Source organism: Zingiber officinale, chromosome 5B, assembly GCF_018446385.1.
Source record: "Zingiber officinale cultivar Zhangliang chromosome 5B, Zo_v1.1, whole genome shotgun sequence".
Taxonomy (NCBI): Eukaryota; Viridiplantae; Streptophyta; class Magnoliopsida; order Zingiberales; family Zingiberaceae; genus Zingiber; species Zingiber officinale.
Window position 1 is genome coordinate 15,996,431 of NC_055995.1, and position 72,089 is coordinate 16,068,519.

The 72,089-nt window shown below is 37.1% G+C and overlaps 1 protein-coding gene and 1 pseudogene across 1 annotated transcript; both read left to right on the forward strand.

Moving 5' to 3' along the window:
* Positions 1 to 6,960: 6,960 nt before the first annotated feature.
* LOC121984165 (myb-related protein 308-like) lies at positions 6,961 to 7,965 on the forward strand. The gene is made up of 2 exons (XM_042536982.1): positions 6,961 to 7,407; positions 7,499 to 7,965. Exons 1-2 carry the CDS (start codon positions 7,145 to 7,147, stop codon positions 7,878 to 7,880), a joined length of 645 nt encoding a protein of 214 aa, XP_042392916.1. The 5' UTR covers positions 6,961 to 7,144; the 3' UTR covers positions 7,881 to 7,965.
* Positions 7,966 to 33,989: 26,024 nt separating this feature from the next.
* On the forward strand, positions 33,990 to 34,828 carry LOC121986530 (annotated as a pseudogene).
* The last annotated feature ends 37,261 nt before the right edge of the window (positions 34,829 to 72,089 follow it).

Here is a 72,089-nt window from a genome sequence, read left to right on the forward strand (position 1 = left end):
GGTGAGTGAAGCCGAGGCAGGAAAATCCGGATGGATCGGGGATGATCGGACATCGGTGTTGAGGAAAGTCCAAGTAGGTCAAAGGATTGACCGGACACTTGGGAAATTCTAGCAGGTCAAGGGAGTGACCGATGCTAGGAATGAAGTACCAACAGTCGAGGTTGACCGAATGTTGGTTTGGAAGGCTTGGGACTTGGTGCAGGCAAAACCAAGTCACTAGTTATCTGATCGATGCGGTGATCGATCGAATCGATCGTGTGCTCGATCGGTATCGATCGATCTGCGACCGATCGGAAATGATCAATAGCGAGAAGGCGCTGATCGGTGCGTGGACCGATCGAGCTTCGATCGGTCGTTGCGGCCGATCGGTATCTTTGATCGGTCCACGCCGATCGAATGCACGCAGAATGTTTACGTACCGATCGGTCGGGGACCGTTCGGTAGCCTGATCGGTCCACGATCGAGTTCTAGCCGTTGCGTTGCAACGGCTAGTTTCTTCGCTGTCTTCTTCGTAGGTATAAAGGGGTCGAGGGCTGCTGCTGCACAATACTTCTTCTTCTTTTCTAGAACTTCTGTTCTTCTGCTGCTAAAGCTTCTGCTTCAACTGAGCTTTGATTGAGCTCGCCTTCGAAGCTTCGCGTGAGCTTCCAGTCGTCGACCAGCTGCTGCGTTTGGGTTGTGAAGTTGCTGCTTCACCTCCGGTCGACAAGCAAGCAAGCAATTGGTAGAGTGCTATTGTATTCATATTGTATTGCTTTTCTTACTGTTCTTGTACTCTTTGTTTGCTGTTGCAAACGTTTGTGGCGAGGTTTCTCCACCCACAAGGAGTATATTGTATTAGCCGGTTCTCCGGGGACTCATCCACCGACGGATTGACTGGACTCGTCCACCTTACGGACACGCCGAGGAGTAGGAGCCCTAATCTCCGAACCTCGTTATATCCTTGTGTTAAGGTTTGGTTTTCTTCTCTTTCGTTTCTTTGTATTTTCCGCTGCGTTAACACGTTTTGTAGAAAGAAACGACGATTTGGGGTCGGCTATTCACACCCCCCCTCTCTAGCCGAGTACGAACGATCCTAACAGGGGTGTTATAAATTTTTAATACCTTCTCTTTGTAGAAATCTACAAGTTGTAAAAGAGAAATTTTAAATTTATAAAACTTTCCTTATTTGAATTAGGCCACATGGTTTAAAAGAAAGTTTAAAAGTTTTAAAACTTTCCCTTTTTTAACCATTCTCATGGTTTTAAGAAAAAAGTAAGAGAAGTTTTAAAATTTAAATTTTTTATTTTTGTAACCATGTTAAAAAAAGGAAATTTTTAGAAGAGAAGTTTTAAATTTTAAAACATGGGTTTAATTTTAAAAACTTCCTTTTTTTAACTTCCACTTTAGGAAAATAAAGAGAGCTTGTAAAATTTTATAAGAGCATTCCTTCTTTGCTTTTAAAATTTTTACAAATGATTTTATTCCTTTCCTATTAAGGTCGGCCACCCTTGCTTGGTGCCCAAGCAAGGGACCGACCAAATCAAACCAATCAAGGTTTGATGATTGATTCAATCAAGAGGAAAGAAAAGGAAAAATAAAAAGGAAAAAGGAAAAACAAGAGGAAGATTTTAATTTTTGTAAAAATACTTCCCTTATTTGCCTTGGGCATGTAATATAAAAGAAGGGGTGAGGAGGCCTCATGAGAACAATTCTTATTCTCTTGGTGGAGTTCTTCTTGGTGGCCGACCCTCTCTCCCTCTCTTTTCCCCTTGCTCTCTTTTGCTCCTTGGTGGTGGTGGTGGCCGAATTCTAGAGGAGGAGGAAAAAGGTTTTGGGTGGTGTTCATCTTGGAGGATCGTCACCCACATGACATCTAAGGCAAGGTGAGGAATACGGCAGAAGATCTCGAGGTTATTAACATACAAAGAGAAGGTATAATTAGCAATTATTTTCCGCATCATGCTAGTTATTTTTCTTTGTAAGAATTACAAACACAAGAGGCATATTAGATTCTAGTTTTTCGGATTTGTTTCGAAGTTGTGTTTTCTTTGTTTTGTTTTTTTAATTTGTGATTAGATTGTTCCTTTTGGTTAAACCTAGAGTTATATAAGTAAATTAAATATTAGCTTTCCTTAAAAGGCTTTGCCTAGGCGGTGGTGGATGCTCCCATACCCAAGAAGGCCATGTGCCTCGCCATGCAGTCCTGGAAGCTAATTTTGAAAATTAATATTTAATGGAATTTATAACGTAGGTGGATTTGAATCAATAGTGTTAAATCCGCTTGCGATTCAAATCTAAACCATTAAGAATAGATAAGTTAAATTTGGAATCAATGATGTTAAGTTCCGTCTGTGATTCCTAATTTAACTTCTAAAGAACACAATAGGTTATTTAGGAAAGGTTCGACACTTGTACAAAATTTTTGTACAGTGGAACCAGTACGATCTTCCTAGGACTAACCAACAATTGGTATCAGAGCTAGGGTTTGCCTCTGTGTGTTTTGGTTTTCAAATTAATTATGCACATGTCTTACATAATTTAGGTAGGATAATAGTAGGATGTGCTAACTTTGTGGTTGCAGGCTCCAACTATTATGGCGTATAGATATTGTGTGTGATTGGACCCTTGGACATGTCAAGGGCATTATTTTGTATGTGCATGATTGTATGTATTAAATACAGCAGGAGCTGTATTAGTTTTAGAATTTTACTTTTTTTGTTCGATCTAGAATATATGTACATTCCTTTATGGAATATAGGATCGAGATATGTAAAATTCTATTTTTGTCGCGGATCGTATCTTTGCGAGGCGTGGTGCTATTGGAGGACCAGAAGCGCAGCGGAATAAGAAGCAAGATAGATGTGACAACTCGACCAGATGGCGATGGCTAAAGATGGAAGCAGTTAGGGTTGGAGCATACCGATGACAGTGATGGAAAATGCCATAATAGTTGGAAAATTAATTTCCAAATTTATTGCTTTTATTTACTGTGATGTATATGTGCATGTGATGTATGCTAGCATAGGTTAAAATTCCTCACCTTAAATAACTAAGTGGGAAAGGTATTTTTAAATAAATTCCACGGTCTCCATTACTGGTTTGTAAGTGATGCAACAAACTTGCGTGTTGGCTCTGAGTGTCTCCCTCCACAACGGATGGGTTTGTTGTAGATCACTAGATCAAACTTCCTTTATGGATGGTTATAGGAAATTATTTAGGAGCGTGTGATCTTCTCCAACTGAAGGGGCACAATCCTATTTAATAGACTAAGTATCAAGTAATGGTATACACTTAGACGCATTCAATAGTATCCTCCCCAACGGAGTTATTGCTATTGTTTTGCGTGACCAAAGTAAAACCAACTATTAATTTTATTTGTCATAAAGTTAGGATGAAAAGATAATAAAATTAATGGGTTACACCCTCCTCTTACAAATGTTGAATTTATATACGTCCACACTAACGTGGCATGCAATATTCACGATGATTTAACGTGTTGGTTAATTTAAAATAGTATTGTTTGAGGAATCACTATTATTCTAAATTTAGAGTCTTGACCAAAGTTTATTTTTTGTGATTCTTAGGATGACTTTCAACCCACTGGCCATTATTCTGAAAGAGAATAGACTTACTGGTCCCAACTATATAGATTGGAAAAGAAACCTGGATATTGTCTTAATTGCTGAAAGGTATAAGTTTGTACTGTTCGAGGTATGCCCAGATACACCTAATGGTGACTCTACCCTAGAGGAGATTGAGTATCATAAGAAATGGGTAAAAAGCATATGAGATGGAGGGGTGTTACATTTTGGTTTCAATGTCAAATGTATTGCAACATCAGCATCAAAATTTACCAACTGCTTATGATATAATGAACAATCTCAAAGAACTCTTTGGGCACCCAAGTCGGACTGCTAGGCAAGAGGCAATGAGAAAGTTAATGACAACCACCATGTCTGAGGGGACACTCATAAGGGATCATATCCTCAAAATGATGGCTTATCTGAATGAAATACAAGTCCTTGGAGGAGAAATCAATGGGGAAACCCAGGTTGATATAATTCTCCAAACGCTACCCAGAAGTTTTCAGCAATTCCGCCTAAACTATAACATGAATAAAAGGGAGTATATGTTGGCGGAACTTCTGACAGAACTACAGGTAGCAGAAGGAATATTTCGTCACAGTTCTCAGATTCACTATGCTGAAAATGGTTCTACTTCTAAGTTGAAAGGTAAGAAGAAGAAGAAACAGGTCTTTTCAGCGAAGAAGGTGAATAAACCTCAGGGTACATGATAAAAAGCTGGAATGAAGAAGCCGAAGGGCAAGTGCTTCATCTGCAAGCAGGCAGGACATTGGAAGGCAGACTGTCATCGTAGGAATCAGAACAATAAAGGTATATCTCATGCTCTAGTAGTTAAAACATGTTTAGTGGTGTTATCTACCAGCACCTGGTGTGTAGATACGGGAGCCACTGATCATGTCTGTAATTCTTTGCAGGGGTTCCAGGAACCCCGACAACTATTTGAAGGAGAGATAACCGTCTACATGGGCAATGTTACTAAGGTGGCGGTTGTTGCAGTGGGAGACATCTACTTATCTTTTGATAGGAATAGAAGTTTGATTTTAAGAAATTATCTTTATGTACCTAGTTTTAGAAAGAATTTAATTTCAATTTCTAAACTGTATTTGGATGGATATTCTATTTCTTTTAGTAACAATGTGGTTATAAAGAGAAATAGGGTTATTATCTATTCTGATATATTGGCTGGCAATTTATATACTTTAAATTTAATTTCTCCCACAAAGCAACAAATGGAAATTAATAACACATCTTCTAACTCTAATAAGAGAAAAGAACCTTCAGAAATGAACCAAACGTATCTTTGGCATCTAAGGCTTGGTCATATTAACTTAAGTAGGATTCAAAGGCTCATAGCCGATGGACTCTGGGGTTCATTAGAGTTGGAAAATTTTTCAACCTGTGAATCATGCTTGGAAGGTAAAATGACTAAGAAACCTTTTAAGGCCAAGGGGTATAGAGCCAAAGATGCGTTAGAACTAGTTCATTCTGATTTGTGTGGTCCTATGTCTATCTAGGCAAGAGGTGGTTATGAATATTTCATCTCCTTTATAGATGATTATTCAAGATACAGATACATTTACTTGATGCACCGCAAGTCTGAATGCTTTGATAAGTTCAAATAATATAGGGCTGATATGGAGAAACATCTTAGTAAAAGTATCAAGACACTACGGTCTGACCGTGGTGGCGAATACTTCTTTGGAGAGTTTAGGAATTACTTATCAGAAGCCAGGATTAAATCCCAATTGTCTGTATCTGGTACACCCCAACAGAATGGTGTGGCAGAACGAAGGAATAGGACTCTTATGGAAATGCGGCACCAAGGGAGTTGATCGGCGAAGATGGTGATCAGCGACTCAGCACAGTTATATCACCAAAGGAAACAAGAGAGTTCAAAGGAGGTTCGAAATGTTTGGGTTTTTAAGAGGGCAAAGGGTTTAGGGTTTTTTAATTTTGACGGGACACTGCTATAGTAGAAAAATAATTAAATTGATAACATACTGCTATAGTGAAAATCGAGCACAATCGTACAGCGAGAGTCGAAGAGCGTACCAAGTACCAGCTATATATATATATATTATATTTGAGTGATGAGTCTTGGGTCTTCTTATATTACCTCCTATTTCTTCAAGGGGAAAAAGTGGAGGGGAAGGAAAAAGGATGATAATAAAATTATCCTTTAAGTTACATATTTTTTTTATTTTTATTTTATTTTATGAAAAATCCTTTAAGTTACATATGTAAATAAGGAAGATGAATAATTTTTTTATATCAACAAATGTTATTTAGTTTTTCATTCAATCATAGAGCAGAATGCTTAAGTCTATCTTTTTAAATATTTATTTCCTTTTTATTTTTCTTGACAAAGTAAATAAGAGAAAGACCATCCTTCCTTCAACTTTAGCTTCTATGTATGTACTCCATTAATTTCTCTTTCAGTCTTTGTCTAATCTCTTAAACAAAACACACTCTTATTGATATTTGTTTAAATCATTTTTTAAGTAGGACACAATCAAACAGGATTGCAGCACAATCAGTTTAAGTACAGCAGTCTTATTCATCTCCCTGTTCACGCTTGCACCTCACAAAAGTACCTGCAAAAGTAGTCCTTTTTACAGAAAAATAAAGGTAGAGGGTGAACCAAACTCCACAGTACTTCAACCACAACCATATCATCAACTCCCAGCTTGCTTTACCCACTGCATTCGTCTTCTAGCTTCATATACTGCCATGGACATGGAGTTTGGTTTGCATCTGGTGCAGCAGTCCATGTGGAGTCCATTTAGTTCTTCCTTCCAGACAAGCAGACATCTCTACCTAATCCCAATGACACAAGCCAAAACATATCCCCGAAGCCTAAAGCGAGTTAACTAGTCAATTAACTGAACCCAATTTCACAAACATGCAGCATGGGACTAATCGACTTAATTCATGGGAAATATATAAAAAGGCATTTATGGTGAAAAAGTCTTCGCATGATGTTGCAGTCTGTGGAGGATGATAACGACGATGACTTTTCTTACTGCACAACAATGTTCATCACATGCAACTGGCAAAGCGAATGCGTCATGTATGGAAAAGCTACAGTAGAATCGTCGAGGCCTTTGCTCTTGTCACCATGTGTGTGCTTGACAAGTGCACAAAGATGACCACGGTGCAGTACAGTCACGACTGTCCCAAGGAAAAATGGCAATGCTGCACATGCAACCAGGTGGAGATGACCAACTCCCACTTATACGTCAAGCACAATTATATATATTTAATTAATGTTTATACAAATTGACAGGAAGATCCCAAGACAAAGCATTAATTACAGTTCCATCGATTGACTTGTGTAGTGGGTCCTGGCTTTACACCTACCCAGATTGGTGGCCAATGATCGTGAGGTTAATTAACCATTTGGAACAAGTATGAACAAGATGGTGATGCCTTCCTCCCACCCTCCTCCAACCTTTTCCTCACCAATTCGATCTCCTCTTCTTTATAACACATACCAGAGCTGATCCCTGATCAGATTCATTTCCCTCAATCGAGGACTATATATATGTGTGAGTAGAGAGATTGTTTATGTGAGAGAGATGGGGAGGTCGCCGTGCTGCGAGAAAGCGCACACGAACAAGGGAGCATGGACGAAGGAGGAAGACGATCGGCTAGTGGCCTACATCCGCGCCCATGGCGAGGGGTGTTGGCGGTCGTTGCCCGAGGCCGCCGGCCTTCTCCGCTGCGGCAAGAGCTGTCGGCTCCGCTGGATCAACTACCTCCGGCCCGACCTCAAGCGCGGCAACTTCGGTGACGAAGAGGACGGGCTGATCATCAAGCTCCACAGCCTCCTCGGCAACAAGTGTGTATATATATTCACAAATTGCGAATGATCACTCCAAATTAATTATGAATAAATGCTTTATTGTCGTTGTTGTTGTTTTTAAGTGCAGATGGTCTCTTATAGCTGCGAGATTGCCGGGAAGAACAGACAACGAGATCAAGAACTACTGGAACACTCATATCAAAAGAAAGCTACTGAACAGGGGAGTCGATCCGGTGACTCACCGGCCCTTCACCAACACCAATCCTTCTTCTTCTTCTTCTAACTCGGAGCTAATCTCCTCCTTTCACCGAAAGAACAGCAGCAGCAGTGACGAGGAGCCCTCGTCGACATGGCGGTTGGCCAAGCTCCCGGATCTCAATCTTGAGCTCTCCATTGGCCCTCCTTTGCCGCAGCAATTAGAAGCTAATCCAATGCTGGTCAATTCCAGGGCAGAAGAATTCAAGCACGCGAGGAGGATTCCTTGGCCTCAGAACTTTGAACTCAACTAATCTGTAGTTTAGTTAATTAAATACTGTGCTCTTTTGCTCAATCCTTTAAATTAATGCATGATGGTAGCTAATTAAGCGATCTTAATGTGCAGTAATGTGATTATAGACTGTTGTTTCTCTCCTTCCAATTCTTCCACACTGGTACCCTTGTTGATGCATGTTGAAATTGGTAAGTATTTTGGTAGAGCTCTTGAGGAGAAATAGATAGTTTTTCTTGATTCTTAAACTTTTGATTACAAAGCCTTTATATAGACTTGAAAGAAACTTAGGGGGCAAGTAACCTAGCAACTTAGGGGGCAAGTAACCTTAGAAACTTAGGGGGCAAGTAACCTTAGTGATGAGTAAACTTAAGTGATAACACATTAACTTTAACACTCCCCCTTAATGTGTTGTCGGATTCCAAGTTTGGCTCGGAGCTGTTGAAATCTTTCTCTCGGAAGTGCTTTTATGAAGATGTCAGATAATTGCTCCTCAGATCGACAGAACTCAAGTTGAATTTCTTTATCTTCAATTGCCTGTCGAATGAAATGATGCTTGAGTGCTATATGTCGAGTTCGGTTGTGGTGAACTGGGTTCTTAGCCATAGCGATTGCAGATTTGTTGTCGCAGTATAGCACGGTTCCTTCAATCTGATGGTGACCGAGATCAGCCAAGATTTTTCGAAGCCAAATTGCTTGTGAAGTGGCTACTGATGCTGAGATGTACTCGGCTTCCGCAGATGATTGTGCAACACTTTGTTGTTTCTTGGATACCCATGAGAATATTGCTGAACCAAAGGAGAAACAGTACCCCGAAGTGCTTTTCATGTCATCTAAGGATCCACCAAGATCACTGTCACAATATCCGACAAGATTAAGTGCGTGATTCTTCTGAAAGCTTAGACCGAGGTCAGTTGTCCCTTGAACATATCGTAAGACCCGCTTTGCTGCACCGAGATGAAAATGGCTCGGACTCTGCATAAATCTTGAAAGTAGACTTGCAGCATACATGAGATCAGGTCTAGTTGCTGTGAGATATAACAAATTACCAATGAGGCTACGGTAATAAGTGACATCCGCTGCTTTTCCTCCATCTTCCTTTTTCAATTTCTCCCCCATAATGAGTGGTGTAGAGACAGGATTGCATCCCAGCATGTTGAATTTCTTCAGAATCTTTTCTGCATATATCTTTTGGCAGATAAAGATTGTCTCTTCTTCTTGGTAGATCTCCATGCCCAAGAAATGTCGAAGTAGACCCATATCGCTCATTTCATACTTTTGAGCCATGTCATCTTTGAACTCTTCGATCATCTTCTCGTTGCTTCCAGTGAAAATTAGGTCATCAACATAAAGAGTGACTATAAGAACATCATTACCTTGCTGCTTGACATACAAAGTTGGTTCACTCTTGCTCTTTTCGAATTTTGTTCGGTTGAAATAGTTGTCGATCTCACTGTACCAAGCGCGAGGAGATTGTTTAAGTCCATATAGCGCTTTCTTAAGTTTGTAGACTTTCTCTTCTTTTCCTTTGAGGATGAAACCCTGAGGTTGATCTACATACACTTCTTCCTTCAATTCACCATTGAGAAATGCTGACTTGACATCAAGCTGATAAAGTTTCCACCCTTTGCTGGCGGCGAATGCAATTATAGCTCGGATTGTGTCAAGCCGAGCTCTGGGGCAAACGTCTCCCGTAGTCAATTCCAGTGTTGAGAATATCCTTTGGCCACAAGTCTTGCTTTGTGTTTTTGAATGGATCCGTCTGGGTTGTGCTTGACTTTGTAGATCCATTTAACACCTATGACTTCTTTATCTGTCGGTTTATCAACAAGCTCCCATGTCTGATTTTTTTCAATCACACGAACTTCCTCCTCCATCGCTTTTTTCCATGGTTCTTCTTTGATTGCTTCAGCAAAGTTCTCAGGCTCAATTGAGCAATAATTGCATGTAGCATATATATCGCTCAATGATCTGTACCTTTTTGGAGTTGCGCTTGGGGATGAGGAGTTTGATGAAGTTGGATCAGTTGAGCTTTCTTCGTTGGGTTGAGATGAGCTTGAATCTGGTGTGCTTGGCTCAATTTCATCTTCTTTGTCAGTACTGATCAGAATGTCTTTCTTTTCAACTTTGTTTTCTTCCCAATTCCATAAAGCATTTTCATCAACTTGAACATCTCGGCTAATAATAACTTGACCCAGCTGTAGGTTAAATAGTCTATAACCTTTGCTCATGGTACTGTAGCCGACAAAAATACATCTTTCGCTAGATTCGTCAAGTTTGCTTCGTTTCTCTTTTGGAATTTGAGAATAGCAAATGCTTCCGAATACCTTGAGATGGTTCACCGATGGTCTTCTACCACTCCATGCTTCAAACGGAGTCTTGTTTGGTATGGCCGTGGTTGGGCATCGATTGGATAAGTAAACGGCTGTGTAGACTGCTTCAGCCCAGAAGATTTTGGGTAAACCTTTCTCGTGCATCATTGATTTTGCCATTTCAACGATTGTCTGGTTTTTCCTCTCGGTAACACCATTTTGTTGAGGGGTGTACCTTACCGTTAGTTGCCTTTCTACTCCTTCATCTTCACAAAAATTGTGAAATTCTTTAGAAGTGTATTCTTTGCCTCTGTCACTTCTTAAGGTTTTGATGAAGCATCCACTCTGTTTTTCGACGAGACTCTTAAACTTCTTGAATATCATGAATACTTCGGACTTCTGCCTCATGAAATAGACCCAAGTCATACGAGTGTGATCGTCGATGAAAAGAATGAAATACCTATTCTGAGCATGAGAAAGGGTGTCCATCGGCCCGCAGACGTCGGTGTGGATAAGTTCCAACTTTTCTTTAGCTCTCCATGATACTCCTTTTGGGAAAGGTAATCGATGTTGCTTTCCAAACGCGCATCCTTCGCATACATGTTGCTTTCCTTCTATGTGAGGAAGTCCTTGCACCATACTCTTGCCAGATAACTCTTTGAGGCTTTGTAAATTGAGATGACCGAGTCGTCGATGCCATAAGGTTGATGTCAGGTAGTCCGAGGTAGAAGCTTGATGAGCTTTTAGGTCGGCATAATTGATGTTGAGAGCGAAGCTTCGATTGACCATTTTGATCTTTGTGAACACCTTTGACTTATCTCTTCTGTCAAATATAACACATTCATTGTTATCAAAGCAGAGCTTGTACCCATTTTCCACCAATTGTCCGAGGCTGAGTAAATTTTGACTCAAGCTCGGCACACACAAGACATTGTTGATGCAACTCGGTCCTTCCTTCGTCTCGATGGCGATTTTCCCAAGTCCTTTTGACTTTGTTTGCTCTCCGTTTCCAAACTGAACAGGAGCATTGATGCTAATGTCGAGTTCAGAAAAAATTTCTGAGATCGGCGTCATATGGTTGCTACATCCGCTGTCCAGCAACCATTTTCCTTGCTCCTTGTTGGTGGCCGTGTGACATACATAGAATGTTCCATGTGTCTCCTCAGCTGTTTGATTTTCTCCAACCTGATTTGCCTGATAAGTGTTCCTATTTCGGCAATCTTTGGCGAGGTGACCAAATCGATTGCATATTTTGCATCTCGATTGACCTTTGAACCAACAGTCCTTCTCGGAGTGATTTGGCTTATTGCAATTGCTGCAATTCGATGAGTTGTCTTTTCCTTTTCCTTTTGAGATACGTCCACCTCGTCCTCTTGATTTCCATCCAAATCGTGATTGGCCTTCTCGTTCGTTGTTACCAATTTTGAGCTTTGATTGGAATGCACCCTCTATTGGCTTCTCAGAATGTCTGGACAATCTTTGCTCGAACGATTTTAGGGACGCCATCACTTCTTGAACGGTGAGTGTTGTTAGGTCCTTTGTTTCTTCAATGACGGCAATAATGGGATCATATTTCTCAGGAAGACAGATGAGAATTTTGCGTACCAGCCTTTGATCTGTAATATCTTCACCATGAGATTTCATTATATTGACCAGATCAAAGATTCTGGTTGAGAATTCCATGAGTGTTTCTTTCTCCTGCATCTTGGCATTTTCGAAATCCTTGAGTAGTGATTGGAGCTTAATCGCTCTTACTTTCACATCTCCTTGAAATTCGCTCTGCAAGATCTCCCACGCATCTTTAGCCGTGTTGGCTCGCATGATTCTGGGAAATATAGCCTTAGTGACTGCTCTTTGAAGGATTGAGAGAGCACTTGCGTCGGCTTGTCGAGACTTCTCTAATTTCTTCAGACCGGCCTCATTGAGGGCAGTGGCTTCCTCGGGCTCTTGTACTCCATTCTCCACAATCTCCCATTGGTTAAGAGATCGAAAGATGGTCTTCATCTTCACGTACCAGAAATCATAGTCTTCGCCATTAAACTCTGGAATGAGATGGTTGATGTTTGTTAAACTCGAGCTGGCCATGGATTTGGATTGGTAGAACCTGGACGCTCTGATACCAACTGTTGAAATTGGTAAGTATTTTGGTAGAGCTCTTGAGGAGAAATAGATAGTTTTTCTTGATTCTTAAACTTTTGATTACAAAGCCTTTATATAGACTTGAAAGAAACTTAGGGGGCAAGTAACCTAGCAACTTAGGGGGCAAGTAACCTTAGAAACTTAGGGGGCAAGTAACCTTAGAAACTTAGGGGGCAAGTAACCTTAGTGATGAGTAAACTTAAGTGATAACACATTAACTTTAACAATGCAGCTACTGAAATCACAGTATCATTCCTTCCATCTTGTGATTTGATCTAGCTCATGTTTATACTTCTAAACTCATGAGAGTCTATAAGATTGCTAATACTGCTATTACCTTTTGTTTGTGCACTATATTTTAAACATTTTTCAAAATTTTATATAAATTTTCATTTGAAATTAACCTAAAAGGAGATCTTTTTTATGAGACTCTTCTTACAGTTGAGTATAATATCTTAGAGTTATTAGAATGAATCATGTGATTTTTAAGAATAATATATTTGACATTCAATTAAGACTTTGACTAAAATGATTGAGTGTCAAAAGAAAACTATACTTAAATAATATTACGGATGACTTTTCTAAAATGTGATAATTTTGTCAAATGTGAAATCTCTACGTTTCACGAATACTTGTCAGCGTTCAATTATATATGTTTTAGTACTAATCTTAGTCAAAATTTAGTTTTCTATTATTTTTCTATGCTTGATATATGATGTTAAAGATGTATTTAATATTTTCATTATTTGCTATGCTTATTTGTAGGTAGGTCGCCGCTAAGAATTTAGCACGTGATTTAGTTTTGGTTAAATCTTAATTTGAGTGAAAACAAATATTCTAAAGTTTTAGAAAATTATATCATTGTCGTAAATAATTACAATATACATTATATATATATTTCTTAATTAGTACTCAACCAACGTTTAGTTAAAACTTAGTTCCCTACGATAGCACATTATTTTGTTTTGTTGTGCTCATTTTGTTTTTTTTTTAGTCCCCTATAATAGAAGTTGAATGAATTTTATCCGGTTGGACCCTTTTCTCACTTTTTTCCTCATCTCTTAGTTAATTTGGTGGTCGGCTATAAGTTGATCACATGATTTACTTTCTTTCATATAATTTAGAACGGACTGTAAAAGACACCTAGATAAACATAATCATCTTATTTTAAAAATAATAGTAGATTGAAAGAAAAAACCTTGGCACCACATATATATTTTGAAACTCTTGTGGAAACTTGACAAAAGTTATTTTAACATGAAGAGTTTGTTGCGACTTTATTTAAGTAATTTTGATGAAGTACTTCACATTGTAATAATTTTGATGATCAAAACTGATTCAGTTTTGACCTAGTTAAATTAATTTTGATCAAATTGAAATTATTTTAATTAATATTTACTTTGAACATATCTTTTACTTGCCTAACCCACTTAGATATATTACCATCTTAATAAGAATAATCTAACCCACTTAAATAACCCAATGAGTTAATAATACATTATTCATTTAGACTTATCAACCTAATCAGCCAAACTAGACTAATCAATTTGATTATCCAACAAAATAGATTGACCCACTTCAACTAATTATATATCCTAGTTGACTTAGTTTTCTCATTCAAATCAACCAACCTAGCTACTTTGATTAGACTAAGATCGATTGACCTGTGGATTGTTCAAAATGTTTTAACCCTACGTTGGACACATAGAAACTCCTTTTTAAAAATATAAATTTTAAAATATTTTATACAAAATAAACAAAACCTTTATTAGATTTTTTTTTTTATTGTATTTTAGACTACTGTACTAATTTAGAAGTTAAATCCAAGGACTTATGTAACCCCAATGGTATGGAGAGGAAGTTTTCCACCGGACACTAGGGTAAATCGAGAAGTGCTCGCAGCGGCTAGCCCAGGAGCCCAACATTCTTTAGTTACGTGCCCCATTTGGAGGAAAACTTCCTGCAAATTCGTCATAGCTGGGGCTCGAACCGTGGATACCTAGGTGACAACAGTGGCGGATCCAGGAAATCAAGCATGGAGGAGCGATTTTCACACAGAACAAGGGGTGGTATCCTCTATCTCTACCTGTATAACCCTATAATACTAGGGGTTCTACTGTCGGCAAGGGGGGGCGACCGCCGATGCCGCCCCCCCTCTGGATCCGCCCCTGGGTGACAACCTGGATGTCCTGCCGTTACACCATAGCCCCGGGGGCAAAACTAAGGTAGGATAAACTTTTTATAATAATTGGACCCATCGCTTCACGACCCCATACCCAAAAAACCCCCGAAGGAATTTTTTGGGAGCCTCAATACCAATTGGTTGATAAGAGTGTCCCACCGCCGAAGACCTCAGTCAACATGCCCTAAATTGGGGACTTTTAATTGATAAGAACCTGCGCAGGTGGGGGCTTGAACCTGACACCTCAGTCAATGAGTAACAACATCATAACCAGAGTACCCCTAGTTCAGTTGTTTAAAACTAAGGTAGCGTTAACTTTTTATAGTGATTGGGCCCACCACTTTGTAGCCCCATACCCCAGAAACCTCCGAAGAGATTTTTGGGAAGCCTCAGCATCACTTGGTTGATAAGAGCGTCCCACCGACCAAGCGGTGATCTCAGTCAACAGTCCCCAAATTGGGGACTTTTAATTGATAAGAGCCTGCGTAGGTGGGGGCTCGAACCTGACACCTTAGTCAATGGGTAACAGCATATCATAACCAGAGCACCCCTATTTCAGTTGTAGAAATTTATAGAAGAAGAGATGCACTTTAGTGGAGGAGGAGAATAAAAAAAATGTGAACTCAATTTGCTTTCATTCATTGAAAAAGTTACATATTTATAGGTTTATTGGATAATTGTTAATCTCAAATACATTGAACCTAGACCTTTTTATTTTTATCATCTCATGATATTCTATCTCCACAAACTAAAGAATGTTGGGCTCCTAGGCTGCCCGCTGTGAGCGCTTTCCGATTTATCTTAGTAATCGATGGAAAATTTCTGTGGGACCGGATTAGTCACCCTAGGCTTGATGTTACCTAGTCTGATTAATTATTATTTTTTATCTCTATCTTTTTATCATGAACTAATCTCAAGACGAGAGGTGAAGGAGAAAAGGTAGAGGAGAGTGAAAATGGGTTTGTGTGATTTGTTTAATTACCCTAAATGCAACAAGGAGAGAATGAAAAAAGATTTTCTTTTAAGAAAAAAAAAAAACTCAATCGTCTCTCCATATCGACCCATGTCCTCTTCTTCACCTAACGGCGATTTGCACACCCTACCTAAGCGATGTCGCCGTCTTGCCACTGCATAAGGTTAGCATATAGCTTCATTGTCTCACTAGAGTCGATGATCTTTGTGCCTCTTGTTGGTCCTCACTAGCTTCCCATGCCTTGATTAGCTTGTTGGTGGTCAAATTAATTTGTCATCTTAGTCGACCTCAACATCCTCATTTGGTGCTCGCATATATAGCTATTAATTAATCATATAGGTCGACAATTAGACGTTAGGACACTGCTATCATTAAGTTCGACCAATATAATGCATAAAAAAAACTTTATATTTTACATTCAATGCCGTATAAGAACATCAATTCACAATCAATTTAAAAAGTTCAGTTTCGATAATATATCAAAACGAGAATTCTAGCATGTGATATTGTGATCCTACGTTCGTGCCTTTGAATAAGATTGACCTCTAACCGTGTATTTCTACCTTCGTTCACTCGGAGATGGCCGGTCCAGTTTCACTAAAATTTCTCGCACCTAGCCGTGACACACAGCATGCATGGTTGCTGCCTCGTGATGGAATGGAATAAATGCATGCGCAAGTGTGTGCACTATTGAAGCTCGGCCTTCCAACTCCAAGTGTGTGGCCAAAGCTCTGCCGATTGATGAAAGGGACAAGGCCCTCCTTTTCCAACACTAGCTCACCAACCTATAGCTTTCACGACATGTTTGGCGTACCGAATTAGTACATGATTGATATCTAGAACAAGTTGTTACGTTGGAGAGTTTTGTACGTGTATATGAACTAATTAAGCATGTTTTATATAGATCGCCTTCTCCTGAAATTCAACGACCGACAGTCGACAGACGCTTCATAATTGCACTCTGAAATGTAGTAGATGCATGACTGAGATTGATCAAACTACAAGGAGTCAAGTTAGATGATTTTTAGGGAGATGTTCTTCATCAAGGCCGCTGGCCATTTTCGTTATTTCGGACGAGTCAAATTTGATTTTGTCAACCTTTTCATTGTCGGGATCGGTTTTGTCAACGTTCGATCAGAATAGTCTTGAGTTGACAGAGACTAAATTTCGAAAATGGGGGATTAATTTGACCCAGGTAGGTAGTTTGTCTTTTAATTTTAAAATACAAATTCATTAATATTAGGAACTTTTAAAATTAATAAACTTCTTTTTTTAAGACATAATAACAAGTTTTGTCTATTTTTATCAAACATTTTAATCTAAAGATTTTTATAATTTTTAAGAAGTTGAATGTGTCAAATTGATACCATTGCAATTCAATTAGTCTTTAGCCTGTCGATATATACTCCTTTTCTATAATTTTTAACTCTTTAGAATCGTCATAGCTTAATGATTTTTTAAATTTATCTACTCCCCTCTAATTTGGAGTCCTTTAAGATCAATAAAAAATTGTAATAAAAAATATGATTTTGAAATATGACTAGTGTAAATATGACTTCGATCATTGATGATCCAGCTGCTCACTTCCAGCCTACCTAATTTGTCGTTGATGCAATTCATTTCCATTTGTTATCATGTTTCATAATGGGCCTTGTCAGGTTCTATCGGGACGGTGCAATAGTTAAGATATGGGATATTATCATATGAAATTTTAAAGTCAAAACTTGACGTGTTCAAACATGCCGCCCTCCTATATATTACCACTTGCACTAATGACTAGTAATCGTCCATAATTGACCTTCTACATGTTGATTTAGGGACGGATTGACGGGAGTACTGGAGATGAGCGAATCACCTTTTGTTATATAATATGCCTTCTTCTCTTTGAGTGGTGCAGTGGTTAAGGTATGGGGGTGTTTGCCACATTAAGTTATGGAGTCAAAACTTGGAGCGTCCGAATATACCTTCTCCCATAGATCATTATACTAATGACTAATAGTCATCTGTAATTATCTCTTTCATAATAATTTAGGAATAAATTAATAAAAGTACTGAAGGAATGAACCATCTTTTGTCACATGATCGGCCTTCTCAGTTAAAGCCATGGAAAGGTTTCCAATGCAGCAATCAAACAAATGCTCATCATGGAACACTAGCTACCACTGAACTGCGTACGTAATCTTACGTAGATTGCATCTATCACTCCAACACAACTCAACTTGCTTGTGGAATCCCCATGCTCATCATCAGAGCAATTGCTCATCCATATTTGGATTGAAATCCACAGGAGAAGGAAGGGTCCGAACCAATTAGAATAAAGATTAGAGGACAAGATAAGAAGAAAAAATACTAGAAAACTATTGTTCTGTAGGTTTTATCAAAAATAGAAATTTGATAGAGAATAGAGGATTCATTCTCAAAAGAAATAAATTCTAACACAGATTTTAATTCATATCTTCTAAAAAATAAAAAATTCTAAAAGGAAAAAAATATTAATAAACTCATAATCTGAAAATCCCTAATCAAACTAAAAATATAAAAGATAGAAATTATCAAAAATACTTAAAATATTAAAAAATATCTTAAATATCAAAAAATTATCAAAAATAATAATAAATTCTTTGGATCCTCCTTTATCAATCACACAAGTTGAAAGGACTTTAGAATAGTATCAAGTGATATCCTAGTAATAGGAAGATCATTTGACACTAAATCAATAAAATCTACTAACAACGGCTAAACTTTAAAAATCATCATGAATCCTCTGATGAACACAACATCCTGGAACTACTGAAGCCTCTCTTCATCAGCTGCTAATTGTAATCATAAATTTTTCTCTATTGTCAAAAGCTGTGCAACCTATTCAGCATATAATTGGATCTGTGTTTGTTCCTTAGCTGACTTCTCTTCCTGTTGCTGAAGTTTGAGATCAATGAGCTGAAGTTCTAATGCCTTCTGCTGTAACTTTTGGTCAAAGTGTTGCTCAGACCGAGCATATTGATCAGCAAGGAGCTTTAACTTATTTGTCAGCATCTCATTTTCATTGAGCTGAGAAAGGTATTCATCTTTTTGTACCTCACTGACATCCTTAATTTATTGTATTAAATGTCTGCAATTTTTCTGTGTCGAATCTGTTTCTAAGCCTTCAATTTGACTTTTATCGTGAAACAGATCAGATCATGTTCTAGAACAATAGAATCTAACAGCTCATATGCCCCTTTGAATTGGAACTTATTCCCTTCACATTCATCCAACTTCTCCAGTTAGTCATCCAAGATCTGATAGAGGCCACAAATGTCAAAGCTTGAGCTTCTCATCGTTTCAACAACCTCGCCACTTTCATGTAATTTACAAGAAAAATGCTCAGATTTTCTACCGTTGTCTATGACAAAATCGATCGGTGTCTATCAAGGCGTTATAAAAAGCCTATCATTTTAGACAAAGATTTGTAACTGATGTAGTATCACTTAACGACACCGTTTCAGCAACGGTGTAAAACCGATATAATATCTATTAATAACATCAATTTTGACAGTGATTTCCGATCGATGTAATATTAATAACACTAATTTCAGCAATAGTGTAAAACTGATATAATATCAATTAATGACACCGATTTTGGCAGTGGTGGAAGATCAATGTAATATCATATAATGACACCGGATTGAGCAACGATTAAAAATCGATATAGTATTGATTAACGACACCAATTTCAGAAGAAGTGAAAAGATTATATTATCACATAATGATAACGTTTCAATAGTACAAAATTAAGTTAATATTATTAATTCACCAAGCAAATCACAAATAAAAAATGCACTAATGTATCTAAACACCCCTAGTAAATATCTATGTAATCAACACATAAATATTCTTCTTACAACATAAAAACGTAATAAATATTGTACACATCAAGTCAGTATCCACAAATTACACAAATATTTTTTTTACAATAAAAAAAGGTAATATATATTGTACTCATCAAGTCCGTATCCAAAAATTACATTCCAGGAAAATGTATGCATCCTCCAAAGCTTTCAAAAATCAAATATCTTTCCTACTCAAATGTAATCTAGCATATATTCAGCCCACTCAAACTGCACTTCATCAATTCAACTCTAGAGTACTTGAGATTTGTAAGCAGTAAAAATACATAAATAATATATTAGTAAAATCAAGTACTAATCACTTTGCAAAGAGATTCTTCTAAAGCAAACTTTGAGAATGCAACAATAAAGCTCTATGTTAGTCTTTGAAAGCAAAATGAAATTCTCCCTACACTAATAGGATACCTCAATAAACGTGAGTAACTACATAAATATAGAGCTAGATAAAACACAAGAAGATTACCATACAAAGCTATTCATCAATTCACAAGACTTCTTTACATAAAGAATTGTTGAATATCCAAATCCAAGAAGTGATCTGCTCAAAATAGTTAACTAGTTCAAAATGATATTACAAGTATTACACTGAATTTATACGTAAAGATATAATAATAAAAGCATAAAATCTTAATGCAGGTATTACACTGGTGCTCATGCAAACCATCTTATACCAAAGAAAATGCACCTGACCTGAGATAGCACCCATCCAGTATTGAATTGCATTTCTGAAAGTTTATGAACGTTTCAACAAATCATAAAGTTATCATGCAAACCATCTTTAATTTGATATTAAAGCATTGTTGGAAAATTCAACAAATTTTTCTTAGGGCATAACTAGTAGCACAACTAGTATATTAGTAAAACTTTGCAAATTCCAGCTCAAACTAATAACTTTGCAAAAAAATACTGATGAGTTCATTTTCAAATCAAATATGTAAAATGGAAGATATTGTATTATTACCATTGATGGAAGTGAATCATTGTGGCTAACTACAAAATTTTCAATTATATCTTTCATATATCGCATGATATAAAAATCACATTGCTCCGCATCCGATTGTCGAGGAGCCTATGTTAGAAAAGAAACATTGAAATAACTCCTTCGAGAACAATAAAATAGTTGCTAATCATAAGGACATATCTTGACAACTTCCCATGTTGGTTGTTTTTTCCCTTTCCTTCCCGCCTTTGCATTATACATTTTCAAGGCCCTTCATGGATACAAGAGTTTATTGTACTGACACATCAAAATAAATCCATATTTCAACAAAGGTAAGAAAAGAAACCAAAAAACTTACATGTTGACAACATATTTCCAATTTTGATCACGAATGTAGTGACCAAGAGGATCCAATAAAAAAATAATCTCCTTTTCAACATTGATGATAGTCAAAATCTAGTGAAAACTACGTAAAGAGATATAATTAGTGCATGTATCCTACCAGTTATCAAAATATGCAAGTGAGAGTGATATATAATGTTATTCTTATTCACCCAACATTGCATGGCACAACAACCAATTGGCCAGTTGAGGTACCAATCAACCTACTGCTTAATTAAGAAGCTCTTTTATTCAACTGTTCTTGGATGAAATTTTTATTCTGTTTTCTTGATGGTACATACTCCATAGGCACTGGATCCACCAATCTGAAATCATGTAGCAACATCTTTTCCTGCATCTTTCTATATAGATGCCTACAATTCAAAAATATCCCCAAAAAATGATGAAATCTAAAGTAATGAAACACATAAATAAAGTCCAATTTGATCGAAAGCTTACCACATATACACAATTGTGCAAGTGTCTGTGATTGACTTCAATTCACAAAAGGGAATTATGTGATCATAGTTAACATGAACTGTACGCTCCTTGCCAAATACATCAGGAATTAATTCCAAAATCACATTCTTTGTTTCGTCAAGACGCTGAAAATAACTATATAAGATGTGTAAGGGTCTTGGCACATTGGACGATTGTAACTTGGACTTCTCTTTTTTGTTGCCAACTTTTTTCTTCCCAGTCTTCTACATATGTAGATGCAAACATATATATTAGATATGTGACATACTTTATAGTACACAAAATTTATATAACACTTTATCACGTTTACCTCATCCCGCATGTTGATCAAGTGTACAAGCCAAGCCATATGGCCACCTACAGCATCACCAATACACTGACATGTAGTTGGGACTACAACAAGCAGTAGTGCTGCTTGATCAATTGCTTTATCAATTGCGATCCTCATGCAATTCACGGGTAATGGAACATCATCGTTAAAGTTGTCAGGTCCATTAACAAATACAATTGTTCCATATGCAACAATCTTGTCGTTAGGATGCAAAACAACATCACTGCTTTACCCTATAAGACAAACAATTCATGAATCATCAACATGTAGTTCTTTACAAGCCCCATTAGATAATAATGATGAGATAATAATATCAATGTGAAATATATATTTCACCTATAAAGCCGGACCCTTTTGAATAAATTTCACATCATCATCATCATCATCAAGGCCTTCATTTGAGAGGCTCTTTTGAAGTTCAACTTCAAGTTTTATATCTAGGGGGCATTAGGGTTTGACTGAGCAGCTACCCTTCTCCTCACTCTCAAATTTTCGTCCACATTGTTTATACACCATTGCTTCTAATTTTTCTATTCTTTCACCTTGCTCAGAAAGCATAGCTTTTGCCTCCTTAAACTCTTTCTATTGCCTATCATAGGCATTCTTATCAACTTGCACCTTCCCTCTAGCAACCTTGAAGAAGGATGATGGAGTGACATTTGCTCCTATGCCTCTCACACGTCCACCATGTTCGTTAGAATTCAAGGCCTTCATGAGAATATCTTCAAATGGTTTGGTAAAGGACAACTTACCATCCTTCTTTTGCACAATATAATCATCCTGTCATGCATCCAAATATAATAACTTTAAATATATACATATATCATATATGTACAAACAAGCAATTTATGTCTACTTTTGCTTACAATCTTATTGATTGTTTGCTTCAACTGATCGCCAACAAATTCCTCTTCTTTGTTGAGCCACCCTCTCTTCCAGAGGATGGCTCTGTTTATCTCATCGTCATCACATAAAACATTGGACTGCAACATACGTAACACCAACTTCAACAACCATAAGTAGGAATTTAATGTTTACTAAATACTTACTATTTCTTCAGACAACCCCGCATATCCTTTTCGAGAAAGACGGTGAGGGTATAAGTTTTCCTTACCTCTTTAACTTTATAGTTCACTTTTTTCTACAAAGTGATTGATGAATTATAACCACAGTGAAATAATTCATATATATCAACTAGAGTTAAAAAAGGCAACCTTAAAAAACTTACTATAAAGTCTTCAGACATCCGATTAAACACAAAAGTACTCCAATCTTCAGGTGAAATGCAATGCCCTTGAGGTTCCTTGTTCAGAAGCTTCGGATTATTTCTATTTGGTTGGATGAATGTCCTAGTGAGGTGAGTTTTATATTGACGCCACTTTGAATTTGCAGAGCTCAAATACCCATTCCTCCATTTTGGGTCCAGTTGGTATGTCAACTACACACAAAAAATATCTTAAGTAAATAAATAAAAGAAAAGAAAAAATGCATCACATAAGAAAGTATCATATTACTTACATTGACGGATTCCCATATCATGTTCTTAACTTCATTCAACACCTGCTTCCAAGAGTGGTAATTAATATTAACTTTTTCCTGAGCAATCACACCAATAAAACTCTACAATTCAAAAGCCTTTTGCCCCACTAGCTGTCCATACTCATTAAATTTCACACTCTGTTTAACTCCCAAAATCCTTTGAACAACAAGCTTATTCATTTGTGTACAACCTCTTTTTAATCTTGTTGTTTGGGCCATCCTGTTTGATCCTACCTCTTGGCTATCCTCAGCACCCTCATAATCTGAATCAACAGCCGACATTTTACCTTTAACCTTATTGTCTTTTGCATTTTTTTTGTGAATTCTTATCTTGTTCAACTATCTCATCATTGTGATCATGCGCTGATTTGACCTTTTTTCTACTGGTCATAGTGTCCAAAAACTTAGTCATAAAGTAGGAATTTGAAATAGAGCATATCATTCAAAATCACAACAAAGTAAACATTCATATATTAAAAAAAACTACTACCAAACAATGAACCAAAATTTTATATGAAATATTTTAGTGTAACATTATTCAAGATTAGAAACTTGATCAAGTAAATAGTCACATATATAAACTATAAATAAAGTTACCAAACTAAAAATTCTCATTGTCAACCCAAATCCCATCACAATCTGCACGAATACAGGGTGGTTCATTGTCATTAGTTTCATCAATATCCATTGATGTCATCCATTTTGTGAAGCATTGGTAGTGGATTGAAGGATCTCCCAACTTATCATCAATGATGTATTCAAAATACTCTCTATTTGTAGTTGAAAGTACAACAGACCATGTGGGATCTTGAGGGTCTTCTACATAAAACACTTGCTTTGCTTGAGTGCCCAAGATAAATGGGTCGGATTTGAATCCCATTCTCTTAACATTTACAAAGGTGAAACCATTATCATCTACTCTAATACCAGTGTTATTCTCTACCCAATCACACTTAAACATTGGAACTCGAAAATCATGGTAATTGAGCTCCTATATTTCTTGTATCACACCACAATACATCATATCTATTATAATTGGATTTTTATCCTTTGCACTTGCAACTTGCATTATTTGTGAGAGCAAACTTACACTCGAGTTTTGAACAACTAGTGCATTATCACGTTCTTTCGTGTAATAAGTAACCCCATCAATCATATAACTAGAGTATTTTAGCACTTGCTTGCTTGGTCCATTCGCCAACAAGTTCACATTTTCTGATAATTGATTGGAGGAAGAGGATGCTGTATTTGTAACCTCTAATTTATCATAAGGGGGTTAAATTATTAAATTTCTTAAAGTTCTTGTGTTCAATAATAAACATGCTAATATTTTTTGTATTTACTGTTGGTTGCTACTCAGAATATCGTATCAGTTCCCCTGTACAAAAATTTTGTACAAGTCCTGAACCTTTCCTAACAACCTATTGTGTTCTTTAGAAATTAAATTCGGAATCACAAATAGAACTTAACATTATTGATTCCAAATTTAACTTATCTGTTCTTAAGGTTTAGACTTGGATCGCAAACGATGCATAACATTATTGACCCAAATCCACCCATGTTACAAATTAAATTAAATATTAATTTCAGAGATTGGCTTCCAAGTTAAACATGGCGAGGCACTAGGCCTTCTTGGGTATGGGAGCATCCACCACTTCGTAGACAAAACCTTTCAACGAAATTTAATATTTAATTTCCTTATAGTAACCTTAGGTTTAACCAAAAGGAATAATCGAATCACAATTTCGAAAAACAAAAGAAACACAAAATCGAAAACATAAATTCGATAACCTAGAATCGTAAGCCTCTTGTGTTTGGTATTTCAAAATTCATACAAAGAAAACTAGTATGATGCGGAATAAAACTACTAGTTATACCTTTCTTTGTAAGTAACAACCTCTTGATCTTCTATTGTATTCCTCTTCTTTTCTTGGACGTCGTGTGGGCGACGATCTACCAAGAAGAAAACCACCAAAGCCCTCCTTGCTTCCAAGTTTCGGCCACCACCACAATGCTCCAAGGGATACTAGAAAACAATGCCTCCTTCCTCTACTTCTTCACCTCCAAGCTACCAGCCACCAAGTGCTCCACCAAGGAAGATGTCGCCGACCACAATGAAGAAGAGAAGGAGAAGAGGTAGGGCCAGCTACCAAGGATGGAGGTGAGGAACAATAGAATAGGTTGTGTGTCTCATGAAGGCACCATTTCCTCCTCTTTTATATTCCTTGGTGAATCCAAAAAAGGAAAGTTTTATAACAAAAATAAAACTTCCTTTTATTCCTTTATATTGGCCGGCCACCTCTTGTAAAACCAAACAAGGAAAGATTTTAAACAAAAATTAAAATCTCTCTTTTATAAATCCCTTTTGTGGTTGGCTATAAAAGGAACGTTTTATAAATTAAAATCTCTCTCTTTTAAATCCTTTCATGGATATCTATAAAAGATAAGAAATAAAAATAAAACTCCTTTTATATCATGGTTACAAAAAGAAAAGTTTTGTCAAAAAATTAAAATCTTTCTTTCACATTTTAGATAACTACAAATAAGGAAAGATATTTAATCTCTCTTTTAATCCTTTGTAGAAAATTTATAAAAGGAAAGATTTTAAAATTTAAAACTCTCTTTTAAAACCATGTGGATGAAAACATAAAAGGAAAGATTTTATCAAAATTTTATTTTTAATAAAATCCTTCTTCCCTTTTCATACTTGGCCAACCCCTTGCTTGGGCATCAAGCAAGGCATGACCGGCCCTAGCTCAAGCACCAAGCTTTGCTTGGCCGGCCCCATGCTTGGGCTCCAAGCAAGGATAGGGGTCGGCCCCTAGCATGGGCTAAGAGGCTAGGCTTTGGGTGGATATAAGGTTATATATAAGAGGTTACAATAGGGACCGAGAGAAGGAATTGGTTATGGGCTCCCGATGAACTTGAGCTTCCCGTGTTCGCCCCGAACACCCAACTCAAGTTCATCAATAATAACTCATACCACTAAAGTGCTATTATTGAACTACTGCACCAATCTCAAATTACATTTTGGGCTCCTTCTTATCATGAATGTGTTAATCTCCCTGTGTTTAAGATATAGAATATCCACTAATTAAATGAGTTACTGACAACTCATTTAATTAATATCTAGCTTCAAGAGTAGTACCACTCAACTTCATTGTCATGTCGGACTAAGTCCACCTACAGGGTTTACATGACAATCCTTATGAGCTCCTCTTGGGAGCATCATCAACCTAGATTCCTAGGATACAGTTTTCTTCTATAATCAACAACACACACTATAAATAATATTATTTCCCAACTTATCGGGCCTATTGATTTATCGAACTAAATCGCACCCTTTAATAAATTAAAGAAATAAATATTAAGTATATGAGCTTGTTATTATATTAGGATTAAGAGCACACACTTCCATAATAACAGAGGTCTTGTTCTTTTATTTAGTCAGTATAAAAGAATCTACCTCAAATGGTTCTGCTCAATACACTCATAGTGTACTAGTGTAATTTTATAGTCAAGATAAATTAATACCAAATTACACTACGACTATTCCAATGGTTTGTTCTTATTCATCTTAGTCGTGAGCTACTGTTTATAATTTATAAGGAACTGATAACATGATCTTCTGTGTGTGACACCACATACTATGTTATTTACAATATAAATTAATTGAACAACTACAACTACACTTAGCATATAAATGTAGGCATTTAACCAATGTGATTCTTTTATTTCAAAAATAAATGTTTACAAAAAGCTAGGCTTTTAGTATACACTCTAACACTTACATGTTCATGGAACCAAGAAATAAAACTTCTATGGTGCTTATCTTGTAACCACTTTGCACCTTTAATAGGGAATTTTTGCTTCAAGTGTGTCATATGTTCCCTAATGAAAAAATTCTGAAGAAAGTAATAGGACATTTTTGTTAACAATTTCATGAGATTATTACTGAACTAGAGGGCTTACACAATGTAAGGATCAACCTCAACATCATTTTCCAATACATAACGATGTGCTTGTTCCCACTCCTTGTGACAATAGAAGTGTACCTTGGCACCTGACAAGGACTTAGTGAGTACTGTTTCGCGATGTTTTGATGGTATCCCTATCGTGTTCATATTAGACAGAAATTCTGAGCAAAACTCTGCAACTTCTTCAGCAATATAACATTCAACCATGCATCCTTCTGGTCAATTTCTATTCCACGCATAACCTTTCAATGTTCTCATGTATCTTTCAAATGGAAACATCTATCTATACCAAACTGGTCCACACAACTTGACCTCATGCACGAGATGGATTGTTAAGTGAACCATTATATCAAAAAATAAAGGTGGAAAATACTTTTCATACAGACACAACGTCGTCACAATTTCTATTTGTACATTATCCAACTTCGAGGCATCTATTACTTTGTTACATAACACATTGAAGAAGAAACAAAACCTTGTGATAGCATTTCTGACATGCTTGGGCAAAACACACAGATGACAACTAGAAGCAACTATTGCATTAAGGTGTGGCAGTCATATGATTTAAGACCAACCAGTTTTAGGTCCTTCATTGAGACAAGGTTTTTGATGTTGGAGTAACTCATGGGAACCTTAATTCCAAACAATAAATTACAAAGTTTTCTTTTCTCATCCTTGTTTAATGTATAACATGTTGGGGGCAAAAATGTCCTTTTCTCCCCTTTTTGTGGTGCTAATTCTCCCCTAATTTTCATCTTCACTAGGTCGTTTCTTGCTGCAATTCCATCCTTTGTTTTTCCTTGCATATCTAGTAATGTACCAATCAGACTTTCACACACATTTTTCTCTATGTGCATCACATCAAGAATATGTCGAACATGTAGATCTTTCTAATAGTCAAGTTCAAAGAATATCTATTTCTTTTTCAGCAAGAATTACCATCATTTTTCTTTGATTGAAGATTTTCTCTCCTTTTTCCCCATCGACATGTAATTCCTTCAACTTTTTTTAAAACTTCATCGTTGCTTAGTGGTTTTGGGGGCGTAGTAAAATCTTGTGTCCCATCAAATGCCTTCTTCTGCCTTCGATAAGGGCGATCTCTACGAAGAAACCGTCTATGACCTGTAAATGATATTTTTTTACTGTGCTTCAATCTTTTTGCACAAGTTTTCTCAGCACAAATAGGACATGCTTGATATCCGTTTACAATGCATCATGCCAGGTTTCCATATGTCGAAAAATCATTAGTTTTCCACAATAGGACAACTCTAAGTAACAATCTTTCTTCTCGGTGTGCATCATATGCTTCAACACCAACTTCCCATAATTCTTTTAAATCATCGATCAAAGGCACCAAGTACACATAATGTCATTTCCTGACTGTTTAGGACTAGAAATCAACAATGTGAGCATCATATATTTTCTCTTCATACACAACCATGGAGGAAGATTATAGGTGATCATTATAACTGGCCAACAACTATATGAAGAACTCATCAAATTATGAGGATTGATCCCATTAGCTTCTATGACCAATCTTAGATTTCCTGTCTTAGAAACAAAATCTGGCCAATTATGATCCACAAGTCGCCAACAAGGTGCATCAACTGGATGTCGCATATAGGCATCATATACTCTTTTATTAGCATGCCAAGTTAATTCCTTAGATATTTCCTTGCTTCGAAACATTCTTTGAAATCTAGGAATAGGAGAAAAGTATCATAAAATCTTTGCAGGGACTCCTTCAATTATCTTAGAATTCTTGGCTAACTTCCATCTTGACATCCCACAAGTAGCACAATCGGTAAAATCCTCATACTTCTTTTAGTATAAGACACAATCATTAGGGGCAAGCATGTATTTTCTTATAAGTCATCCCATTGAACATAAACTTTTCTTTGCATCATATAAAGATAAATGCAATTCATTGTCACCAGGAAGCATTTCTCCCAACAAGACAAGTAGTTCAATAAAACTATAATCACTCCAACTATGTTTCTCCTTCAAGTTATATAGCTGCACAATTGTAGATAACTTTGTAAATTTAGTACACCCAGTATACAAAGGTTTCTCAGCATCCTCAAGTAATTTTATAAATTGATCTGGATTCTCTGAACTTTCATATGCAATGTGTACCATATCTACAGGTTTATCAGCAAAATAGTTTTCACTTTCTTTAGCTGCATCATTCTCTTTCTTTAAATCCCCTAATACAGATTCTTCCTCATGCCATATCCATTTTTTGTATGTTAAGTCTATACCATTATAGTACACATGTGCCCTTATGCGGTTAATATTATTGTTCCATGGATTACCACATTTCATATAAGGACAAGGTATACTAGTAGGATTAGCATCATGTTGCAGCACAAATTGTAAAAAAGATTCCAGTCCAAGTTCAAACTCATATGATAATCAATCCTTTGGCATCTATGCTTTGTCCATTTTGTTGTGCTAATGAATCAAAAATCATTAAAAAATATCAAGACTATTACAATAATGAGTCATATTACATACTATTTCATATTTCCAGAATCAATAATTAACTTAGTATGATAAACAAAATTTATATTTCATCATTATACCAATAAATAAACTATTAGTCATGTTATGCCCCCAGAGGAGTCCTTGCCAGATAAAAATTCGGCAGCATCTCCCCTGTACCGGTGATAATCTGAAGCATACATACATACAAAATACATCAGCCACATACGACTGGAATATATTCACAACCACGCAGTTACATATATTCAACCCACTCGGCTGGAACAAAATAAACAACCACACAGTTAATATACTCAGCCTACCCGACTGGACAAAATAAAAATAACCACGCAGTTAATAACAACCCACACGGTTAGAAATAAACACAGCGAAAATCACAAAGAACTGCAAATGTACGACTAACAAAGTCATTAACCATAAAACCTGTAACCACCGGACTAGACTCCAAACCCAAATCAACTTATAAAAAAACAAAAAATGCAAAATCAATATACGACCAAACAGAAACAAGACTGAAAAGAAATCCGTCCTCGAGAGTGCAGTGGGATTGACAGTTAGGACTCTCCAAGCATCCTTGATTCATCTACCTGCTACCTGGCGAAATAAAAAACAGTTTATGGGGTGGTGAGTATTGGAACTCAGTGGGTAAAAGAAAGATAGTGCATGAACATAATATACAAATACAGAGTGAGCCAACAGTATACAGTCTCAAAAAGAAAATAGCAAATACTAAAATAGAACCGTAATATATGCTTATACCTGAAACTATATCCTAGGCTTGTAAAATCAGGAGTAGAACAACTCTGCTACAGAGCTACTCATAACTACAAGGTTAACATGTGAGGTTATACATATTACCAATAGGTAAGTCAGTCTAAACGCACACAACAGATACATATCTCAACCTATGTAAGCATATCAGCATAAGTAAGCAATAGCAGCATAAGTAGGCAACAACATCAGTCGGTATAATAATAACAGCGTATGCACGGATGGTGACCACGCCCACCTCTCTACACCACGACCCCTATATGGTTGAGCGAGGCCGAATCGATAACAACTGTACCACTCAAAATCCGCCACTACTCTCGAGTGACTGAGTGGGCAGGTGTTGAGTAGCTAACTAGCTATAAAGGGAAGGGGGTCCCTGCTGCTCGCAACTCCAGCTACCACTACCCATGAGTGGTCGAGTGCGGAACAACAGGACAAGCGACATTTTCTCCAGTTACCACTCTCTCGAGTGGCCGAGCATGCGGCCCTAGTTAACGACTCTCTCGACCGCAAGGGAGAATTTGTCGTTAACATGTATGCAATGATATGATACGCAAATACAACAGTCATCATATACATCTAAACAAGAATAAGGTATGCTACATGAAGCCATCATGCTCAATATAGTACATAAATAAACAACAATCAAAATATACAAAGTTGGTATCTAATATCTGCTAAATATCATAGATGACAACAAGAGACTGTATGGATATAAAAATAAATAACTCAAATGTTTGAGTGGAAGTATCAATCACAAGAAAAATATGAGTGGAGTCAAGGTAAAACAGTCATTATCCAAAAATAATAGCTCATGCACCAAGTTCTAAAGAACTAAAGAGAGTCAAAGTAATAAGTACCCGCATTTATACATAGACCGTGTCCAGAAATCCTACGTCGAGACGCTCGTCCCAAAACAAAGCCCTGCGATCACGTAGTATATTTAGCTAATTACATAGGAAGTAACTAACTAAACAACTCCCCCCACCTAAATAGAATCACTAATCAAACATGGTTATAGATAAATCCCCAATTAATCTTAACTATACTACACCCTAATTAGATTAGGTTTATACATGATTCATCTCCAAAATTTACCCAAATCAACATATCATTTAATCTAAATCTTAAATCAACTAGGCATCATGAATCAATTAATCCAACTAGAGAAATCAACTTATAATTGAATCTATAATCCGAAACCAACTAGATTAAGCAACCTTAACCATTTAATCTCCAGGTTTATTAGAAACATAATCAATCCAATATCGATTGTAACCAATCCATACTTAACCTTATATTGATCATAACTTACCCAAATTTGAAGCCTTAGCCGGTGATCCACAGCCGGAGACAACTTGCTGCCAGTAATCCTGACTGGAGTGAGGTGGAAGTTGCTGGAGAAGATTGCTGCTAGAACTTGCAAGACTCAACACAAATCTAGATCTAGGAGGAAGACGGGAGCTACAGTAGTCGGCAAACAACCCAAATCAGAAGCCTCCTAATACAAGAATTCAGATAACTACCAATATGAGACTAACATGTCTTACCTTAAACTAGATCTGTAGCTTCCTCTATGTCAGAAATCTAAATGGTACTGTAGTGCAGAGCTAGGGCAGAGACAAAGGTAGGTCGGCGTCAACTATCAAGGCTTGCAGCTGTCAGCGATCTAAGGCAGAGACGGGAGAGAAAAGCTCGGCACCGCTTGGCTAGCTCCTGTCGTGGCTGGAGGTGGCAATGGATCGGGCAGAGACTTCCAACCGATTGCGGCTGGAGGACCCGCGACGATCGGGAAAAGGGCGACATCGTGGCCGACCCGATGTCGCGTGAAGGACATTGGACGGTGATCAGCCAAGAGTGGGCAACGGTGGTGCTGCAAGGGAGAGATCACCGGCTGGTGCTCGTGTGAGGAGAGGAGAGGCCGGCGGTGGGTTGAGGAGAAAGGGTTTCGGCAAGGGCGGTGTCGCGAGGTAAGGCGAAGGGGAAAAAAGGGGTCGGCATAGGTTTTAGGGCACGGGGAGGGAATAAGAAAAGAAATAAAATTTTTAAATATTTCTTCATTTAAATAGAGTAGCTTAAACAGACTTTCCTGTAGCCCAATAATTGATCCCCTTAACCTACATCATACGAGCTCCAATTAATTCCTCAAAAATTGCTAAAAAATTTTAAAAATTCTAATAAGATTATTTCTCAATAATCCTATTATTTAGTGCTTATTTGGGTACCATATTTTACATTCTCCCCCACTAATAAAATATTTGGTCTCCAAATTTACTACTCAGCTCAAAGATCCTCATCAACTACTCCAACCTAGCATCCTAACCAATCTCCAATCGTAAAAGATGACTCTGTGGGTGATGAGCTCACCCTGCTTCCGCTACTCCCCCACTACTATCTAGCCAACCGTGGGTAAGTCAACTACCTCAGAAATCCATAATCTACTATCAGTAGATCCTCCAACATCTATATAAAGCGCTCAAACTATCGACATCATCAATCAAACCTGCTAGCCTCCTGAATAATAATAGAGAAAAAGGAAAGCATCCAACCTTCAACACCCACTATCAATAAACTTAGATATACCCACCATGGTTCATCATTGCACGCCCATGTCGTACCACTACAGAGACAATATCTAGTGGGGGAGGTTATTATCATAAACCTCTAGTGAGACAACCAATTATATTCTCATCCTTCCAAATACTCAACTATCCACAGTACAAAAATTACAATCCAAAATCCAAATGATCACTCAACCTCCTGACTAAAAGTCTACCCATCAGAGAATATTACCACACATCTCATAATCATACCCGTAAGGTGTCCTCCGATAACTGTCGATAAAAATATCGAACACTTTGATTTGAGATGTAGACTTCAAGACCTTTAATAAATCATCATGTAATCAAGGTCTTGAGCTACTTGTGGAGACAATGATAGTTGAGTCGACTAACCATTGTCTTGCACTACATCATACTAGGATTGCTCCACCTGAGGTTCAATACCCTCTAGTGACGCGCAATGCACACAAAGGTAGAGAGCACTATCAACAAATAGCTAACTGTCATATGTGTCAAGCAGCTAACTCTATACTTTTCCATATCAGTGGGGGGGGGGGGGGGGGGGTCATTTATCTAAATATACCTTTTAGGTTATCCTACCAAACACAAATAACCCAAAGGTCATAATCTTTATGAAATAGAGTAAGTCGGTCTCCTACTGACCTACACAACACAAGTCATACATGGTATAAACAACTAGTCAAGTAACAACAAAAGTGTATGATAACAATAAACCACATACCTCCTATAGCTTGGAGATTCCTGTCGCTGCCTGGTCCCAAAACTCAGAAGTCACATCGAGGAATCAAATTACAAAGGGAAAACAACCAAAAAGCAAAACCGAAACACCGAAGATAGGCATCGTAAAACTTTGCTTTAATACCAAATAGATTGGTATCAGATTCCTAGCCATTTTTCTTTCCCTCTCCTTATATAATGTCTTCACACCATCCTATCGACCGCATGACAGTAAGGGGTGCCGCCTCCACTGGATCTTCCTCCACGACGGTGTGCTCTCCTCTCGTCAAGTTGCTAATATAGTTCTTGTTCATTTCTTCGATCCATTCGCTTTTCTCCTTTAGACTTCGGTTTTTTCGTCATTTTCAGAGGTAAAAATCTCAACTTGTTTACATCTTTTTTCCTAGATCCTTAGATGGGTGCTCAACACAACACGAGGTCGCACAACCTAGCTATTGCATATGTCAGTGCCGGCAGAGGAGATGGTCACGCGCACCTCTCGTGTCTGGCGGAGCTGATGTCTTATTAGGAGGCCTGCCGCCTCGATCCTGAGCTCGAGACCTTCAATTCCACGCTCCAAGAGCGCACCGGTTGCGCCATCTCTACCTCACCGACGACATCCAAGTTTGTTCCCTCTCCCTCGATTCCCTCAGGGAGATCACCGGCTGCCTCCTCGAGATGAACCAGGAGGTGGTCAAGGTCATTCTCGACTGCAAGCGCGATGTGTGGAAGAACACCAAGCTCTTTGACATCGTCAAGGATTACTTCTAGAATAGCCTCCAAACTCTCGACTTCTGCACTACCCTCAAAAAGTGCCTCACTAAAGCTCGCGACAACCAGCTCATCCTCTAAGTCGCGCTGCAGCGCTTTGCCGAGGAGGCGGAGGAGGACCACAAAGGTGACAATGCGAGGAACTCTCATACTCTGACGGAGCTGAGGCACTTCAAGGCTGCCGACGATCCCTTCATGGAAGAGTTCTTTAAGGCTTTCCGGTCCATCCACCAGCAGCAGCTCCAGATGCTCGACAAAATGCAGATGAGAAAGAACAAGCTTGACAAGAAGCTCAAATCCATCAAGGCCTGGAGGAAAGTCTCGAGCATCATCTTCACGACCACATTGACCACCTTCTTGATCTGCTCGATAGTTGCCGCTGCCATAGTCGCCCTGCCTGTTGCTGCAGCCATCCCGATTGGATCGATGGGGAAGTGGATCGATTCGCTGCTCAAGGATTACCAGAATGCTTTGATTAATTAAAAAATATTTAAATGTGCATTATTTGTTGGTAATTTTTTGTTAACATAGGGATGTCAGGTTTTAGTTGAGATCCAAGTGTTTTTTTAAAAAAGGCATGAAGGGATGTTCAATCGAACTATCAGATTATTAAAAGTAGGTATCAAGCCAGTATAAGTCCATTTGCATATCTAAATATCATTTTATTTCTCATTCATCCACCATATTTTATTATCATCTTTTTGATGCCAGATATGTATTTAACGGTCAACCTCCAGAGCTGAAGAAACAAGAACTTGCCAAAAGGCTAGTCTTTATAGTTTTGTCATTGTCCCCCTCTTTTTTTTTTGTTACAAGATAATGATAATCTTTATGTTGGAAAGTATACTAAAATCCTAGTTTTTTGTATAAACATTTATTTAGAAATAAAGAATCACATTGGTCAAATGTCTACATTTATATGCTAAGTATAGTTGTTCAATTAATTTATATTGTAAATAATATGGTGTGTGGTGTCACACATAGAAGATCATGTTATCAGTTCCTTATAAATTATAAACAGTAGCTCACGACCGAGATGGAAAGGAACAAACTATCATAACAGTCATAGTGTAATTAGGTATTAGTTTATCTTGACTATATAATTACACTAGTACACTTAGAGTGTATTGAGTAGGACCATTGAGGCAGTTTCTTTTTATACTGACTAAATAAAAAAAATAAGATCTCGGTTATTATGGAAGTGTGCGCTCTTAATCCTAATATAATGAAAACCACATATATTTAATATTTATTTCTTTAATTTATCAATGGGTGATATTTAGTTCGATAAATCAATAGGTCCGATAAGTTGGGAAATGATATTACTTATAGTGTGTGTTGTTGATTATAGAAGGAAACTATGTCCTAGTAATCTAGGTTGATAATGTCCCCAAGAGGAGCTCATAAGGATTGTCATGTTAAATCCTGTAGGTGGACTTAGTCCGACATGACAATAAGGTTGAGTGGTACTACTCTTGGACTGAGATATTAATTAAAATGAGTTGTCAGTAACTCAATTAATTAGTGGGCATCCGACATCTTAAACACAGGGAGACTAACACACTCATAATAAGAAGGAGCCCAAAATATAATTTGGGATTGATGCGGTAGTTCAATAATAATTCTTTAGTGGTATGAATTATTATTGATGAAATTAAGTTGGGTGTTCGGGGTGAACACGGGAAGCTTAATTCCATCGGGAGACCAAAACTAATTACTCCTCTCGATCTCTATCGTAGCCTTTTATTTATAAAGTATTATACCCACCCTTACCCACCTTCTTACCCATCCTAATGGGGTCGGCCAAGCAAGCTTGGAACCCAAGCTTGGGCCGGCCAAAGAAGAAAGGATGAGTCAAGTTAGGGGTCGGCCAATGCTTGGAGCCCAAGCATGGTGTGGCCGGCCCTAAGCAAAATAAAAAAGATTTTTATTTTAAAATTTTTCTTATGTGGATTCCATGGTTTTAAAAGAAAGTTTAAAATTTAAATCTTTCCTTTTATAGCTTTCTACAAAAGATTAAGAAGAGATTAGATATCTTTCCTTATTTATAGATTGATAGGAAGATTTTAATTTTGATAAAACTTTCCTTTTTTGTAACCATGTTCATGATTTAAAAAGAGAGTTTTAAAATTAAATATTTCCTTTATAGTCTTCTATAAAAGATTAAGAGAAAGATTAGATATCTTTCCTTATTTGTAGATTGAAAGGAGATTTTAATTTTAGAGATAACTTTCCTTTTTGGAAATGAACCACATGTTTAAAATAAAATTTTTAATTTATAAAATTTCCTTTTATAACCAACCATGAAGGGAAAAATTATTAGAGAAATTTTTATTTAAAATTTCCGGAAACAAATTAGGAAGTTTAATTCTTGTGATTAAAATTTTCCTTGTTTGGAGTTTTAGAGTGGTTGCCCATATAGTTTAAGAAAAGGAATTTGATTTTAAATCAAATTAAATTTTCCTTTTCATGGCAAAGTAATAAGGAAGTTTTTATTTAAATTTTCCTTATTTTCCAAGACCAAGGATTATAAAAGAGGGGGTAGAGGTGCATTCATGGCTAAGAACTCTATTTTATTCTTCTTTTCTCCTCTCTTCCTTGGTGTGGCCGGATTTCTTTTCTCCTCTTCCCCTATTCTTCCTCTCAAGTGGCCGGTGGCATCATCCTCTTGAAGAAAGCTTGGTGGATGGATTTTGCTTGGAGAAGAAGAAGAGATAGGAGGCTTTGTTTCTAGAATCCCTTGGAGCTTGGTGGTGGTGGCCGAACCTCACATCTCTTGGAGTTTTTGTGGTGGCTGAAACTAGCTTGGAGGAGAAGAAGCTTGGGTGGTTCTTGTCTCGGTAGATCGTTGTCCACACGACGTCCGAGATAAGAAGAGGAATACAGTAGAAGATCAAGAGGTCATTGCATATAAAGAAAGGTATAACTAGTAATTATTTTCCGCATCATGCTAGTTTTTCTTTGTATGAATTCCAAACACAAGAGGCATATGATTCTAGAGTTTCGGATTTGTTTCGAAGTTGTGTTTCTTTTGTTTTGTTTTTCGGATTTGTGATTCGATTGTGTTGGTGCGGGAAGCATCCGACGATCGAACCTTAGTTTTGATAATGGCAAAGGGATTCAAAGTTAAGTTTAATTGTTATCTAATGTGTATGACTGAGTGTTTCAGGAAAGTCATAGCTGCGGTTAGGCAAGGGAAAACCCTAGGGGGTGGTAACCCTAGGTCATAGGGGGTAGTAACCCTGTGCGGGAAGTCTTGGCGGGTCGACGCTTCGGGCAAAAATCCTAGGGGGTGGTAACCCTAGGTTAAAATCCTGGTGTCGCAAACCGAGTAGAAGTCTGGATGGGTCGAGGACCGGACATCCAACATGAAGACCGGAAGCATCGGACGCTGAGCAAAAGTCCAGTCGATCTGGAGGATCGTACTGGCAACAGGTAAATCTCCTGAGAAGAGTAGGTGAGGACGCGTTCCCGGGAAGAGGGAACAGTAGGCGTCGGGTCGACCTAGGGTTTCCGGTAGGAAACCCGAAGTCAGACCCAGACAGTCCGAAGGCTATCAATTCATGTGTTTAAATATTATCTTTTGTGTTCTAACTCTTTTTGTAGGAAACTAATCTTTTTGTGCAGGGTTAGGACTGACCAGGATCGGTCGACCGAACCTTGGGATCGGTCGACCGAACCAGGGTTGGGCGTCAACTGGATCAGGCCAGGTTGACAGAGTCAGGACAGCTGATCGGTCAATCGAACATGGTGATCGGTCGACCGAACCTCGGATGGAGTTTGACCAGATAGAAGCGGAGCGAGAGGATCGGGCAGATCGGATGGGAGAAGATCGCCTGATCGGTCGACCGAACAGGGGATCGGTCGACCGATCCGCGTCGGGTCAAACTTGATCCCGAAGCTTGGGGATCTAGATCAAACTTGCAGAGGCTATAAAAGGAGGCTTAGGATGCAGCTTCGAAAGGCAACAATTCGAACAGAAGAACGTGTGATCTTGTACGCTGCTCTGAAAGCTTCAACTAGACTCCGCTACTCCGACAATCGACAACCACTTCATTCATCTTTGTATTTGTCGGTATAAACTTTTAAAGTTTTATACTTGTACTTATTCACTTGTAAAGATTTGCGTTATATAGTTGTTGCCCACCGAAAGCGGTCAACGACCGCGGGCCTTCGAGTAGGAGTCGAGCTAGGCTCCGAACGAAGTAATTCGACTGTGTCTTCTGTGTGTGTTTGCATTTACTTTCCGCTGCGTATTTTACTCCGATAGTTTTTTGATTCAGAGAAAATAGCCACGAGCGCTATTCACCCCCCCTCTAGCGCGATCTCGATCCAATAATTGGTATCAGAGCGGGGTCATTTTGAATCGGTGCAACCACCATTCAGAACAATTTCTTCGTGGTATTTTCAGATTTTTTCGGAGTCAACTAGAATTTAGCTTTATCGCTATATTCTAATTCTTTTCTCGAATCACTTTTTGCTCGAGGTTGGTGCAACACCACCCGAGTTCGTGTTCTATTTTTTATACTTCCCGCACTACTAATCCAGGACCAAGTCCTGGAATCTTCTTGTTGTTTTTTTTCCATAGTTGATCTGAAATGACCCTTCAAGAAGGCTAAAGTACAGATCACCCCCCCCCAGTATTCACTGGAGACGACTTCGGGTACTGGAAGGGTCGGATGGAGGCATATCTCCAGACTCATTTTGAAGTCTGGATGATCGTCAAAACCGGACTCCAACTACCAACTGATAGCGCCGGCAAGCCACTACCATACGAGGACTGGGACGCATCTCTGATTAAGAAGGTGGAGGCAAATGCCAGAGCAACTTGTACCCTCCAGTGCAGACTAACAAAGGAGGAGTTAAACGGCATCGGTCCATTTTCGAGCGCCAAGGAGCTATGGGAGAAGCTGATCGAGCTTCATGAAGGGACCTCCGATACCAAAGTAAGTAAGTGGGATTTATTATTCAATAAATTGTATAACTTAAAAATACAGGAAAATGAGACAGCAAGCCAGCTTCATGCTCGCATTCAGGACCTCCTAAACGGCCTTCACGCAATCTGCCAAAGAATAGAAAACCGCGACATAATAAGGTACGTACTTAGCGCCTTTCCAAGGGACACCTTGTGGGCATCCATGGTTGATGCTTACAAGGTTTCTAAGGACCTCTCTTCAATCAAATTAGACAAACTTTTTTCAGAATTAGAATTGCATGAACAAACTAATGCACGCCCGGTCGAGAAAGGTGTTACTTTGGTTGCAGGTACCAACAGAACACGTGAACCAATGTCGAGGCGCAAAACTAAGCCCAAGTCCAAAGATAAATCAGATGCAGAGGACGATGATGAAGTTGTTTCTGAACTGATAAAGCTCATACGGAAAATATACAAGTCGAAAAGGTGAATCAAACAAACACGAAGGACAAATCTGAAGTCACCTGTTACGGTTGTAACCAGAAGGGGCACTACAAGCCAGATTGTCCAAACAAGAAGAAAAGAAGGAAGGTATTAAAGGCAACCTGGTCCGAGTCATCAGATGAATCTGATTCCGACGTAGAAGAACCGACAAGCTTCCTCGCGTTGCCAGTACAAGTAAATATTGACGAAACCGAGTCTGAATTCGAGTCCGAAATCGAGAGTGAGTCGGAAACTGAGTCCGAGAGAAGCCACGGATACGCATCCGTTTCTAAAGGACCAAAACCCACAGTAAGTGCTTTAATGTCTAGTATTAACTTAGATGAATCAGAAAATTTAATTCCGTACTTGCTTAAAAGTTGGCTAAATCCAACGTCCGGGTTAAGTCGCTCCAAAAGGAGGCAACAGCCCTTAAGGGAGTGACTGACTTGAGTTCTTTAACTGATCAGTTCAAATTGGAAGTTCAACTCAAGTCCAACAACTTGAGGAAGAAAATTTCAATTTGAAAACTTAAATTAAAGAACTCAAGGACACACTGGAACGGTTCACCTTGGGTTCCAAGAATCTGGACCTAATTCTTGGAAAATAGCAAGCCGTTTACAACAAATCCGGACTTGGATTTAAGACCAAAACAAAGTTTAAATCATACTTGTCATTAGTAAATAGAAATAATAGAAACATAATTTAAGCATGGGTCCCCAAATCAAACTTGGTTAATCAAGTTAGACCTGGTCACTATTGGGTCCCCAAAGATCAGATCCATTTCCTTGATAGACCATATCGAGGCTATGATCCAGGGGGAGCAAATAGAAAAACTATCTTAATAAATAGATAAAATTGATTGATGTTTGTTTATTTATTTTCCTTGCAATATACATGCTTAGACTAGGATAGCTTAAGGATCTAGGCATAATTTACACTTGCTAGTTAAATCTAGGAGTTTCAAAAAGAAAATTAAATATATATTTCTTTGAGCGATTCAGTCTAAGAAGGGGTGGATGATCTCATACCCAAGAAGGCCTAGAGTCTCGCCCTGACCTGGGAATCAATCATGGAAAGACATATTTAATTGACTAATTGGAAAACCTAAGTTTAACTCAAATGTAAATTAATCCTTAGAAATAACCTAAATTAAAGATAATCATCTCACAAAAAATTATAGGACTCCCTGATTGAAAATTTAGATCGGGTGAGATGACTAAGGAATAAAAATTAATTCAAATTTAAAATTAAACTTATAATTTAAATTAATAATTAAAAGTCAAATTTAAAAAATATTTTAAAAATCTTTTAAAACTTAATTTCAAAATCATTTGAAAAATCCTTTGAAAATTAATTTCAAAATTTTATTTGAAAAATCCTTTGAAAATTAATTTCAAAAATTTATTTGAAAAATCATTTGAAAAATCCTTTGAAAATTAATTTCAAAAATTATTTGAAAAATTTATTTGAAAAGTCCTTTGAAAATTAATTTCAAAAATTATTTGAAAAATCATTTGAAAAATCCTTTGAAAATTAATTTCAAAACTTATTTGAAAAATCCTTTGAAAAACTATTTGAAAACTTCTTTAAAAATTATTTGAAAAACTATTTTGAAAACTTATTTCAAAATCCTTTGAAAAATAAATTTCAAAATGCTTTAAAAAAAAAACTTTTGGAAAATCCTTTAAAAAGCATTGAAAAAATACTTTGAAAATTATTTTATTTCTTAAACTTAGAGTTTAGAAGAATTTTTTTTTAAAATTTTAAAAGAAACACTTAGACTTTAATGTTTACAAGAAAATTAATTTGAAAAGCTAAGTGTTTACTTCAATACTCATTTTTTTCTCTCTCCTCTTTATTTTTGATATATGACAAAGGGGGAGAGTATAAGGAAATTCAAATTAAATTCAAAGGAAACTAATTCAAATTAAATTCAAAGGAAACTAAAATTCAAAAATTCAAAATTAAAAGAAATCAGTTTAAGGGGAGCTCCCATTAAGGGGGAGCTTCAATGTGCTTAGATTTTATTTATGCTTGTACTCATTTATATCTACCTTTATTGCATTTTTTTTACTTAACTTTGAATTTCGGTTGTCATAATCAAAAAGGGGGAGATTGTTGGTGCGGGAAGCATCCGACGATCGAACCTTAGTTTTGATAATGGCAAAGGGATTCAAAGTTAAGTTTAATTGTTATCTAATGTGTATGACTGAGTGTTTCAAGAAAGTCATAGCTGCGGTTAGGCAAGGGAAAACCCTAGGGGGTGGTAACCCTAGGTCATAGGGGGTAGTAACCCTGTGCGGGAAGTCTTGGCGGGTCGACGCTTCGGGCAAAAATCCTAGGGGGTGGTAACCCTAGGTTAAAATTCTGGTGTCGCAAACCGAGTAGAAGTCTGGATGGGTCGAGGACCGGACATCCAACATGAAGACCGGAAGCATCGGACGCTGAGCAAAAGTTCAGTCGATCTGGAGGATCGTACTGGCAACAGGTAAATCTCCTGAGAAGAGTAGGTGAGGACGCGTTCCCCGGAAGAGGGAACAGTAGGCGTCGGGTCGACCTAGGGTTTCCGGTAGGAAACCCGAAGTCAGACCCAGACAGTCCGAAGGCTATCAATTCATGTGTTTAAATATTATCTTTTGTGTTCTAACTCTATTTTGCAGGAAACTAATCTTTTTGTGCAGGGTTAGGACTGACCAGGATCGGTCGACCGAACCTTGGGATCGGTCGACCGAACCCACAAGGTAGCAGATCAAATCTCCAGAGGTCGGACCAGGCTCGACCAGGGGATCGGTCGACCGAACCAGGGTTGGGCGTTGACTGGATCAGGCCAGGTTGACAGAGTCAAGACAGCTGATCGGTCGACCGAACCTCGGATGGAGTTTGACCAGATAGAAGCGGAGCGAGAGGATCGGGCGGATCGGATGGGAGAAGATCGCCTGATCGGTCGACCGAATAGGGGATCTGTCGACCGATCCGCGTCGGGTCAAACTTGATCCCGAAGCTTAGGGATCTGGATCAGACTTGCAGAGGCTATAAAAGGAGGCTTAGGATGCAACTTCGAAAGGCAACAATTCGAACAGAAGAACGTGTGATCTTATACGCTACTCTGAAAGCTTCAACTAGACTCTGCTACTCCGACAATCGACAACCACTTCATTCATCTTTGTATTTGTCGGTATAAACTTTTAAAGTTTTATACTTGTACTTATTCACTTGTAAAGATTTGCGCTATATAGTTATTGCCCACTGAAAGCGGTCAACGACCGCGGGGCTTCGAGTAGGAGTCGAGATAGGCTCCGAACGAAGTAATTCGACTGTGTCTTTTGTGTGTGTTTGCATTTACTTTCCGCTGCGTATTTTACTCCGATAGTTTTTCGATTCAGAGAAAATAGCCACGAGCGCTATTCACCCCCCCCTCTAGCGCGATCTCGATCCAACAGATTGTTCTTTTCGATTAAACCTAATGTTATTTTAGGTAATTAAATATTGAATTTCTATTAAAGGCTTTGTCGAGGCAATGATGGATGATCCCATACCCAAGAAGGCCTAGTGCCTCGCCATGTTTGACCTGGGAGCCGATTTTAGAAATAAATATTTAATCAACTTTATAACATAGGTGGATTTGGATCAATAGTATTAAGTTCCGCTTGTGATCCAAATCTAAACCATTAAGAACGGATAAGTTAAATTTGGAATCAATATTTTTAAGTTCCGTTTGTGATTCCTAATTTAATTTCTAAAGAACACAATAGGTTGTTTAGGAAAGGTTCGACACTTGTACAAAATTTTTGTATAGTGGAACCGGTACGATCTTCCTAGGACCAACCAACAATTGGTATCAAAGCTGGGGTTTGCCTCTGTGTGTTTTGGTTTTCAGATAGATTATGCACATATCATACATAATTTAGGCAGGATAATAGTAGGATGTGCTAACTTTATGGTTGCAGACTCCAACTATTATGGCATATAGACATTGTGTGTGATTAGATCCTTGGACATGTCAAGGACATTTTATTGTGTGTGCATGATTGTAATATTAAATATAGCAGGAGCTGTATTAGCCCTAGGATTTTACATTTATGTTCGATCTAGACTTGATGTACATTCCCTTATGGAATATAGGATCGATGTATGTAAAATTTGATTTTATTTTTGTCGGGGATCGTATCCTTGCGAGGTGTGGTGCTATTGGAGGACCAGAGGCGCAGCGGAAAAGGAAGCTCGATGGACCCGACGGCATGAACCCTAGGGCTGGCAGCACGCGAAGGACATTGATGGAAAAGGCCATAATAGTTGGAAAAATAATTTCTATATTTATTGCTTTATTTACTATGATGTGTGTGTGCATATGATATGTGCTTGTTATAGTTAAAATTCCTCACCTTAAATAACTAAGTGGGAGAGGGATTTTTAAATAAATTCTACGGTCTCCATTATTGGTTTATAAGTGATGCAACAAGCTAGTGTTTTGGCTCTGAGTGCCTCCCTCCACAACGGATGGGTTTGTTGCGGATCACTAGATCAAACTTCCTTTATGGATGATTATAGGAAATTATTTAGGAACGTGTGATCTTCTCCAACTAAGGGGCACAATCCTATTTAATGGACTAAGTATCAAGTAATGGTATACACTTAGACGTATTCAATAATATCCTCCCCAATGGAGTCACTGCTATTGTTTTGCATGACCAAAAGAATACCAACTATTAATTTGTCATAAAGTTAGGTAAAACCCCTCCTCTTACAAATATTTGAATTTGTATACGTCCACACTAACATGACATACAAAATTCACGGTGTTTGAGGTAATTTTATTTGTCATAAAGTTAGGTTGAAAAAATAAAATGGGTAATACCTCCTCTTACAAACAATTGAATTTGTATGCGTTCACACTAACGTGGCATACAAAATTCATGGTGTTTGAGGTAATTTAAGGTTGACAAGATAATTAATCGGTTAAACCCTCCTCTTACAAATGTTTGAATTTGTATACGTCCACACTAACGTGGCATGCATAATTCCTGGTATTTGAGGTGTTGGTGAATTTAAATAATATTGTTTGAGAATCAATATTATTATAAATTCAAAGTTTTGACCAAATATTTGATCAAAGAAAGACCAATTATTAATTTTATTTGTCATAAAAGATAGGTTGACAAGACAATAAAATTAATGGATAAAATCTCCAATTAAAGTTTGAATTTGTATACGTCCACACTAACGTGGCATACAAAATTTACAGGGATTTTAAGATGTTGGTCTTAACCAAATATTTTTGTGATTCTTAGGATTTCAAATGTTTGTCAATCTCCTAGCTGTTATACTATAGAATAGACTTAGTAATCCCAATTATGATTGGAAACAAAACTTGGACTCTAAGGTGGACTGTCCTCTTAGAAATGATAATAATAAAAGTGTATTTAATTCATTAGTTGTTGAAACATGTTTAGTGGTATTATCTATCGATACCTGGTATGTAGATATGGGAGCCATTGTTCATGTCTGCAATTCATTGTAGGGGTTTCAAGAAACCTGACAACTATGTGAAAGGAAAAATACTGTCTACATGGGCACTGCTGCAAAAGTAGCAGCTGTTGCAGTGGGAGATGTTTATCCTCTTATAGGAATAAAACATGGATTTTGAGAAATTGTCTTTACATACCAAGTTTAGAAAGAACTTAAATTCAGTTTCTAAACTATTTAAAGAACTTGATATTCTGTCTCTTTTGATAACAAAGATGTTATCAAGAAAAAGAGGGAAGATATCTATTCTGGTACGTTGGTTGGTAATTTATAAATCCAATAACTCCCAAAATGCAATAAATGAAAATTAATAACATATCTTCTAAGCGACCTTCGGAAATGAACCAATCATATTTTTGGCATCTAAGGCTAGGTTATATTAACTTGAGTAGGATTCAAAGGATAATAGCCGATGAACTTTTGGGTTCATTGGTAGTGGAAACCTTTCCAACCTGCGAGTCTTACTTGGAAGGAAAAATAACCAAGAAGCTTTTTAAGTCTAAGGGGTATAGAACTAAAGAAGTGTTGAAATTGGTTCATTCTGATTTGTGTGAACCTATGACTATCCAGGCAAGGGGTGGCTTTGAATATTTCGACTATTTAAGATACGGGTATATTTACTTGATGTGTCGCAAGTCTAAGTGCTTTGATAAGTACAAGGCTGATGTGGAGAAACGTCAAGGTAAAAGTATCAAGACACTACGGTGAGATCATAGTGGCGAGTATCTCTTAGGAGAGTTTAAGAGTCACTTATCAGAAGTCGGGATTCAATCCCAACTGACTGCACCTGGTACACCCCAACAAAATGGTGTGGCAGAAAGAAGGTATAGGACTCTTATGGAAATGATTAGATCGATGATGAGTTATTCAAAATTACCAAATTCGTTTTGAGGATATACTCTGGAAACAGAAGTGAATATAGTACCTTCTAAGTCAGAACTCGCTACTTACATAGAATTGCAGAATAGGCGTAAGCCTAATTTAAAGCATATTCGGATTTGGGGTAGTCCAGCACATGTGCTGAAGGGAGACACTGATAAGATGGACAGGAGTTCACTTGTTCGTGGGTTATCCTAGAGAAACGAAAGGAGGTTTATAGTTCTAAAAATCAGAAGGTCATGGTTAGCACCAATGCTTGATTTTTAGAAGAGGATTAAGTAATGAACCATAAGCCCATAAGTAAATTTGTTCTTAAAGAAATAATAAAGGACACGTCTAATCTAGTACCAACTGTACAAGATGAAATATCACAAGAAACTGCAGCATGTATCACAAATGATACACAATTACAGAAAGTGCCTCGTCGTAGTGGGAGGGTTGTTAAGGCAACCTGAAAAATTCATGTTTTGGGAGAGTCTTTGGACTTGATCCCTGGTGAACATGAACCTGATCCCCGAAGATATGATGAAGTGCTCCAAGATAAGGATGCAACATCTTGGAAAAGAACAATGAATACAGGATTAGAAAATATGTATTCTAATGAAGTCTGAGAGCTTATAGAATAACCAAATGGTGTAAAAGCCATTAAGTCCACAATATAAAAAGAAGGACAGATGGGAAAGTTGAAACTTTCAAAGCAAGGAATGTTGAAAAAGGGAAACTTTTTACCGGTAGTCATGCTTAAGTCTATCCAGATTCTTTTATCTATTGTTGCTCATATGGATTATGAGATTTGACAAGAAGATGTCAAGACAGCTTTCCTTAAAGGAAGTCTTGAAGAAAGCATCTATATAAAGTAACCAGAGGAGTTCATTGTAAAAGGCAAAGAACATCTAGTATGTAAGGTCAATCGGTCTATTTATGGACTGAAGCAAAGCTTCAAGGTCTTGGAACATCCGGTTTAATGAAGTAATCCAGACCTATGGATTTATTCAGTGACAGGATAAGTCTTGCGTATACAAGAAGTGTGATGGAAACGTGGTGGTGTTTCTTGTACTATACGTAGATGACATATTTGATAGTTGGAAACAATATCAAAGTGTTGTCAGAAGTAAAGGTATGGTTGTCCAAGAAATTTGATATGAAAGACTTGGGAGAATGCGCACATATTCTAGGGATCAAGGGATCACAAGAAAAGAATATTGTGCTTATCCCAAGCTTCATACAACCCTAGCTCGTTTTAGCATGCAAGACTCCAAGAAAGGTTTTCTACCTTTTAGACATGGAGTAAACTTTATCTAAAGAGATGTCTCCGAAGACATCAAAGGAGATAGAAGACATGAAGGCAGTTCCTTATGCTTCGGCTATCGAAAGCCTAATGTATGTTATGCACGAGATAGGATATCTGTTTTACCGTGAGCATGGTTAGCAGATATCAAAGTAAACCAAGACTGAGACGCTGGACTGTTGTAAAGCATATATTAAAGTACCTTAGAGGGACTAGAGATTATATGCTAGTTTACAAGACAGATGATTTGCTCCCTGTGGGTTACACGGATTCAGACTTTCAATCAGACAGGGACAATAGTAAGTCAACCTCGGGGTTTTGTGTTTTCTTTAGGAGGTGAAGCCATAACAATGGAGGAGTGTTAAGTATAGGTGCTTTTTCAGACTCCACTATGGAAGCTAAGTATATGACAACCTCTGAGGCAGTCATAAAAGCTGAATGGCTCAGTAATTTCATGATGGACTTAGATGTGATTCCTAGTTTGCCCAAAATTATTTGATGCAGTAGCAAACTCAAAGGAACCACGAGCCCATAAGACAAGTAAACACAATAGAGTGTAAGTACCACCCAATACGAGACATCGTATAACGAGGAGAAGTTGTTGTCGCCTAGATTGCATCAGATGATAACCTGAGAGATCTTTTCACTAAAGTCTTTAAGGCAAGAGCTTTTGATGGACATGTTAAAGGGTTGGGAATTAGATGTATGGTAGGATATATGACAACATAGTCTTTTAGTATAAGTGGGAGATTGTTGGAAATTATACTAAAAGCCTAGCTTTTTGTATAAACATTTATTTAGAAATAAAGAATCACATTGGTCACATGTCTATATTTATATGCTAAGTGTAGTTATTCAATTAATTTATATTGTAGATAACATGGTGTGTGGTGTCACACATAGAAGATCATATTATCAGTTCCTTATAAATTATAAACAGTAGCTCACGACCGAGATGGAAAGGAACAAACCATCAGAACAGTCGTAGTGTAATTAGGTATTAGTTTATCTTGACTATATAATTACACTAGTACACTTAGAGTGTATTGAGTAGGACCATTGAGGCAATTTTTTTTATACTGACTAAATAAAAGAACAAGACCTCGGTTATTATGGAAGTGTGTGCTCTTAATCCTAATATAATGACAAACACATATATTTAATATTTATTTCTTTAATTTATCAATGGGTGAGATTTAGTTCGATAAATCAATAGGCCCGATAAGTTGGGAAATGATATTACTTATAGTGTTTATTGTTAATTATAGAAGGAAACTGTGTCCTAGTAATCTAGGTTGATAATGTCTCCAAGAGGAGCTCATAAGGATTGCCATGTTAAACCCTGCAAGTGGACTTAGTCCGACATGACAATAAGGTTGAGTGGTACTACTCTTGGATTGAGATATTAATTAAAATGAGTTGTCAGTAACTCAATTAATTAGTGGACATCCGATATCTTAAACACAGGGAGACTAATACACTCATAATAAGAAGGAGCCCAAAATGTAATTTGAGATTGGTGCGGTAGTTCAATAATAATTTTTTAGTAGTATGAATTATTATTGATGAAATTAAGTTGGGTGTTCAGGGTGAACACGGGAAGCTTAATTTCATCGGGAGACCAAAACCAATTCCTCCTCTCAGTCCCTATCATAGCCTCTTATTTATAAAGTATTATACCCACCCTTACTCACCTTCTTACCCATCCTAATGGGGTTGGCCAAGCAAGCTTGGAACCCAAGCTTGGGTCGGCCAAAGAAGAAAGGATGAGTCAAGTTAGGGGTCGGCCAATGCTTGGAGCCCAAGCATGGTGTGGCCGGCCCTAAGCAAAATAAAAGGATTTTTATTTTAAAATTTTTCTTATGTGGATTCCATGGTTTTAAAAGAAAGTTTAAAATTTAAATCTTTCATTTTATAGCTTTCTACAAAAGATTAAGAAGAGATTAGATATCTTTCCTTATTTGTAGATTGATAGGAAGATTTTAATTTTGATAAAACTTTCCTTTTTTGTAACCATGTTCATGATTTAAAAAGAGAGTTTTAAAATTAAATATTTCCTTTATAGTCTTCTATAAAAGATTAAGAGAAAGATTAGATATCTTTCCTTATTTATAGATTGAAAGGAGATTTTAATTTTAGAGATAACTTTCCTTTTTGGAAATCAACCACATGTTTAAAAGAAAATTGTTAATTTATAAAATTTCCTTTTATAACCAACCATGAAGGAAAAAATTGTTAGAGAAATTTTTATTTAAAATTTTCGGAAACAAATTAGGAAGTTTAATTCTTGTGATTAAAATTTTCCTTGTTTAGAGTTTTAGAGTGGTCAGCCATATAGTTTAAGAAAAGGAATTTGATTTTAAATCAAATTAAATTTTCCTTTTCATGGCAAAGTAATAAAGAAGTTTTTATTTAAATTTTCCTTATTTGCCAAGACCAATGATTATAAAAGAGGGGGTAGGGGTACCTTCATGGCTAAGAACTCTATTCTATTCTTCTTTTCTCCTCTCTTCCTTGGTGTGGCCGGATTTCTTTTCTCCTCTTCCCCTATTCTTCCTCTCAAGTGGCCGGTGGCATCATCCTCTTGAAGAAAGCTTGGTGGTCGGATTTTGCTTGGAGAAGAAGAAGAGATAGAAGGCTTTGTTTCTAAAATCCCTTGGAGCTTGGTGGTGGTGGCCGAACCTCACATCTCTTGGAGTTTTTGTGGTGGCTGAAACTAGCTTGGAGAAGAAGGAGCTTGGGTGGTTCTCATCTCGGTAGATCGTCGCCCACACGACGTCCAAGATAAGAAGAGGAATACAGTAGAAGATCAAGAGGTCGTTGCATACAAAGAAATGTATAACTAGTAATTATTTTCCGCATCATGCTAGTTTTTCTTTGTATGAATTACAAACACAAGAGGCATATGATTCTAGAGTTTCAGATTTGTTTTGAAGTTGTGTTTCTTTTGTTTTATTTTTCGAATTTGTGATTCGATTGTTCTTTTGGGTTAAACCTAATGTTATTCTAGGTAATTAAATATTGAATTTCTATTAAAGGCTTTGTCGAGACAGTGGTGGATGATCCCATACACAAGAAGGTCTAGTGTCTCGCCATGTTTGACCTGGGAGCCGATTTTAGAAATAAATATTTAATCAACTTTATAACATAGGTAGATTTGGATCAATAGTGTTAAGTTCTGCTTGTAATCCAAATCTAAACTATTAAGAACAGATAAGTTAAATTTGGAATCAATAATGTTAAGTTCCATTTGCGATTCCTAATTTAATTTCTAAAGAACACAATAGGTTGTTTAGGAAAGGTTCAACACTTGTACAAAATTTTTGTACAGTGGAACCGGTACGATCTTCCTTGGACCAACCAACACTTTAAGCTTATTTTGTTCTTTAGATATTCAAAGAGGGAAGATGCAACTAATGATCTTGCAAACATGACACAGTTTTGCTTTCTCTTACAAACATTTCCTACTGCTGCATGCAATTGCCTATAACAAAATGACTGAAAAACTGCTAAGGTTGCAGTTCACTTAGTAATTTATGATAACGTCTAATGTACATTTGATGGGGCTTCATTCAGTTCTCAAGACCATTACATCTCACGTGAATTTGTGCAGAATAAAAGTACTGGAGAGTTGAGCTTCTTGACATGTTTTATGAATTTTGCTGACTCTATAGGTATGTTCTCCCAAGTGATTCTTGAAAAGAGATTTAACCATTTAATTCTTTTGTGTCATCTTTCATTTAATTCATGTAGGGCAATTCCTTAGCAACTGTGATTTTGTCAACCTTTTGGCAAATGCATCTTACTGCAAACTAGTGTGTGTGTGAAGATTTAAAGATCAACAAATATTTGTTCAGTCTAGAGAATGATGTTCACTGAGAATCTCATGAACTACCAGATCCTCAACTTCTTGATAGTTCTTGTGCTATTGCTCATGTTTTATTGTGGAACTTTTATACACTGTATTCTTTTTCTTTATCTTACAGTGAGAATCTTCACCAGCATTCAGAAAAATGCTCCAGTTAGTGGTATCTCACTGCTGCTTATTATCAATCCTAGTGAATATTTGCTTCGATGTAGATGCTCCTTTCGTCTCCTTACCTAAGTAGTCAATCTATCTGGTATACCTGCAATCAACACGATGACACTCTAATATGGATTAGCTCTATTTTGTGCACAATCTAATTATCATTGGTGACTAGTCACTTAGGTGGAGAAGCTCCAGTTCTTAAACTCTAGATCATTTTTTTCTCCTTGGCTCAAGCCACATCAGAGGAGTAGTTAAAAAAATTACGAGGGCAACAACTAAGCTATAGCTCAGACACATTGTAGTACTTTCTCATCTTCAGTTTGTTGCCCTTAATTCATGCTAAGTCATTGTGGGTTCGGTCATCAACATTGTGATAAATGGCACAATATTAGAACAAATAGTTTTATCCCAAAAATCGGAGGTGAAAAGGAGAAGAAAGATAATTAGACCAAAGAGCATCTTCAACTAACATGCCCCTTCTCTTTGTTAGGAGATCACACTCCAATGGACAATGGTGCTACTAAAAAGCTTGTTGTATGCCAAATCCCCTAAATTTGTCCACCACGAGTATCTTTTAAGAATGTTCTTGACTGATTATTTATAAACTCAATGGCAAGGTCAATGAAATTCATTGATCGAATATAAACTTATTCTGTGAATTTAAAGCTACGTGCATAAGTTTTCCAATGGAAGTTACCAAGACAACTCTAAGTTGGTTAAATTGCTTGAATTGCATAAGTTTTATTTCTTAGAGACTATAAGTTTGTATTGCATAAGTTTGTATTGAATAAGTTTTTTCTCTTCCGTTTTGTAGACATTGAGTGTTGTCCTGGAATTATGAAAATCCTTCTCTCATTTTTAGATATAGAGCTATGTGAAATATTTATTTTCTGGTTACAATTCATGTAGTACTTACTACAATTCATGTAGTACATTGAGGCCATAATAGTTGGAAAATTATTTTTCATATTTATTGCCTTTTATACTGTCTATATATGCTGCGTGTATATGTATGTTAAAATTCCTCGTTTTAAATAACTAAGTGGGAGAGGAATTATTTAAATTCCACGGTCTCCATTACTGGTTTGTAAGTGATGCATTCAAACTTGTGCGTTGGCTCTGAGTGCCTTCCTTCACATCGGATGAGTTTGTTTACGGATCACTAGATCAAACTTCCTTTATGGATGATTATAGGAGATTATTTAGGTTTGTGTGATCTTCTCCATCTGAAGGGGCACAATCCTATTTAATGGACTAAGTATCAAGTAATGGTATACACTTAGGCGCATTTAATAATATCCTCCCCATCAGAGTCACTGCTATTATTTGTGTGACTGAATAAAACCAATAATTAATTTTATTTGTTATAAAGTTAGGCTGACAAGATAATAAAATTAATGGGTAAAACCCCCTCTTACAAATGTTTGAATTTGTATACGTCTACACTATCGTGGCATACAAAATTCATGGTGTTTTGAGGTGTTGGTGAATTTAAATGATATTGTTTGAGGAATCAATAATATTTTAAATTCTTATGTTTTGACCAAATATTTTGTGATTCTTAGGATTTCAAATGGCCTTCAATCCTCTTGCTATTATATTGAAAGAGAACAAACTTATTGGATCCAATTATATAGATTAGAAGAGAAACTTGGACATTGTCTTAACTACTGAAGGCTATAAGTTCATACTTTATGATATCTATCCAAGCTTGCCTAATAGTGATTCTAGTGAAGAGGAGATTGAGTGTCATAAGAAATGGGTCAGGGCAGATGAGATAGCGTGGTGTTACATTTTGGCTTCTATGTCAAATGTATTGCAACATCAACATCAGGTCATGCCTACTGCTTATGACATGATGCACAATCTCAAGGAACTCTTCGGACACCAGAATCGGGTTGCTAGGCAACAGACTATGAGAAACTTGATGACGACCACCATGACTGAGGGGACACCCGTAAGGGATCATATCCTCAAAATGATTGCTCATTTAACTGAGATAGAAATCCTTGGGGCTGAAATCGATAGGGAAACCCAGGTCGATATCATTCTCAAAACATTACCTAAAAGTTTGAGCATTTCCGCTTGAACTACAACATGAACAAAAGGATTTATTCGTTGGCGGAACTTCTGACAGAACTTCAAGCAACAGAAGGGTTATTTCATCAGAGCTCTCAAATTCACATTACTGAAAATGTTTCTGCTTCTAAACCGAAAGGTAGACAAAAGAAAAAGAAACAAGTTGGTTCAACAAAGAAAGTGAATCGATCTCTAGGGACTGGACCAAAAGCAGGTGTGAAGAAGCCGCAGGGCAAGTGCTTCACACGCAAGTAGTCTGGACATTAGAAGGTGGGTTGTCCTCGTAGAAAGGAGAACAATAGAGGTATATCTTATTCTCTAGTAGTTGAAACATGTTTAGTGGTGTTATTTACCGGTACCTGGTGTGTAGATACGGGAGCCACTAATCATGTCTACAATTCATTGCAGGGGTTCCAGGAAACTCGACGACTACATGAAGGGGAGATTACCATCTACATGGGCAATGCTACAAAAATGGCGGTTGTTGCAGTGGGAGATGTTTATTTATCTTTTGATAGGAATAAAAGATTGATTTTGACAAATTATCTTTATGTACCAAGTTTTAGAAAGAACTTAATTTCAGTTTCTAAACTCTTTATGGATGGATATTCTATTTCTTTTGATGACAAAGTATTTATCAAGAAAAATAGGGAAGTTATCTGTTCTGGTACATTGGTTGGTAATTTGTATACTCTAAATCCAATAACTCCCACGATGCAACAAATAGAAATTAATAATACATCTTCTAATTCTAATAAGAGAAATCAACCTTCGGAAATGAACCAAACATATCTTTAGCATCTAAGGCTAGGTCATATTAACTTAAGTAGGATTCGAAGGTTAATAGCTGATGAACCTTTGAGTTCATTAGTGGTGGAAAATTTTCCAACCTGCGAATCTTGCTTGGAAGGAAATGACTGAGAGACCTTTTAAGGCCAAGGGGTATAGAGCCAAAGATGTGTCGGAATTGGTTCATTCTGATTTGTGTGGACCTATGACTATCCCGGCAAAAGGTGGTTTCGAATATTTTATCTCTTTTATAGATGACTATTCGAGATACGGGTACATTTACTTGATGCGCCGCAAGTCTGGGTGCTTTGATAAGTTTAAAGAGTACAAGGCTAATGTGGAGAAACGTCATGGTAAAAGTATCAAGACACTACGGTCTAATCGTGGTGGCGAGTACCTCTTAGGAGAGTTTAGGAGTTATTTATCAGAGACCGGGATTCAATCCCAACTGTCTGCACCTGGTACGCCCAACAAAATGGTGTGGCAAAACGAAGAAATAGGACTCTTATGGAAATGGTTAGATCAATGATGAGTTATTCAGAATTACCAAATTTATTTTGGGGATATGCTCTGGAAACGGCAGTGTACATTCTAAACTTGGTACCTTCTAAGTCAGTACCCTCTACTCCCACAGAATTGTGGAATGAGCGTAAGCCTAGTCTGAAGCATATTCAGATTTTGGGTAGTACAGCACATGTGCTGAAGGGAGACACTGATAAGTTGGAATCACATACAGAAGTTCGCTTGTTTGTGGGTTATCCTAAAGGAACGAAAGGCAATTTATTTTACAGTCCTAAAGATCAAAAGGTCATTGTTAGCACCAATGTCTGATTTTTAGAAGATGACTATGTAATGAACCACAAGCCCATGAGTAAAATTGTTCTTGAAGAAATAAGAGAAGACACGTCTACCTTAGTACCAACGGTACAAGATGAGATACCACAAGAAACTACAACACGTGTCAAAAATAGTGTACAATTACAAGCAGTGCCACGCCGTAGTGGGAGGGTTGTTCGGCAACCTGATAGATTCATATTTTTGGGAGAGTTTTCAAACTTGATCCCTGGTAAACATGAACCTGATCCCTGTACATATGATGAAGCACTCCAAGATAAAGATGCAGCATCTTGGCAAAGTACAATGAACTCTAAAATAGAATCTATGTATTCTAATCAAGTATGGGAGCTTGTAGAACCACCAAATGGTGTAAAAGTCATTGGGTGTAAATGGGTCTACAAAAAAAAAAGAGGGATAAATGGGAAGGTGGAAACCTTCAAAGCAAGGCTTATTGCAAAAGGGTATACTCAAAAAGAGGAAATCGATTATGAGGAAACCTTTTCACCAGTAGTCATACTTAAGTCCATCCGGATTCTTTTATCTATTGCCGCTCATATGGATTATGAGATTTAGCAAATGGATGTTAAGATAGCTTTCCTTAATGGAAGTCTTGAAGAAAACATCCATATGAAGCAACCAGAGGGATTCATTGCGAAGGCAAAGAGCATCTTGTATGTAAGCTCAATCGGTCTATTTATGGACTGAAGCAAGCTTCAAGATCTTGAAACATCCAGTTTAATGAAGTGATCCAGTCTTATAGATTCATTCAGTGTCCGGATGAGTCTTGTGTATACAAGAAGAGTGACGGAAACATGGTGGTATTTCTTGTACTATACGTAGATGACATTTTGCCCATTGGCAACAATGTCAAAGTGTTGTCAAACATAGGGGTATGGTTCTCCAAACAGTTTGATATAAAGGACTTGGGAGAATGTGGACATATTCTTGGGATCCAAGTAATAAGGGATCGTAAGAAAAGAATATTGTGCTTATCCCAAGTTTCATATATCGATACTATCCTAGCTCGTTTTATCATGCAAAACTCCAAGAAAGGTTTTCTACCTTTTTGGCATGGAGTACCTTTATCTAAAGAGATGTATCCTAAAACATCAAAGGAGATAGAGGACATGAAGACAGTTCCTTATGCTTCGGCTGTAGGAAGCCTAATGTCTGCAAAGCTATGTACAAGACCAGATATTTATTTTACTGTGGGCATGGTTAGCAGATATCAAAGTAATCTAGGACAGGGACATTGGACTGTCGAAAAGCATATATTAAAGTACCTGAGAAGGACTAGAGATTATATGCTGGTTTACCAGGCAGATGATTTGTTCCCTATGGGTTACACGGATTCGGATTTCCAATCAGACAGGGGCAATAGTAAATCAACTTCAGGGTATGTGTTTACTTTGGGACGTGGAGCCATAACATGGAGGAGTGTTAAGCAGAAATGCGTTTCGGACTCCACCATGGAAGCTGAGTATGTGGCAGCCTCTAAAGCAGCCAAAGAAGTTGTATGGCTCAGAAACTTTTTAATGGACTTAGATGTGATTCCTAGTTTGCCCAAAATTATCATAATTTATTGTGATAATAGTGGTGCAGTAGCAAACTCCAAGGAACCACGAGCCCATAAGGCTAGTAAACACATTGAGCGCAAGTACCACCTGATATGAGACAACGTAAAGCGAGGAGAAGTTGTTGTCGCCAAGATTGCATCAGAAGATAACCTGACAGATCCTTTCACTAAGGCCCTTCTTGCGAGAGCTTTTGATAGGCATGTTGAGGGGATGGGAATCAGATGTATAGCAGATATATGTCAGCATAGTCTTTTAGTACAAGTGGGAGATTGTTAGGATGTATACTAAAAGCCTAGCTTTTTGTATGAACATTTATTTTATAATAAGAATCACATTGGTCGAATGTCTGCATTTAGTTAAATGTAGTTGTCTATTTAATTTATATTGTAGATAACATGGTGGGTGGTGTCACACAGAAGATCATGTTATCAGTTCCTTATAAATTATAAATAGTAGCTCACAACCAAGATGGATTGGGACAAACCATTGGAATGGTTGTAGTGTAATTTGGTATTAGTTTATCTTGACTATAAAATTACACTAGTGCACTATGTGTGTATTGAGTAGGACCATTTGAGGTTGTTGCTTTTATACTGACTGCATAAAAGAATATAACCTCTATTATTATGGATGTGCGTACTCTTAATCCCAATATAATAACAAGCACATATACTTAGTATTTAGTTCTTTAATTTATCAATGGGTGAGATTTATTCGTTAAATCAATAGGCCCGATAAGTTGGGAAATAATATTATTTATATGGTGTGTTGTTGATTATAGAAGGAAACTGTGTCTTAGTTATCTAGGTTGATGATGTCCCCTTGAGGAGCTCATAAGGATTGTCATGTAAACCCTGCAGGTGGACTTAGTCCGACATGACAATGAAGTTGAGTGGTACTACTCTTGGAGCTAGATATTAATTAAGTGAGTTGTCAGTAACTCATTTAATTAATGGGCATTCGATATCTTAAACACAAGGAGATTAATGCACTCATGATAAGTAGGAGCCCATAATGTAATATGGGATTGGTGCGGTAGTTCAATAATAACTCTTTAGTGGTATGAGTTATTATTGATGAATTTGAGTTGGGTGTTCGGGTCGAACATAGGAAGCTCAAGCTCATCGGGAGACCAAAATCAATTCCTCCTCTCGGTCCCTGTTGTAGCCTCTATAAAGCCTTGTATCCACAAAGTCCACTTCTTACTCAAGTAATGGGTCGGACACATCCTTGCTTGGTGCAAGGGGGTCGGCCAAGCATTAGTTTGGAGCCCAAGAGGTGACCGGCCAAGCTTGGTGCCCAAGCAAGGGGTCGGCCACATAGGAATAAAAGGAGAGATTTTATTTTTTGGTAAAATCTTTCCTTTTATAGCCATCCATATGGTTTTAAAAGAGAGTTTTAAATTTTAAATTCTTTCCTTTTATAGCTATCTACAAAGGTTTAAAAGAGAGATTTTAATTTTGTTAAAATCTTTCCTTTTTTGTAGTTATCTATAATGTTTAAAAAGAGAGATTTTAATTTTGACAAAACTTTCTTTTTTTTAACCATGATTTAAAAGAGAAGTTTTAATTTTAATCTTTCCTTTTTTGTAGCCTTCTACATTGTTTAAAAGAGAGAGATTAATTTTAAAACTTTCCTTTTGTAGCCATCATAATAGGAAATTTAAAAAAGAGAGATTTTAATTATTATTAAAATTTTCTTTTTTGCCATGACCAAGGATTATAAAAGAGAGGTAGAGGGTACCTTATGAAACATACACATATCTCTACAATTTCTCTTCTCTCTTTTCCTTGGTGGCCGACCTCTCTCCCTTTCCTCTACCTAAGGTCGGCGACACCTTGTTTCTTCTCTCCCTTTCTTCTTTCTAAGGCTGGCACCCATCTCTTCTTGGTGGCCGAAACTTGAAAGAAAAGAAGGAACACTTGGTGGTCGGTTGCTTGAGAGGAAGAAGAAGAGAAGAAAGTTTCCTATTTTGGCATTCCTTAGTGGTCGAAATTTCTTGGAGGAGAAGAAGTGGTTTAGGTGGATTTTATCTTGGTAGATCATCGCCCACATGATGTCCAAGAGGAGGAGAGGAATATAGCAGAAGATCAAGAGGTCTTTGTTTACAAAGAAAGGTATAACTAGTTCTTAATTCCGTAGCGAAACTAGTTTTTATTTGTATGGATCCTGAAATACCAACACAAGAGGCTAGCAATTTCATGTTTCATTTTTTGTATTTCGATTTAGTGTTTTGATCTTGTGCTTCTATTGAGGTCTCTATAGTTAAACCTAGGGTTATTGTAAGAAGTTTAAATATCCAATTTCTTTGAAAGGCTTTGTCTAGGAAGTGGTGGATGATCCTATACCCAAGAAGGTCAAATGCCTCGCCATGTTTAACCTGGAAGTCAATCCTTGAAATAGATATTTAATCAACTTTTGAAACATGGGATAAACTTGGATTAATAATGTTAAGTATCGTTTGCAATCTAAGTTTTAACTACTGAAGAACACATGAGTTGAACTTGAAGTAAAAATGTTAAGATCCGTTTCTAATTCAATTTTAACTCATGAGGAATACATAGGTTGTTAGGAAAGGTCTGTGCTTGTACAAATTTTTTGTACAGGGGAAGCAAAACGGAATTCCAAGTAGCGACAAACAAAGGAAACTTAGACACCGATCTAACTTAGAACCATTTCAGAACTCTAAGTTGAGATCCTGACTAGATTCCGGTCTCGGCGAGACTAAATCTAATTACTATTCTTTTTTAACTGTGCTAACACTTTGTTTTGTAGGGTGATATAATTTACATTGTACTTCGGACTAACATTTTCTTGCAGAGAGTTGAAGCTACTGGAAAATGGGGTTTGGGCGCTCGGAAGGGATTCGGGTGCCCAGAGTGCAAATTCTATCTTCTCACTATGTCGCCATGTGGAGCTCTACGGTTGGCTGGACTACGTCACACTCCAAGCACTCAGAAGGGATCTGGGCGCCTGGAGCCTCCTATATAAGGAGGGTGAGCCCTGGAGCAAAATACAATTCACGACAACGTCTTCCAACGCTTGCTCTGCTGTGCTCCTGCGACGCTGCGAAGCTTCTCTAACAACGCACTACTTTTCCTTTTCCTTATTGTTGTCGGTATCTTTTCTTTAAAAAATCATGTACTTTCACTTGTAATATTTTAACGAATTGTTAGTGGATTGCCCATCAAAAGCACTCAATGAGTGCGAGCCTTGGAATAGGAGTGGACGAGGGCTCCGAACCAAGTAAAATCTGTTCCTATTAGCCTTGCTCTGATTTTCTTCTTCCGCTGTGCATTCTAACTCGATAAATGATTTTATTTTAATCGTTATTCACCCCCCCCCCCCTTAGCGAATTCTCGATCTAACACCGAGCTCCTAGACTGTGACGTTGGCCCAGCCAATCAGTGCGCTTCACGTTGCGACGATGAGAAGTTTTGCCTTCCAAGCACCCGGACCAATTTCGGGCGATCGGACCAACTCCGGGCACCCAGATCCCTTCCGGGCGCCAGGACCAACTCCGGGCACTCGGATCCCTTCCAAGCCCCCAGACCATCATTTTCCATAAATTCATTTTCTTGCAAGAAAATGTTAGTCCAGGGTAAAATACAATTTATACTACCCTGCGAAACAAAGTATTAGCACAATTATAGTAAAAAGGGTAGTAATTAGATTCTGTCTCACTGAGACCAGAATCTAGTCACGATCTCAACTTAGATTCCAGAAATGATTCTAAGTTGGATCGATGCCTACTGTTCCCTCGAATGGAGAACGTGTCCTCACCAAGTTACTCTCCTCCAATGACTTACCTTACTTACCTGCCAGACATCCAGTCAGTCCGTCGACCTGTCTGGACTTCATGCCAGCTATCTAGTTGGCTCGTTGACCTAGTTGAACTTCCCTACAACACTGAGTTAGCACTATGGTAAGGTAAAATAGAATTCAAGTATAACATAGGGTTATCTCCCCTAGGGTTGCCTAGTTTCACTCACTAAGACTTCCATTGCCTAGCTTCACTCACCAGGACTTTCTCCTCCTAGCTTCACTCGCTAGGGCCCGACTTCACTCACCAGGACTTCCATTACCTAGCTTCACTCACTAGGACCTAGCTTCACTTATCAGGACTTCCACTGTCTAGCTTCACTCACTAGGGTCTGGCTTCACTCACAAGGACTTCCATCCACTACCTAGCTTCACTCACTAGGCCTGACTTCATTCACCAAGACTTCCACTTTGCCTAGCCTCCAGTTAGGACTTCTCCTTGCTAGTCACCTAGTCCTAACTAAACTATTCTTTTCCAAATATCAAGTCTTGGTTGGATTAACCCTTAGTCAAACTGACCAGACTTAGGTATATTGTCAAACATCGAAACCCTAGAGGTTGACTACACCAACACTTTTCAATAAAATGAAATCCCCCATCAGTTATAACTGCTCTCAGGACTCTAAACTGGGGGAAGATTATTTTTTAAAATAGTTTAATTAAAGTTCTAGTGTCACATGTAGGAGAGGTGATAACTTCTACCCATTTAGACACATAATCAACCACAATAAGAATGTAATTATTTCCACATTATGAAAGAAAAGACCCCATAAAGTCTATTCCCCAAGTGTCAAATAGTTCGACTTCAAGAATGTCATTCAAAGGCATCTCATGCCATTTAGTGATGCTTCCCATTTCTGACACTGATCACAAGGTTAAACATACTCTCTTGCATCTTTGAATAAGTGTGTCCAAAAGAATTAAGGTTCTAAGATTTTTATGGCTATTTTAATAATCCCTAAATGTCCACCATAAGTAGATGAGTGACAAAAAAACATAATTTCTTTAATATCCTCTTCAGGAACGTATCTTCGGTAGATTGTATCTCAACATTTCTTATAAAAGAAAGGTGTAAGTACTCTGAGATAGTTTTGATGTGATCAATGGAATTAGGTCTTGCATATATTTGATGTCTTGTATCTAAGTGTGTAGGAATTTAGGAGCACAAGAAGTTAAGCAAAAGACGCAACCAGCAAGAAGGATGACATGGGAGAGAATCGACGGGCTTGGTGTGTCCGAGGGACGAGGTGCTAAGTAAGAGTACGCTAATGGAACAGAAGGAAGTGCGTGGAGCTTCCGAGGGACGAGAAGCTGGAGCAAAAGCTTGCTTAAGGAGAAAGTCGAAAAATGGGTTTAGGTGAACCCTATTCCAGATGGCTGAAATCACCCAAGCGAGCAGAGTTGGAATGGAGGAGAAACTGGGCAGTCAACATGGTGTTGACTGTCTGAGTGCCTGGACCAATTCCAGGCACCCAAACTATCCAGGTGCTTCAACTGGTCCAGGCGTCCAGACCCCCTAGGCACCCCCAAGGGTGCCTCCTCGACATGGTGCTGAGCAAGAGCATCCAGTACTCGGACTGGTCTAAGTGCCCAGACCAGGATAATTTAATCCATTGTGAATCATTGCAATGTGGATAAATTTTATCCCAAGCCCAGGCGCCCAAAGCCCTTCCAGACGCCCAGAGCTGCCATATCAATAAAAGGTCAGATTCGACCAGTAGACTATAAATAGAGTCTTGGTCTTAGTAGTTTAGAACAACACTTATACTAGAATTATTTTTCTATTCTACTACTTTGATTGTGAGTTGTCGATGTTGTAAGACGTTACTCTGCCCAAAGGAGAATTCTAGTGAACTTTTCATAGCCTTGGATTAGCAATCTTCTGGTTACAAACCAAGTAAATTTTGTACCTCTTTCTTTCATTAATTAGTTTATTTTAATTAATTCTTTTACATGTAAGTGTTTCTCTGATTTTGTTTTGAAAAGGACGAGAAAGGTTTTGATTTTATTTTCAAGAAAATTCACCCCTTCTTGTCGGCCATATTAAAAGGGACCAACAAGTAATACCAAAGCCAGACTTACTTAAGAAGGATTAACTACCATCTGAAGCATATGAAATGGCTGAATTTAACATTACCCATTGAAATTTAAGGGAGATTTCACGACATGAAAAAAACATATGAAGGTATTTTTCAAAACTAACTTTGAGATTTTGTTAATTATAAAGTATGATTTTGTAGCACCTAAGGATCAGCATGGAGCCGATAAAGAAGAGTACATGTGGATGAAGAAACGAGCTGACTTCATGGCAAATGGAAAAGTAGAATTCCATCTGCTTAGTGTTCTTCTGCCCTAGGAGGTCAGCCGGATCAAAAGTTATGACTCAGCCAAAGATCTCTAGGAAAAGTTTCTAGACCTTCATGAGGGTACTTTGGAAGTCAAATTAGCGAGACGGAACTGTTAGAGTGTATACTAAAAGCCTAGCTTTTGGTATAAACATTTATAAGAATCACATTGGTCAAATGTCTACATTTATGATAAATGTAGTTGTTCAATTAATTTATATTGTAGATAACATGGTGTGTGGTGTCACACACAGAAGATCATGTTATCATTACCTTATAAATTATAAACAGTAGCTCACGACCAAGATGGAAAGGAACAAACCATTGGAATGTCATAGTGTAATTAGGTATTAGTTTATCTTAACTATATAATTACACTAGTACACTTAGAGTGTATTGAGTAGGACCATTTGAGGTCGTTCCTTTTGTACTGACTTTATGAAGGAACAAAGACCTCAGTTATTATGGAAGTGTGTGCTCTTAATCCTAATATAATAACAAGCACATATATTTGATATTTATTTCTTTAATTTATCAATGGGTGAGATTTAGTTCGATAAATCAATAAGCCCGATAAGTTGGGAAATGATATCACTTATAGTGTGTGTTGTTGATTATAGAAGGAAACTGTGTCCTAATGATCTAGGTTGAGAATGTCCCCAAGAGGAGCTCATAAGGATTGTCATGTTAAACCCTGCAGGTGGACTTAGTCCGACATGACGATGAAGTTGAGTGGTACTACTCTTGGATCTAGATATTAATTAAGTGAGTTGTCAGTAACTTACTTAATTAGTGGACATTTGTTATCTTAAACACAGGGAGACTAACACACTCATAATAAGAAGGAGCCCAAAATGTAATTTGGGATTGGTGCGGTAGTTCAATAATAGTTCTTTAGTGGAATGAATTATTATTGATGAAATTAAGTTGTGTGTTCGGGGCGAACACGGGATGCTTAATTTCATCGGGAGACCAAAACCAATTCCTCCTCTCGGTCCCTATCGTAGCCTCTAGTATATAGAGATTTATACCCATCGCATACGCACCTTCTTACCCATCCAATGGGGCCGGCCAAGCTAGCTTGGAACCCAAGTTAGGGCCGGCCAAGACCAAGTGGATGAGCCATGTAGGTGGCCGGCCAAAGCTTGGGTCTCAAGCTTAGGTGGCCGACCACTAGAATATTTAAAAGGATTTTTATTAAAATTATTTCTTATGTGGAGTTTAAAAATTAAAAATTTCCTTTTATAGCTTTCTACAAAAGATTAAGAGAAGAAATTAGTCTCTTTCCTTATTTGTAGTTTAAAAGGATGGTTTTAATTTTTGGTAAAAACTTTCCTTATTTGTAAATCATCTACATGTTTAAAAGAGAGTTTAAAATTTGAAATCTTTCCTTATTTGTTGATTAAAGGAGGATTTTAAATTTTAAGAAAACTTTCATTTTTAACCATGTTCATGATTTAAAAGAAAGTTTAAAAATTAATAATTCTCTTTTATTAGTTTCTACAAAAGATTGAGAAAAGATTTGATATCTTTCCTTATTTGTAGATTAAAAGAGATTTTAATTTTTAGAGATAACTTTCTTTTTATCCACATGTTTAAAAGAAAGATTTTAATTTATTAAATTTCCTTTTTATAAACCAATCATGAAGGGATTAAATTATTGGAGAAATTTTATAAATTGCTGGAGACAAATTAGGAAGTTTTAATTAATTAAAACTCTCCTTGTTTGTAGCTTTGGTGTGGCCGGCCAAATAAAATTGAGAAAGAAAATTGTTTTTAATTAAATAAATTTTCCTTTTCAATGGAAAAAGAATTAAGGAAATTTTTATTAAATTTTCCTTATTCGCCAGGATCAAGGATTATAAAAGGGGGTAGAGGAGGCTTCAAAGCTAACGACTCTATTCTATTTTTCTCCCTCTTTTTTCCTTGGTGGTGTGGTCGGCCCTATTTCTCTCCTCTCCTCTTGTTGGCCAAAACTTACCTCTTGGTGGAGCTTTTGTTAGTGGCCGGATCAAGGAAGGAGAAGAAGGAGAGAAAGCAAGCCTCGTTTCTAGCATCCCTTGGAGCATGGTGGTGGTGGTCGAACCTCTTCATCCTAGAAGATGTTTTGATGGCCGAAACTTGCAAGGAAGAAGAAGGTGATTGGTGGTTTCTCATCTCGGAAGATCGTTGCCCACACAACGTCCGAGGTTAGAAGAGAAATACGGTAGAAGATCAAGAGGTCTTTCTAGAAGGTATAACTAGTAATTTTTCCTTTCCGCATCATGCTAGTTATTTATGGAAATAATACCAAATACAAGAGGCTTACGATTCTAGTATTTCGAATATGTTTTTCGATGTTGTGTTCTTTTGTTTTTTCTTTTCCTTGTGATTTGATTGTTCTTTTCGGTTAACCTAAAGTTATTTTAGGAAATTAAATATTAGATTTCTATAAAAGGTTTTGTCTAGTCGGTGGTGGTTGCTCCCATATCCAAGAAGGCCATGTGCCTCGCCACGTCAGTACTGGGAACCAATTATGGAAATTAATATTTAATGGAATTAATATTTAATGGAATTAATAACTTAAGGAGATTTGGGTCGAACGTGTTAAGTTCCGCAGGAGATCCAAGTCAAAACCTAAAAGAACAAATAGATTAAGTTTTGGATCAAACGTGTTAAGTTCCACAGGCGATCCAAAATTTAATTTAAAAGATCACATGGTAACTAGGAAAAGGTTCAGACCTTTGTACAAAATTTTTGTACAGTGGAACCTCTAGGTTTTCTGAGTAGCAACCAACAGGAACATCCTTCGAAGCTAACTGACGAACTTCGGATGAACAAGGGAGAGATGGTAGCTCAACTCCATGCCAGGATTAAAGATCTGATCACCTAGCTCAATAACCTCAAAGAAAAGGCAACAAATCATGACTCTTTAAGGTACATACTTAACATCTTTCAGAGAATTCTAGCGTGGTCAGCCTTAATAGATGCTTACTACATCTCTAAGGACCTCGAGGCAAGTACTCTTGAAAGTTTATTCTCTACTTTTGAACTTCATGAGTCTTCTTGCGTAGATACTCAAGAAATAGAAAAATCAAACAACATTGCTCTAAAAGCCAAGAAGGATGAATCAGATGCTAGCACTTCCCTCGACGATGATGAAACAACATTTATGGTAAGGAAATTTTAGAAATTTTTTAGATATAATTAATTTAATCAAGTGTAGACCAAAAAAGGAAGAGCAAGGAAGATAAGATGATCTAATTACAATGAAGAGAGGCATATCAAGGATGACTACCCAAAGCTAAAGAAGAAGGACAATAAGAAAGGACCAAGCACAACAAAGCACAAAACTCTGAAGGTGATTTGGGATGAGTCGTCATCAGAATCTAATTTGGAGGAGTGCGCTGGACTTGCATTGATAGCAAGTCACCAGGAGGAGAGTATAGATGAAGGGGGAGGCTCTACAGAAGAAAGCTGCAGCGAGGAGGAAGAAACAAACTTCAAAGCGAGTTTGGTAAGTGAGGTATGTTTTCTATCTTCTGACCAATTATATTCAGGTATTAAATCTATGACTAGATTATTATATAAGCTAAAATCTAAAAATTCTAATTTGAAAAAGGAAGTTTTTGAATTAAAAACAATCTTAACGAATACATGCCCTTTAAAAATGTATGATAAACTAAAGGAAGAAAATAAAAAATTGAAGGATCAAATTAAAAAATCAAAAAAATTTGCATGTGTTAATCCAAATATGTCAAGGAATTATAGAAGTCTAAATTAGCACTTAAATTTTATAAGGGCTAAATTAGAAAAGTATTGTAAAAATATGTACCAAAAAAATTTCTTGTTAAACTAGTAGGTAAAAAATTTATTTTGGGTTCACAAATCTTAGTATAAATAAATGATTATGCATATATTTTAATTTTACGTGCAAAATTAATTTCATATACTTTCTTTCCATAATTTTTTCTGAATTTTTTGTATTGCAACAATATATAATCTATTCATATATTTTTTTGGATTTTTTATCAATTAAATAATTTTCTTTTAATTCTTGATTGAAAAATCATATTTTAAAATTTAAATTTTTTTGAAGACTTATTTTGAAAAATCTGATTTTTTTTTTGCACAACTACCGTTATATTTTGACCATATAAAAAAATTAGCCAAATTTTTGGAATAGAAACTATTTTTTAAATATTCATTTTTAAAAATAAATGTTATGTGCTTAAAATATTTTGTGTGCAAGTTATTCTTAGAATTTCTTATTCAATTTTTTTTTTATAATGGGTTCTCTGTCAAGATTTTTTTAAAAAAATTTTTTTGATAAATATTAAATTTTCTATGAATTATTTATCAAAAAAATTATTTTTAAAACTAACAAATCTCGAAAACTTATTTTTGAAATATTTAATTTTTCATTAGTTATGCATTATGTTCTCAATATTTAGAAAATTTTAGGAGATTTACTTAGATAAAAATCAATTTTTAAAATTTATCTTGCAAAAACTATGTTTTGTACAAAATAATCTATTTATGCAAAAATATTTAAAATTTTTTATGATAGTATTTCTGTATATTCATATACTACTGTTGAACCTTAAGAAAAATCTTCAAAAATTTTAGAAGTGTTTATCTTATTTCTAAATTAAATTTGACATGTGTGATTATTAAATCTTGAAATTTTAGATTTTTGGAAAAATATTTTGCAAATTTTTTTTTACTTTGCATTCTATTTCCTTAACCCTTAGAAAAAGTTTTAAATTTTTTATTTTTTTCCTGACTTTATTTTGATATGATCAAAGGGGGAGAATAAGAGTTGAGAGATTAAGTCTAGGGGAGGTTATATTTGTAATTTTGTAGCTTGTAAAAGTCTAGTTTTAATTGTCATTTTATTAATTCTATATTTTTTTACCTAACTCTAACTCGGTTGATGCATATCAAAAAGGGGGAGACTGTAAGTACCCGAGGTAGTTTTGATATGGTCAACCGAGTTAAGTTAGGTTCTGTGTATGTTTGATGCTTTGTGTCTAAGTGTGCAGGAACTTATGAGCATAAGAAGTCGAGCGTAAGACACGGCTAGTGAAAAAAATGACACGGGAGAAAATCGATGGGCTCGGTGCATCCGAAAGACGAGATGTTATGGAAGAGTACACTAGCGGACGAGAAGGAAGAGTGTAGTCCTTTCGAGGGAGAAGAAGTTGGAGTAGAAGCTTGCTCGAGGAGAAGGCTGGAAAATGAGTTCGGGTAAGCCTTATTCTGGATGGTCGAAATCACCCATGCGAGTGGAACCGAAACGGAGGAGAAATAGGACAGTTAATATGGTGTTGACTGTTCAGGCACTTAGACCAAGTCCAAGCGCCTGGACCCCCTGGGCACCCCAAGGGCGCCTCCTCGACACGGTGCTGAGCGAGGGTGTTCGGGCACTCGGACCAGTCAGAGCACCCTGACTAGGATAATTTGATCAATTACGAACTGCTACTACATGGATAAAGTTTTATCCACTACTAGGCGCCTAGAGCCCTTTCAGGCACCCAAAGCTGCCACGTTAGCAAACTGTCATATTCAACCAGCAAGCTATAAATAGAACTCTGGTCTCAGTAGTTTAGAACAACACTTATACTAGAGTTATTTTTTTATTCTACTACTTTGATCGTGAGCTGTCAACGTTGTAAGAGGTTACTCCACTCAAAGGAGAATTCTAATAAGCTTTTCATAGTCTTGGATTAATAATCTTCTGATTACAGACCAAGTAAATTCTATACATCTTTCTTTCATTAATTAGTTTATTTTAATTAATTCTTTTACAAGCAAGTGTTTCTCTAATTTTTTTTTAAAAATGATGAGAAATGTTTTTATTTTGTTTGCAGGGCAATTCACTCCTTCTTAATTTCTTCTTTTGTTGATAAGAAAGATTTGGTAGAATAACCTTGGTGGCAAGGAAATTTACAGTATTTACATACCACGACGCCTTTACACTAGATATGGATAAAAGTGTTCATTCAAAAAAAAAATCATTGATAGGCAAATCATTCTCTGGTTCTCTTTGCCCATCTTGTCATATCCTAGATAGATGATCTACCACCATATTTTCTGCTCCCTTCTTATCTCTGATTTTTAAGTTAAACTCTTGAAAAAGCAATATCCATCTTATCAGTTATGGTTTGATATCTTTCTTATTGAGCATATATCGTATGGTTTCGTGGTCCATATAGACTATAACTTTCGATCCCTCCAAATATGATCCAAATTTGTCAAATGTAAAAAACCATTGCCAATAGTTCCTTTTCTATAGTAGTATAGTTCACTTGGGCTTCGTCAAGAGTCTTGTTGGCGTAGTGGATAGCATGAAGCTTTTTGTCTTTCCTTTGCCCCAATACTGCTCCTTTTGCAAAATTGAGCATCGCACAATATTTCAAACGAAAGTTCTCAATCCGACGCTTGGATCACTGGGGCGGTAATAAGGGTACTTTTGATTTTCTCGGTGGCTTCTACATAGTTCTTATCAAAATAGAATTCTGTATCCTTAATCAAAAGGTTAGTTAATAGCTTGGAGATTTTAGAGAAATCCTTTATAAATTTTTGATAAAATCCTGCATGTCCCAAGAAACTTCATGCTCCCTTCACATTAATTTGTGGGGGGAAGTTTTTCAATTGCTTCTACCTTTGCCTAATCAGCTTCTATTCCTCGTTCTGAAATGTTATATCTCAACACTATCCCCTCTTTTACTATGAAGTGGCACTTCTCCCAATTGAGAACCAAATTCACTTCTTCACATCTCTAAAAGACTTTGGAAAGATTAGCTAAATATGAATCAAAACTAGTTCCATACACTGAGAAATCATCCATAAATACTTCCATGATATCCTCTATCAAATATGAAAAGATAGTCATCATACATTATTGGAAAATGGCGAGGGCATTATACAATCCAAAAGTCATTCGTCGATAAGCAAAAGTTCCATAAGGGCACATAAAAGTTGTCTTCTCCTGATTATGTGGATGTATTGGAATATGATAGAACCCAGAATACCCATCCAAGTAACAAAAATAAGAATGTTTAGCAATTAGCAGCTAGTAAATAAAGGGAAAGGGAGAATGATATTTTCTTGTTTCTTTGTTCAACTTTCAATAATTAATGCACATTCATCATCTGGTAACTATTCTGGTTGGGATTAATTCATTATTTTCATTTTTAAAATTCTATCTTTTATTGGAATAACATATACTAGGCTTACCAATTCACTATTAGAAATTGGGTATATGATCCTTGTATCCAATAACTTAGTGCCTCTTTTTGAATCACCTCCTTTATATTAGGGTTTAATCTCCTTTGATGTTTGATAACCATGATTTTACTACACTATTTTTATTCATACAATCATGGTTTGATGTAGTTTTCATATATAGAACTCATATTTACATCGCATTTTTATACATTGTATCAATTTTAGACTTAATTGCAAATTATGTTATTACGGCTTTATTTGATGCTAATATTTGTTTGTTATTTTGTAGGCATCAAAGGTTCTTGGATTGGGATGAATCTGAACCAAAGTTGTGTTCGGATCGGAGTTTTAACGAGGCGATCAAGCTCTAGAACAGTCGTAGCCGTCCATTGAAGATCAAGCAGATCTGAGCCATCCGTCAAGCATCTGGTCCATCCAAGCTACGAGGAAGCACATCACACCATAGAAGAAGATCCAAGGGTTTTGATCCAGATCTGAAGACATCACAGCTGTTGATCAAGCCCGAGAAATCTGGACCGTCTGATTTAATCTGAGGAGTATTTAAACTCGAGAGAAGCTACAGTGAAGCTAGGGTCGGCTTCGCGATTCAGTTCTATAGTTCCATCTTCTTCTCCGCCGCGACGCCGACGCTCCCATTCCCACTTCCAGATCCGCGAGCTAGGTTTCTTCATCGTCGGCGATCAGTGAGCTGCCGGCGTTCGTCGTCCGAGGTCAGGAAGCGATCGAGGGTGTTTCTCAGTCCATGAGCTCGAGATTCTGTTTCCCTTCCCACGATCCAAGTAGAGAGTGTTTCCCATGCTCTGCAATTTCATCAGCCACCGGAGCTCGAAGGGTGTTTCTCAGAAGCTCCAGATTTCATTCCATCTTCATACCATCTGCTGAATTCACACTGATATGATCAATTGGCCGGATGAAGCAAATTTCCAGAGTTGAGCTCATGTTCTTCGTACGATGTGTGTGCAGCCGATTCGTGAGCCCAAAGGGCGGTTCCCAGAGGCAGTGAACGAGAAGATGCATTAGCTGGAAGCTCTGTTCTTCGTTGGTGGTCAACCGAAGGGTGTTTCTCAGAGGTGGCTCTGTTTCTGGTAGGATGAGGAAGATTTGTTCCGGATTGGGTTTGTGGAATGTTAGGGTTTAGAATTCTTTATGTTTTCTCTTGGTTTGTTCATTAAACTTGCTCAGATCGGAAGATCTGATCCCTTTTTCCTTGCTATTTCTTCTTTACTTCATGTTCTTTGCAATTCTATTCTGAACACTTCATTACCATTCTGATTTCTTTGAATTACTGCAATCCGAGTCATGTTTTACCACTGGATTAGTTTGCTAACCAGTGTGTGTTTTGAATTAGATGCTCTGATTAACATTAGTTTAATTAGTTTAGGTTATTTAGTTAGCTAGTCTTAGTTCTCTACTTTGGATCTATTGTTGATTGTGATAATGTTTAAATTGTTAAATTCTTAATGTGATGTTTCTAGTTATGAATTTCAGTTCAATGTTGTTGTTTGTTATGGAGGATATTGAGTCAAGTTGTGAATGAATCATTTGAGCTTTTCATTGCTTACCTTAATTTCATATGGTTAAATAATGTTGAATGAATGTTGTTGATGCTTGATTGTGAAGTTGATTGAGCTTGATGAGACGTAAGAGAATAATGTTCATATGAGAGAACCTTTCTTTGATTCTAATCTTGCATGCATTAAATGAAGACAATTTGAATTGTAAGTCAAATGATACACTTAGTTGACCTTGTTAATATAAGAATTGGACTTGAGTCAATTATAGAATTTTTACACACATTCACTAGTCTCCTTGGAAAAATACGACTTGGGACTCCTTACTACAACATTTGTTTTAATTTTAATGAGTTTCAATCTTTATTAATTTGGAGCGCCACGTGATATGAACATGGCCAACACCAATGTTCAACTGAGCTTTTATGGTCTT

Bases quoted from the DNA above. Each gene is read 5' to 3' on its own strand.
- LOC121984165 (XM_042536982.1), top strand. From the start codon at position 7,145: ATGGGGAGGTCGCCGTGCTGCGAGAAAGCGCACACGAACAAGGGAGCA. The intron at 7,408-7,498 runs GTGTGTATATAT...TTTTAAGTGCAG, and splicing joins CACAGCCTCCTCGGCAACAA to ATGGTCTCTTATAGCTGCGA.